Source organism: Lactuca virosa, chromosome 3 (assembly GCF_052849685.1).
Source record: "Lactuca virosa cultivar CGN04683 chromosome 3, Lactuca_virosa_CGN04683_v6, whole genome shotgun sequence".
Classification (NCBI taxonomy): Eukaryota; Viridiplantae; Streptophyta; class Magnoliopsida; order Asterales; family Asteraceae; genus Lactuca; species Lactuca virosa.
In genome coordinates, this window is record NC_136428.1 from 395,229,053 (window position 1) to 395,301,141 (window position 72,089).

Genomic DNA, 72,089 nt, shown 5'->3' on the forward strand with positions numbered 1-72,089 from the left:
AATAACAGTAGATTCCAGCCGAAAACGATGATTTTTGCCGCAAACGTAGATTTCTGTCGAAAACGTGAAACCGAAAAATAGGAGACGTGCCACCGAAAACACCCAGTTTCACTGAAAATGACGATTTCAAACAGAATTTCAATTCTTTTGCCTTGAATCCTCGATGAACACCAAGAACACAACAACAACAGTGAAAGATTTCTAATAACAAACCAAAACAGTTTTTTGATCAAAAGCTTAAATCAATTTAAAACAGCCAAATTCGACCTTGATGTTTTTGAACACGGTTGAAACTTGATTGGCACTGATACCAATTGTAAGTCCCAAATCATGAACCAACTAGTAATCAAACGAAATTAGTAAGCAAGGGCGGAATCAATGCAAAGTAAATCAAGAACAAAAACACGTAATCAACCCAATGCACACGATTATATTGATGAAATTGTCTAGTACAATGAAGATCTTCACAACGGATGCCTTCACAACTATGTGACCGAAAACTATAGCACTAGATGTCACACCCCCGAACCGGAGAAAACGACGGAAACGTCCGGGGGTTGGGTGACTTCATCTTCTAATATCATCACAATGAATATAATTGAAACAAAGTATGCATCATCATTACACGAGAAATAATACAACAATATTCTGTTTACATCATTGTAATTGTTTACAAGAGTTACATCCCAAAATATAAAGGTTTATAAAAGAAACAAAATGCAACAAATTTCCCCGTATTCTTGATGCCCACCTGCCTAACGATTTCTTGAGAATACAAGTTATTTTAAAAACGTCAACATATATAATGTTGGTGAGTTCATAAGCATGTTTGAGTAAAAGGTTTGGTATTGCTTTGTAAACACCAGAAAATCCGATATTTTATGAAAATTGGTTTGGAAGCTTCGTGTCCGATCTTGTATTAATGCATGTGTGTTACTGTTCGGAAAATGTATTAATGCATCTTGTATTAACACCAGTGTATGTATGTTTTCCGTGTGATCAAACTATATATGTATTCCGTAAATTTATTATAGAGTTAATTTCTATGTGAGTCGTTATAACCATACTTGATATGACTGATCTGCCCGTCATTACGTTTTTCAGGCGTCTACTTGTTTAAGGTAAGGTTTGTCACCCTAGACTGGCCTAGTCTAGCTGTAGCGAACAGCTCAGGTGTGGGTTGTCATCCCCGTATAGATCTATACACAAACTCTCGCTCTCCCTCCAGGAGGCTCTTGTTATAACTACAGGACTGAAGGTTGTACGCTAGGTAGGTACGAATGAATACGTGTCTCACAAGAAACTTAACTGAATTTATGCGAATAGTGTATCACACTATTTAACGTTGTAAATAATGTTTTCCGAGTATGTTGTAAGCATACAAGGCCTAAAGTGTATGTGCATGAATATATGAAGCCCATAAGCATGTAAGTGGACTATAAAGGCCCACTAAACGTGTATTGTATATTCCAGGCCCAATAAGCATGTAAAAGGACAACTAAGGCCCACTAAACATGTATTGTATATTCCAGGCCCAGTAAGCATTTAAAAGGACAACTAAGGCCCACTAAACATGTATTGTATATATTACAAGCCCAATAGAAGTGAGTTTGACGTAATTGACTCGTTTGTTATTGTATTGTTCGTTCTTGTTCAATTATTTACCAAAATGACATAAAAGGCCCACTTTTTGTTATATTAACATTTTTGGTCCATTTGACTAAAAATTTACAATTTAGGCATGTTTTTGGTAAAAATGACACTTTAGGTCCCTTAAGACCAAAAGTTTACATTTAAGGGCTTGTATAAAATAAAATAACATTTTTAGTCAACTTTTGTCAAAAATAACATTTTCGGCCCCATTTTTATGAAAATTTACATTTTCGGCCCAAATGCATAGAAAATATCTTTTTCAGCCTAAGTTTAATAAAATTGTCATTTTCAGCCCATAAATCCGAAAAAATAACAATTTTGGCTCAAATTTGTTCAAAATGACAATTAAGTCCATAAAAGTCAAAAATTCCCAAAATTAGCCCATGAAGCCGTGAAGGCCCAAATTGAGGCCCATTTGTGAAAATTTACACTTTTAGCCCGTTTAAAACCATAAATATCATACGGATCCATTTTTATTTAAAATAACCCTTTTTGGTCATCTTAAAAACTGTGAGTTACAAAAGAATCTCACTTTTGTTCATTTTGTCAATTTTTGCCCCTTACACGGTTTTTCCTTGTTTCAACATCCTTGAAATGATTTAATCCTTTCTTTTTCATAATACGTTGCATCAAGTGGTTGGTTTCACAAATACTATCATGTTTTAGCATATTTTTCGAGTTTATGAGAATTTCAACACATAGTCACAACACAAATCATGAAAAACACACATAAACATGCATATACACATAGATCTACACAAAGCAACTTGTATTCTCCCCCAAAGCAATGTAAAAACCAAAAATAGGGGGGTATGAACTCACATTGGGTTGATAGGTTCAGTTTTTGAAGAAGTTGGAGGAGTTTTCGGCCTAGCACACCTCTTGAAGAGATCTTCGAATTTTTGGAGATTATATGAGCATGGATCATGAAATGGAGTGTTAAGGAGTGAAGGATTTATCATAAAATGGAGCTAATCATCTTGTTTAGAGAGTAGTTTACCCAAAAGTAATGATCTTTGATGAAGTGTTCTTGAACACCACACAAGCACACACGAATTTCATAGAGGAAATAGTGGAAATTTCTTGGAGTTTTAGAGAGGTATGAGAGGTTCTTTGGTGAATTGGAAGAAATAAAATTAGGTGAATAGTGGGAGCTTTGTCCCTTGGCCGAGAATAAGAGGGAAGAGAGAAGAGAGAGGATGGTGGTCTTTGCATGAGGGTTACAAGCTAGATGCATGGAGAGTTGGGAAGTAATTACATTGTTGTTTGTTGGTCATTAGTGAGATGTCAAGGTTTTTGTTCAAATAAGTTTTTTTATTAAAACCGTGAATGGAGGGTAGGAAGAAAGCATGGCTTTTGGGCTTGATTTTTGCATTGGCTCATTAGAGGTTTTTCGATCCATATGGGACCACATATGAGTTTATAGCCCAAAATGGCATAAACAATGGGTTTTAGGCCCAATAAGGTCCATGAAAACATTTATGGCCCATTAAGGCCCATGTAGACAAGGTGAGACATTTTAGGCCCAATATGGCCCAAAATGCTATAGTTTAATGAATGTGGGTCCAATTAGGGCCCAAATGGAGTTCCTTGGCCCAAAATAATTAAATTGAGAGTTTCTTGGCCCAATAGGCCCAATAAAAGGATCATGGTCCATTCCGAGTTTGAACCTGAACATTAGGGTTACAAACCCACAGTTGAGTGTATGAAATGTATTGAATTAGGCTTTGGACTTCACGAGTGAGTTTCGATTCAGATAGTTGTTTTTGAATGAGCATTGTGCATAACATCGATTTAGAGTTACAATTTATACAAGAGTCGATTACATGAAGACAAAACTTCCTATCCAAAAATGCTAGTTGTGACATCATCCCCCCGTTAGAGAGAATTTCATCCCGAAATTCTTTTGAAAAATAGAACTAAGAACGAGAGAATAGGTGAGGGTACTTTTGTTTCATATGGTCTTCGCGTTCCTATGTGAATTTCGGTCCACGCGTAGCGTTCCATCGAACCTTCACAATCAGAATGCGACTTTGTTTTGTACGCTTCACTTCTCTGTCCATTATCTCAACAGGTTCTTCGATAAACAGGAGATTCTCGTTTACTTCGATCTCATCCAGGGGAACGAATAGGGTTTCATCTGATAAACACTTTTCAGGTCTGACACGTGGAACACGGGGTGTACATTGCTGAGCTCTGCAGGTAGCTGCATCTTATATGCTACCGGACCAATTCGGGCAAGAATCTCGAATGGCCCGATGTATCGTGGATTTAGTTTTCCCGCTTCCCAAAAATGATCATCCCTTTCCATGGAGAGACCTTCAAGAGCACCCGATCTCCGACTTGAAATTCCATCGGCTTTCACCGTTTATCTGCATAACTCTTTTTTTCGGTCTCGCGATACTTGGAGTCGTGGCTTGATTTGAACTATTTTCTCCATCGTTTACCAAATGATCTCGGGTGTTGTAAGAGTGTTGTTTGGTGTTTGTCCCCTTTCCAACTGGGTGTCACCCACCTCAGCCCAACAAAGAGGTGACCTGCATTTCCTGCCATATAGGGCCTTGTAAGGAGCAACCTTAATGCTTGTGTGATAGCTGTTATTGTACTAGAATTCAATTAAGGGAAAGTGGGTATCCCATGCCCTGCCAAAATCAATCACACAGACTCGGAGCATATCTTCGAGCGTTTGAATGGTTCACTCACTTTGGCCGTCAGTTCAGGGGTGGTAGGCAGTGCTCATATCTAGTTGTGTTCCCATAGCTTTCTGGAGAGACTGCCAAAATCGTGAATTAAATCTACTGTCTCGATCTGAAATAATAGATATCGGCACCCCATGGAGTCTTACCACATCCTTTATATAGATTTGTGTTAATCTTTCCATCTTGTATGTCTCCTTTATTGGTAGGAAATGGGCGGATTTAGTTAACCTATCAACGATTACCCATATAGCATCCAATACGTCCGATGTCTTAGGTAATTTGGTTATGAAATCCATGGTGATCCTTTCCCATTTCCACTCGGGTATTACAAGCTGTTGTAATAATCCTGAGGGATTTTGATATTCCACTTTCAATTTGGCGCAAGTGAGACACTTGCCCACATAGGTGGAAATCTCTGCCTTCATGTTTGGCCACCAATAATGTTGTTTGATGTCCATGTACATTTTATCGGAACCTGAATGGATGAAATATCGCGTCTTATGCGCTTTGTTCATGACTACATCCCTGAATCCTCCATATTTTGGGATCCAGATACGTTCCATGAAGTAGTAGGCTACGTCCTCTTTGGCTTCAAGGTTCTTTTCCATCCCACGCAGCGCTTCGCTTACAGCATTTTCTGTTTTCAAGGCCTCCATTTGAGCTTCCTTGATTTGTGAGGCTAGGTGGGAATGTATGGTTATCGATAAAGTTTTCACTCGGCGACCTGAGTATTATTTCTTGCTCAGGGCATCGGCAACCACGTTAGCCTTGCTTGGGTGGTACTTGATCTCGCATTCATAATCACTTAGTAGCTCAACCCACCTTCGCTGCCTCATGTTTAGCTCCTTTTGATTTAGAATGTGCTGGAGGCTTTTGTGGTCCGTGAAGATGGTGCACTTTGTACCATAGAGGTAGTGCCTCCAAATCATTAGGGAGAATACCACGACTCCCAGTTCGAGATCATGGGTGGTGTAGTTTACTTCATGCGTATTCAATTGCTTGGACGCATGAGGTATCACCTTTCCACGCTGCATAAGGACACAACCTAACCCTTGGTTCGAAGCATCGCAATATACTACGAAGTCCTCGGTTCCCTCTGGTAAGGATAGCAATGATGCACTACAGAGGGCTCGCTTCAAGGTTTGGAAGGCAGGTTCTTGTTTGTCCGTCCAGTTGAAGGGTACGCCTTTTTGCATTAGAGTGGTGAGGGGCTTGGCTATCTTGGAGAAGTTCTGAATAAACCTTTGGTAGTATCCTACGAGTCCCAAGAATTTTCGGATCTACGTTGGCGTCCCCGGTGTTGTCCAACCTTCAATGGCTTTGATCTTTGAAGGATCCACATGTATCCCCTCTTTACTAACCACATGACCCAAAAATTTCACCTTGGCTATCCAAAATTCGCACTTGGAAAGTTTTGCATACAACTTCTCTAAACTGAGTGTTTCCAAAGCTTGTCGCAGGTGTTGACCGTGCTCCTCCTTGCTTCAAGAGTATATGAGAATGTCATCAATGAATACGATTACGAAATTATCAAGGAATGGGCAGAAGATTCGGTTCATGAGGTCCATCAACGGTGCAGGTCTGCAGGAGCACTTGTCAGACCGAAAGGCATAACAACAAATTCAAAATGGTCGTATCGAGTTTGGAAAGCAGTTTTTGGAATGTCCACTTCTCGGACTCGGAGCTGATGATAACCGGATCTTAGATCTATTTTCGAGAAATAACTAGCTCCCTGAAACTGGTCAAATAGATCATCAATCCGAGGGAGTGGATATCGATTTTTGATGGTAAGTTTGTTCAACTCCTAGTAGTCAATGCACATTCTGAAGGATCCGTCTTTCTTTTTGACAAACAAGCCCGGAGCTCCCCAAGGTGAGAAACTTGGCCTGATGAATCCTTTATCCAGAGGTTCACTTAGTTGGCTTGATAATTCTTGCATTTCAGCAGGGGCTAACCTGTAGGGTGATTTGGCAATTGATGTGGCTCCAGTATTAGGTCAATTCGGAATTCGACCTGTCTTTCTGGGGGTATTCCCGGAAGGTCTTCAGGAAACACATCCGGAAAGTCACATGCCACTGGAATATCTTTGATGTTTATTTCCTCATTTTCCTTATCTACAACATGAGAGAGGAAGGCATAATTCTTCTTGTGCAGGCATTTTTTTTGCCTTAATACACGAGATAAGACGAAGATTGGCGCCAGGATTATTACCATAGATTATTAGGGTTACGTGGTTGGGGAGGTGAAGGCGAACGCCCTTCTCATGACACATAATGTCGGCATGGTGGGGGCTTAACCAATCCATGCCTATAATCACATCAAAGCTCCTAATATCTACTGGCATCAAGTTTATTGGATATGAATGATTATTTAACGTGAGAGTGCACCCTATGTGATAGGCTATAATTTTGTGGTTTGGGCTAGGCATTCTAATGTATAGGTCTTGGTAGGATGATAGATAGTGTCGTGGTGATTGTAACTTGTTAGTGGGTGTGTGCTGCCGTACATGTGTGTGCGGCCGCACACAGTGTGTGTGGCCGTACACGTGTGTGCTGCTGCACACTTGTGTGCTGCCTCTTGTGGTATAAATAGTCTGAGTCTGTGTCAGTTGAAGAGTGACGTATGTGTATGTGTTTTCCAAAGGTGTACCTGACATTTATGCTTAATAGATGTGTTTATGCTTGGCTTAATTCTCCTTCTACTCCTTCTACACTCTGTTTGATTGTTGCAGTTCATTGATTACTGATTTGGATCTATAGATCGGGACTTACAATTGGTATCAGAGCCAATTCAGTGTCAATTTGAAGAAACATAAGAGTGTGCGGTTAAATATAGTTGTGGTTTTTGATGGGCATTTATATTGTTTGATTGAGAAACTGATTCTAATCATTGTTTTTACTAGTTAGGAACGAAAATTCACTCAAAAATATAATTTTTTTGGTGTGCGGTTGAGACTTTGAAGGTGTGAGGCTAAGACTTTGAAGGAGTATAGTTGAACGAGTGCTGCCGAGTGTGCTGTTGAGTGTGCGGTTGGAGTGTGCGGTTGGAGTGTGCTGTTGAGTGTGCGGTTGGAGTGTGTTGTTGAGTGTGCGGTTGGAGTGTGCTGTTGAGTGTGCGGTTGGAGTGTGCGGTTGAGTGTGCTGTCAGAGTGTGCGGTTGAGTATGTTGTAAGGGTGTACGGTTGGAGTGTACGGCCACACTCATATTAATTAACGAAATTTTTGTTGTTAAAAAAAATGGAATCTCAAAGCATGTCTGCTCATCATGAATTGGATGCTATTATGGGTACCACTTCTCGCATTCCCCGGTTGTTGTCGGCAGAAGGATTTCCTGAATGGAAATATCGAATTGAGAAGTACATCAAAATGAAAGATTTCAAGATATGGCGCAGTATTCTAAGAGGTCCAATCCGCATCACAATTACATTGGAAGATGGAACCATAATTGACAAGCAGATTGAAAACTACACAGATGATGATTTTGAGAGAGTCGAAGAGCAGGAAAAGGCTCTTGCTACACTTACCATGGCATTATCTCCGGAAATTGCTCAAGGTTTCCGTAAGTATACATCAGCAAAGGCCTTATGGGAAGCACTGATTGAAGTCTATGAAGGCAATGAAGACATGAAACAGAGTCCCCAAGACATGTTGCGACAGAAGTTCAATATGTTCAACCATGTCTTGGGAGAAACAATTGAAAATCAGTTGCAAAGATTTATCACACTTACCACAGAAATGAGCTCTGCTGGTGTTATGGTTACAAGATCTGAGATCAACAAGAAATTGCTGAATTCTTTACCTAAAGCCTGGGATATGAATGTCTCAGTGATCAAAAAGACCAAAAATCTGAACCGTTTAAGTTTGGCTGAAACAATGGCAATCATTAAGGCTTGCGATCTCGATGATAAGCAAAGGGAGATTAATCATGTTAATTCATACTCCACAGCAAATCTTGAGATCCAAACTACCAACAACACTGCTTTTTCAGCTTTACTACCTCTCAAGTTCCTCCAGTTTCTCATGTTCCACAAGTTCAACCCTATGTGACTCATCAACCTACCTCCTACGTGATCCCTCAAATGCAACACATTCAAGTTCCTCAACCTCAAACTTTATCTCAACAAGTTGGTTCCATTGTTGGTTCATCCACAGCTGCACCTAGTCAATCTCAAGGATTCAGTTCTCAGGCTTCATCTTTGAAAGAAATAGAAGAAAATCTGGCCCTCGCCACTGGTCTAGTGAACTGTTACAACGCTTTTGTGGTGGGAGATCTTTCCCCACAATTATCTTTTGCTGACCTAGACCAGATCCATCCTGAGTATGTGGAGGAGATGGACATCACTTGGCAAATGGCCATGGCTGTCTTTAGAGCAAAACAGTTCTCCAAGAAGACAAGGAAAAACAACTGGAGCGTGAACTCTGACAAGAAAGTGGAGTTCAACAAAGGGAAGCTGAGATGCTACAATTGCCATGAGCCTGGTCATTTTGCAAGGGAGTGTCCAAAGCCAGATCGAAGGGAGAATTCTGAGCGAACCATGATACCGGTAACTTATGTTAACAGGGGATCTTCTTCAAGCAATCAGACTGCCAACTTGGCGATGGTGGCCCAATCTTTTGATTGGGAAGATCAAATTCAGGCTCTGAATATCTCAGGACCTGAAAATGCGCATCTTGCTCAGATCAAGGATGGTGTGAAGGAAGAAGCAGAGAGAGACCCGGAAGAGGAAATGATGAATCTTCAGTTTGCGTTTATGGTGCAAACTTCTCCTGAACCAGTCAAACCTGTGGTCAGTGAATTCGGCTGCTCTCAATCTTGTATAAAAACTGTTAAATTCTTACGTGAGCAAATTGAATTAATCAAGAGAGAGAACGAGGACCTTAAGTATGAGGGTTACACACTTAGAAAAAATCAAAAGCCTTTAAAAACACAATTAGAGAATAAAACAAAGGACTTTAAGAAACTGCAAGAGGATTACAGTAACAAATGCGAGAACTATGATCATATCAAAAGAAAATTTGCTACTGTGACCACTGAACTTGACACATTGAAAAGTCGTCTTGAAAATACTGAATTTATTTTTAACAAATTCGATGGGTCAAGTGAAGTAGTTGCAAAAATGATTGAGAAACAAATGCAGTGAAAGGACATTACCTGTGGAAACCAAAAGAAAGTAGGATTAGGCCCTGAGAGTGTCCCTCCTCCATTCAATCATACCTATAATGTTATTCCTCTATCTCAAGATGAGATTGATAGAGAACCTTTCTTAGTTTATGGAAAGCCTGCTTCTGAACAAGCAACTTGCTCAAATGATAAAATTTTAGATACTAACATTTCTAGCTTAAGTGCAGATGTGTCAGTAGTTCAGGGGGATCATGAAGATGAAAAGTCTGCATCGAATAATTCAGTGTCAAAATTTGGTGTTGAGTTTTGTGATGAGTCTGTTTTAAATTCTAAAACTGATGTTTTTGTTTCTGGTGGTGTGTTATTTCAAGATGATAAAATTGAAAATAGTGATGTTTCTGATAAAGTTGCTAGATCTGATTCAAGTGCTTCTACATCCACCAAGTTTGCTACACAATCTAGTGCTTGTTCTTGCAAATGTGAAAATGCTAGAAAAGATAATAAACGCAAGAAATCTGACAAGAGCAGTACCATTTCTAATGATAATAAACAAGTTTGTTTCAATTGTGGTACTGCTGGTCATATTGCCAGAAATTGTTTAAACCGGATGTTTATGCATCACCTGTCGAAAAGGGGAGAGAATGAGTCTAGAGGACGATCGTTAATTAGAAAATCCTCCAGAACTCGCTCTCGAGATGATGACTAGAAAACAAATCAAAACAAGAAAATGGCAGTTTTTCAAAAGCACAAACATGTTTTCAATAAATTCACAAACAGTTTGCCAAAATCGACCCAAGCTAAGCCAAAGTCGATTTCGTCAAAGCGTAGGTCTGGGTTTTCAAACTCTTCGAGTAGAAAATCCACTGGCTCGAAGCAAACTCAACCGAAAAATGTTTCAAAACCTAATTTTCAATAGGTGCCAAAATTAAAATCTGAGTCATCATCATCCTCTGTACCTGTTAAAAAGGAAAAATCAAAAGAAAAATTGAAAAATGAATCTGTGAAAGTTAAGGGTCAACCCAGGACTGTAATGACCTGGGTCCCTAAATCTAAATGATTCTGCTCATCGTGCAGGGACAGTTGCGGAGGAATATCGTCAGACCCTGGTATGTCGACAGCGGCTGCTCCCGGCACATGACAGGAGATATCTCCCAACTGCACGACATTCAAACATTTAATGGGGGATATGTCTCCTTCGCGGGCGGAGAAGGCGGAAAGATAACGCAAAAAGGAACGGTGACGAACGGAGTGCTTAGTTTTGAGAATGTCAACTATGCTCCTGAGCTGAAGCACAGTCTGCTGAGCGTTTCTCAAATCTGTGACAAGGGTTACTCGACACATTTCACCAATAACGAATGTCTAATCTTAAAGCCAGGCATTGTCATTCCGAAGGAGTGGATTCTCGTCAAATCTAAGCGGGATGGGAATGCCTATATTATCGACATGAACAGCAATGTACCCGATGAAGTCACTTGTCTTTTTTCAAAAGTCTCAGAACAAAATGCAATGTTGTGGCATCGTCGACTTGGCCATGCAAATGCAAAGAACCTGAACCGACTTGCTAAGAACGAAATGGTCCGCGGTTTGCCTGTCAGAGATTTCATTACTTTTGAAAAATGTGTTTCCTGTGCTCAAGGCAAACATCAACGGAAACCACATCTGCCAAAGCAAATCAACTCCATCAGTCAAGTGCTCCAGTTGTTGCACATGGACTTGTTTGGTCCGGTCAACGTCCTCAGTATCAACCGAAATTCATATTGTCTCGTTGTGATAGACGATTTATCTCGTTTCACGTGGGTCTTCTTTCTGTCCAACAAAGTTGGGATTGCTGACCTCATCAAGAAGTTCATTGTAATGATCGAGAACCAAACCAACCACCGAGTGAAAGCGCTATGCACAGATAATGGAACAGAGTTGAAGAACGCTGTTCTTGATCATTTTTGCGCTGAGAAGGGTATTGTGCGTCAGTATAGTTCTGTTCGGACACCACAACAAAATGGTGTTGCTGAGCGAAGGAATCAGACGCTACAAGACGCAACAAGGACGATGCTATGTGATTCTAAACTTCTAGTCTTCTTTTGGGCAGAGGCGATCAACACAGCTTGTTACGTTCAAAATCGTGTCCTAATCAACAAAGCCCAGATGAAAACACCATATGAAATTCTCTATGGACACAAGCCATCTGTCAGCCATTTTCGAGTATTTGGCTGCCCTTGCACCCTTCTCCACTTGGAATCCAACCCAAAATTCAATGCAAAAGCCGATGATTGTTATTTTGTCGGATACGCTGCTCGTACTGCTTACCGGGTATACAACAAGAAGACGAAGCAAATAGTGGAGTCTTTCGATGTTCGCTGGCTTGAAGAGAATGAAACGGACGCTAGGGTGGGTCCAGATTGGCTATTTGACTACACATCGCTATTCAAATCTTTTAGTGTGTCGTCTAATAACCAAGCTGGGTCTACCTCTTGCTCGAAGACTATTATTGAAGACGAAGATGAAGAGGTTGTCTACAGACCACCATTGGTTTCTGCTACTGATCCTCTGGTGGAGTCTACTATTCCAATTGCTTCTCCTGAGTCCTCAACACAACAATCTGCTCCAGTAGCTGATGCTACTCCTCTAAATCCGGTCGAAAGAGAGTTCATGAACCAAGATGCTTCCGTTGTCACTCGGAATCTGATGGACCTTCTCTTTCCCGATCAAATCGCTGATGAGTTTGTAGCAAATCCACCAAACGAAGCTGGTACATCTACCGTGGATTCTTCAGCACATGAAGGAGCTGTTAATATTCATACTCTTCCCGTTTCACTCAATGACATCAGTCACGAAATCCCCTCTCGCATACAGCGCGATCACCCGATAGAGAACGTTATTGGCCAGCTGGGCGATGGAGTTCAAACGAGAAGTCAGAGTGGAGACGTCAACACATGTCTCTATTCTTGCTTCATTTCTCAAATAGAGCCCAAAAATGTCGAAATGGCTTTGAATGAGCCCAGCTGGGTGGATGCCATGCATGACGAGCTCAATCAATTCGAAAAGCTCGGGGTTTGGAAGTTGGTGGAGCTGCCTAAAGGCAAGAAATCTCTCGACACTAGATGGGTGTTTCGGAACAAGCAAGACGATTCGAGTGTCATTGTTCGTAATAAGGCGAGATTGGTAGTCCGTGGGTTCAGGAAAATTGAAGTTCTTGATTATACAGAAGTCTATGCTCCGGTGGCGCGCTTGGAGGCTATTCGTATCTTCCTCGCCTATGCTTCCTACATGAACTTTACCGTATACCAAATGGAGGTCAAGACGGCTTTCCTGTACGACAAGGTGAAGGAGGAGATTTATGTTGACCAACCTCCTGGGTTTGTTAACTCAAAACTTCCCAACCATGTCTACAAGTTAGACAAGGGTTTATATGAGCTTCATCAAGCTCCTAGGGCCTGGTATGCTACCGTAGCACAGCACTTGCTCAATCATGGCTACTCACGCGACACTATTGATTAGACCCTATTCATCAAGCATGTCGGTTCACATCAAATTCTTGTTCAAATCTATGTAGACGACATCATTTTCGGGTCGATGAGTCTTCAGCTATGCACATAGTTCGAGGACGTCATGAAAAAGCGGTTCGAGATGAGTTCGTTAGGGAAAATGACCACGTTTTTGGGGTTTCAGGTCAAACAATCTTCAGCCGGAATCCTGATTCATCAAGCCAAATATGTGGACGATATGATCGAGAAGTTCGGGTTCAGAGACCCTAAACTTGCCTTGACGCCCATGGCAGAGAGACCACTGCTGACTCAAGATCTTGAAGGTGAATCCGTAGATCAAACGTACTACAGATCAATGATCGGATCGCTGATGTATCTGACTGCAAGTCGCCTAGACATTATGTTTGCGGTCTGTCAATGCCCGCGCTACCAGGCTAATCCTAAACTGTCTCATCTTATTGCTGTTAAAAGGATTTTTCGGTACCTCAAAGGCAGCCCAAAACTGGGTCTTTGGTATTCGAAAAATTCCGAATTTGATCTTTATGCTTTTGCAGACAGCAATTACGGAGGCTGCGAGCTTGACAGGAAATCGACTTCAGGCGGATGTACATATCTCGGAGATAGGCTGGTGTCTTGGCAATGCAAGAAGCAGCATACTGTCTCAACCTCAACAGCAGAAGCAGAATACGTTGCTGCGTCTGCCTGTTGTTCTCAAGTCATATGGATCCAACATCAGCTGTTGGACTACGGTTTGAATTTTCAAGAAACCCCTATTTTTTGTGACAATGAGGCTGCGATCCAAATTGCTAAAAATCTGGTTCAACACTCAAAAACCAAGCACATCGACATCAAAGTTAATTTTATCAGAGATTGTTATGAGCGCTCGCTCATTCGGCTAGAACAGGTTCCCACTGCTAATAATGTGGCGGATCTGTTTACCAAGCCGTTTAACAAAGCTCGATTCGATGTGCTGGTAAACTTTTTGAAAATGATTCGCTTTGAGGATTAATTTTTGTTTAGGTTAGTTTAAATTTACGCATTTTAATTTCATTCTCACCCATGCACAAATTTAGGGGGAGAAATAATCAAAAACCAAACAAAAATTAGAAAATTAAAAATCCAAAAACAATAGAAAATCAGAAAATCCAAAAACATTAGAAAATCAGAAAAATCAAAAATTTTTATTGTGAAGTGATGTGCTGGGAAGTGATATCAACAAGTGATAACAGACAATCTGAGTCTGTGTAAGGTACCAAAGCTAAATTGTCTAGGCTCTGTGTTCGATGCGCTGGTAGGCACGAAAAGTTTAATGGACTTGACTAGGTACAGATGAACTTAAGGAATCTAGAGACTTGATAAATTCTGACCTAGATAGTTCCATTTAGCCTGACAATACGACGCTTGGATAGGTTGAGCAGGGAGATATATATGAGAATCCTCCCGTCACATTAAAGAACCCGTATCTAGAACTGTGGTTTAACTTTTCCTTGATGTATGGTTTCTGTCCTTAATTTCGGTATTGATGGGGCGACTGGGGAATTCCGATAAATTAGGTCTGTAGGAAATTATTTTCTTTCTTTCCTACTGTCAGACATATGTTGCCTCCTCTGTGTGATCGAAAGATCCGACCTGGACTGCAACATATGCAACTCTATTTCTTTGCATCTTCTATCTATGCAATTCTTTCTATCTGTTAACCATATGCTGTCTCCTTTGTGTGACTAATAATCCGACCTGGTACACAGCATATGCAACCTTCTAATTCTCAATCCCTCTGAAATTCTAGTCAGTCATATGTTTCACTCTCTGCGTGATTGAAAGATCCGACCTGAGCGTACAGCATATGCAATCTAAATCTATCCTTTCTATGAATAATCGTCTGCTCACCTAAAGTAAGGAGTATCTCGGAAGTTCTTGATTATTGGGGTATGTCAGGAAGCGGGAAAACATGTTCTAGTACACTTAAAATTGAACAATTCTAGATTGTCTGTAGACCTCGCTGCTCAATTTAGGTGGACAACAATATCCTTGGTTGTTGTCAGATGAATGGTCCTTAGGTATTTTTATCTAGTAACTTAGGATCAATCTGTCCTGTCACTGATAGAATTCCTAAATCTTGTCATAGTTTTTCGAGCTGAAGTGGACCATAATACTGGCGATCGACCAGATCTATTCATGAAAGGAGAGGGACTGATAATTTGAAAATGACTATCTAATAACTTTGATCCCACATCTCAAAAGGGTTATTAATTTCATATAAAGGCGAAATTTAGGTTTTAGTATCATTTTAATTTTATTTTTATTTTTAGTTTTATTTTTAGTTTTATTGGTAAATCTTAGAATTTATTTCTTTTAATTTTAATTTTTTTTTATTTTGTAATTAATCCTCAAAAAGTTTCATTTTTAAATATTTTGGGTATTGGGCTTTTATTGTCAAGAGTGGTAAAGTGGCAGCCTTTTAATGGATTGTATAAAAGGGGGGGTGTGCGGTCAACACCTTTTCACTGTTTCCTCTTCTTAAGTTCAACTGCACACTGTTCCCTCGTCTCTCTCTCTCTAAAAACTTCAAGAAAATCCTCATTTTTCGTGAAATTGAATCCTTACAATCGTAAGTACCATGAAACTGACTCCCATAATGCAGTTTCTGAGCAAAAATGATCTTGAATCGATGGTCAATTGAAGGTTTCGGTACCGACTGTGCGTGTGCGGCTGGATGTCGTGTGCGGCTGGATGCCGTGTGCGGCTGGACCCGTGTGCGGCTGGGCGCCGTGTGCGGCTGGACTCGTGTGCGGACATCACTATGTGCAGTTGGAACCTGTGTGCGGCTGTACACCGTGTGCGGTTGCACACATTGTGTGTGGCTGGAACTAGGTGTATGGATGTACATCTAAAATTGACATAAATTTTGTTTAATGAAAATTTCTTAATTTTTTCTAATGTTTTAATTTACGTTTGCGTGTTTCAGAACATCATGGGAGATCTTGAGTTCGCAAAAGTGCACAATTCAGCCATTTTTCTAGAAGATCCTCCGGTGGCCCACAACGATATCAAATTCATTGTCGATGGTCTAAGGAAATGCTGCTTGGTCTCTGCTTTCACCACATGTCCAGTGATTTATCAAAGATTGATTAAAGGATTTTGGAGAAGCGCATCTGTGGAAAGAAATGATAACGATGAGAAATATCTTGAGGCCAATGTGCAAGGAAAGAAAATTCTGATTACCGAGCAAATCATTCGAGAGTCGTTGCAAGTTAATGACAGGCCTGAATTTTCAATGGAGATTGATCTGGAGCAAACACGAGAAATACTGAATCGTATGGGTTATGAAGGAATATTTCCTCCTAACATCAAGAAGTTGTTGCCTCCTTGCTGGAAATATCTAGCTCATGTGTTCATGAGCTGTATTTCCGGAAGGAGATCAGGAGCTAATGAGATTTCCCTCTTCAACACTGGAGCCATTGCAGGTTTAGCATTGGGAATTGAGTTTAACTTTTCGAAGTTTATTTTGCATGAATTGATTCTAAACATTGAGGGAAACAAGCGGGACAAGTTCTTGATGTACCCTAGGTTCCTGCAAATCATCTTTAATATCATGCACCCCGAGATTGAGAGAGGAAATGAAATTTTGGATCTCAAATCTATTGGTTCCAGTGCCTTCGGTTTAATGAAACAAAATCGAACTGGAAAATTTGTCTTTGAAGGAAAATTTCCGTTGATAAAATTTGGGATCTTTGCCGAGGAGAGTGATCAGTCAGAACCCAATGAATCTTCTTGTCCTACGGAGACCGACGATATGGTCATCTCTACTTCTGAACCTGAAACTGAGGAAGGGTTAATCTCTCCTGTGGCAAGGGTTGTATCGGAGCATTAATGGCTACCGAATGTGGAAGTTGAGAGTGAATTTGATCAGGAGGGAAATAAAGGAGATCATGATGGAAATGACGAGTTTCTACATGATATGGACTTCTCAGGCCTCGACAATGTTGCCATTCCTCTTAACTTCGATTTTGAACAAGAAGATGAACTTGACACAGGTCTGAATTTCTCTGACAGATTCTTCGAAAAGGTCGATGAAGTTGCTCAAACTGCAACTGAGACTAGGGCTGCGGAAAAGACTCTTAAAACTACGCCTCCTTCGTCTACCTCAATGGAAGAAAACTTAAACCAACAGGGTGCAGATTCTAGGATTCCTCCCCTTGATTCTGTTATTCCTACATCATTTCCATTTACAAGTGACCCGACACAGACACAGACCTCTCTGCCTCCTGTAGAAAGAAGGCGTCAAAATTTGAGGCAAAGTGTGTTCAGTCAAGGCCAATCACCGCCAGTTTCAGCTACAGTCATCTCCACAACTGTTGCAACACCACCTCTCCAATCTATTGAAGGTCCAAGAACCATGATTGAGACATGCATACCATTTGTTGTTCCAGAATATTCCCCAACAAGACCGTCGTTGGATGAGGCTTCAATCAGACTCGCTAAGCACCTGTCTCAACATAGCCCAAAATCTTCCTCCTGTGGAAAGGGAATATCTTTCGAGGAAGGTCGCACAGGGGATGATAATCCTTTAGTGTCCAAACTTCAAGAAGAAATTGGTTTTCTGAAACAGCAAAACATTGAAAAGGATATCATGCTGGAACAACATGGCAATCTTATCGCTGAGCTCCAGGCAGAAAATGCTTCAAAGTCAAAACAAATTACTGATCTGCAAACCAATCTTGGATCAGTAACTGCCTTTTACTTCGATTTAAAGAACAAACTATTTGACGCTTTTGGGGATAAGCTAAAATCTTTGTTTCAACAGCCTCATGGTATTGAAGATCCTCCCACTACTTCCTCTCAACCTTCAGAAAGCGATTTTCCTGTTAATCCACCTCCTCCAAGAACAACAACCATCGTTGATGGGTTTGAAAAGGAACCCGATAATGCCAGACCTCGGATCACGATCAGGCATGGAAAAAGGACCGTCACTGCAAACAAAAATGAAGGATTACTCTTTATGAAGACTTCAAACGAAAATCGCAAGTCAAAGGATCCTGAATTGACAGTGACGGATCTTAAAAAGCGAAAGTTTGGTGACGAGTATGGAGATCGCTCCGGGATCAGAATGTGGGGTTATGATCCAGAGTCTAATCTATGGGTGGATAAGAGGAATTCTGGTCACTCAGAATACTACAAAAACATCCATGATTTTAACTCATAGACGAAGGTCGATCTCTCTGAGCTCTCAAGAGCCCCATTCCACAATCCCTCTAAAGATCATAGCGCTACAACTTTCAAGCAGTTTCTGGACAGACAGGTCAGGGATAACTTCCCAACAATGAAGACGGCAAAAGCATTGGTTAGAAAGGATAAGGATATCATTGATCCTGAGACTAACCAACCAATGAAGATCATGTTGTGGCCTGCTACAAATCAAGTCAAGGAGATTCCCATTCCACAACATTTTCAGGATGGATATCTTGACGAGATGGAGTTTTGGGCCTTTGATGACGAAACGGCAACTGCGACAATAAAGTTCAAAAACAGCGACACCGTTCTGAGGCTCGTCTGCGCAAAGGATCTTCTGAGATTCAGGGAGAGAGACATTAATACCCTAGCTCGTCACCAAATCATTTGCAGAAAAGATGTCATGGAGGTTGCTGCCAAGGAATTCACTGGAATGGTCGCCACTATCATAAATGGAAAGCTATGGATGGGATCCATGGGAAAATCTGACCTGAAGCTGTTCGATAAACCTAGAGAATGAAGACCAAGTCAATGCTAGCCGCAAACCAAGGGGGAGATTGATAGGCTATAATTTTGTGGTTTGGGCTAGGCATTCTAATGTATAGGTCTTGGTAGGATGATAGAGAGTGTCGTGGTGATTGTAACTTGTTAGTGGGTGTGTGCTGCCGTACATGTGTGTGCGGCCGTACACGTGTGTGCGGCTGCACACTTGTGTGCTGCCTCTTGTGGTATAAATAGTCTGAGTCTGTGTCAGTTGAAGAGTGACGTATGTGTATGTGTTTTCCAAAGGTGTACCTGACATTTATGCATAATAGATGTGTGCATGCTTGGCTTAATTCTCCTTCTACTCCTTCTACACTTTGTTTGATTGTTGCAATTCATTGATTACTGATTTGGATCTATAGATCGGGACTTACACTACGTATATATCTTTTGTTGTTTTGGTTTTCCCATTAGCCATATCCACCGTGAAGGCTTCGCTTAGCTTTTGGGGGTGTTGGTGTAGTAAGTGTTTGAATTTATTACTCACAAAACTCCGCTTAGCCCCACTATCAAATAGAATGCATGCGTAAGTGTTGTTGAGGGGAAACGTACCGGTAACAATCGTCGGGTCTTGAACTGCCTCTCCTTGACCCAAAGGAAGGACCCTGCCTGATCCTCCTGCTCCTTGGTTGTTGGCTTTAGGGCAATTGCGCCTAAAATGGCCAGTTCCTCCATATCCATAACAAGTATGGCTGGCCCTAGCGTTGTTGTTTTTGTTGTTGTTGTTGTTATTGTTGTTGTTGTTGTTGTTGTTGTTGTTGTTGTTGTTGTTGCTGTTGTTGTTGTTGTTGTTGTTGTTGTTGTTGTTTTTGTTGTTGTTGTTGTTGTTGTTGTTGTTGTTGTTGTTGTTGTTGTTGTTGTTGTTGTTGTTGTTGTTGTTGTTGTTGTTGTTGTTTGGCTGTTGGTTAGGTTGGGGTTGAGATCTACAGTACCGGGCGGTGTGCCCCTTGCGGTTGCACTTGGTACACTGCATTTCTCTGCACTCTCCATGGTGGTGAAAGCTACATTTCTTACATTTTGGTAGTGTTCCAGAGTATTGCCTGGTTGTGGTTTACACAGTTGAGGCTAGAGCAGTTGGTGCTTGTGCAACTTGAGCAGTAGCAGCGTGGACTGCTACAGTTTGCTGCTTTTTGGAGTTTCCCTGGTTCTGTCGCCCCTTTCATTTGTTGTCCTTGTTTTTCTTGTTATCCCCTTCCTTCTTGGTCTCAGTTTCAGCGGTTTTGGCTCCTTTCTTGTTGCCATGATCGTATAACTTCTTAGCTAGTCTTTTAGCGCTGTCAAACGTTTCAGGATTTGCGGCTATTACATTTCCTTGGACTGGAGAGGTTAATCCCTAAATGAATCTTTCAATCTTCTTCCCCTCAGATGTGATCATACCCGGACACAAAAGTGACAGTTCACTGAACCTTGAGATGTAAGCAACGATATCTGAATTTTGTACTGTGAGGTTCCATAACTCCTGCTCCAATTTCTGTATCTCCCTATGGGGACAGTACTCCGCCATCAACATTTCCTTGAGCTCCTCCCATGGGATGGCATTCACAACTGGGAGTGTCATAGCTTCCACATGACCATTCCACCACGAAAGTGCTTGGTCAACAAACGTGCAAGCTGTAAACTTCACCTTGCATTCCTCAGGGCATCCCCATATCTCGAAGACCGACTCGAGCTTTTCCACCCATCGCTTTAAAGTTATCACGCCTCCCATTCCATTGAATGTTCATGGTTTGGCATTTGAAAAGTCCTTGTAGGTACAAAATTTTATAGGACCTTGGTTTATTCCTTGATTCGAGCTTCCAGTTCCTTGACCGTTACCGCGACCATTGTTCCCAATTTGAATGTGTGCCAAGGCTGCTGTGACTGCAGCTGAAACTGCAGCTTGAAAAGCGGCAGAGTTCATCTCTGGCTGTGGCTGTGGTGGTGGTGCGGCTGTGTTGTTGTTCCTACGCGGGGGTCTTCGAGGCATCTTCTGTCATGGAACAGAAAGTTGATAAGCACATAGTGTATTTTGGTTTTGATATCCTTGAGTATTTAATGGTTTCGGTGTTTCGATTTGTGCATATAAATGAATTCATACAATAACATGAAATAAGTAAAATAGAACACATATCAGATGACAACATCACGATAAAACACATAATTGTTTTACTAGTAATAACCATTTTAATACATGAAAATTTGCCTTAAAAAGGCATACAGTACATAGAGAAATATATAATACGAAAGCATAACGACCTTATGAGTAGTGTAATCACTTAAGCATAAGGTCGCTAGTACATAAAGTAGTATATAAAAGAGAACCATAACAATAGTGGTAGTGGATGAAGCTGATCCTAGTCACGGTGAGAAGCGGCTGGTGGTGCTGATAATGAGGTGGAACCACCTTGAAGTCTGGCCAGATGATGCTCGGTGGCTCGTACCCGGGCTTCCACCGCTGATTGTCTCGCTTGATAGTCCCTAACCACCTCTTGAGTCATTCTCTCTGCGCGCTCGACTGCAGCTCTCATTGCAACCATTTTGTCGGCGGTTGTCTGTGCCTGCTCACCTATATCACGCATCCTCCTAACCATCACTGGCAGGGCTCGGTCCGCAGGTCCGCTGTGACTCAGGTCGTAATAGTCCCGGTTCATGCCGAATGAGGGACGCACCCCCTGCTGGCGACTCCACCTCCAGATCTCATGAGACCACGGGTGCGTATGGCTGTTGGGACCCATCTTGTGTGGGGGTACCCTGGCCATGTACGGCGGGTTAATGACTACGGACTCCGCGTCCGAGTCATCTGCGTCGTCACCGTCAAACTCCTCCTCCTCTGAGTCCACTACCGGTTCTGCTGGTCCTTCCTCGGGCTCTTCCTCTGGCTCCTCCTCTGGTACTTCCTCGGGTTCTGGCTCTAGCCATCCTCCGTTCCCCTGGTTGGGGAAGTAAGGATCTCGGGGTGATGAAATCCAGCCATAGAGTCTGCACGAGATGTGTAGGTATGAAAAGTGCGTAAGGGAAGGGTATAGCATTCCAAAATAATCCTATAGTATTTTAATTGTTTATGGTTGATTCCATAAAACTTTTGGATAATTAGATGGTAAGTTTTTGATTCATTGACCACCACGACTACTCCCGAACACATGTTGGTCGTATTTTGAATGAATGTAGTTGATCAGGCTAAATTTACCCCTAGTACGACTACATAACTGCCTGGGTTTAACCGCGATGATCAAATCCTCCAAAGACTTTTACTGTTTCTTGTTGTGTCATTACCCTAAAATGCACACATAGGTATGGATTTTATTTTGTTTAGAGTATTTTAGTCACATCGTATTTATAGTTGCATATCTTGTATAATTAGATATGCCAGTTCACTATAAACAATGCTCTGATACCAATCTGTCACACCCCCGAACCTGAGAAAATGACGGAAACATCCGCGGGTTGGGTGACTTCATCTTGTAATATCATCACAGTACTGAGTTTACATCATTGTAATATCATCACAATACTGAATTGAAACAAAGCATGCATCATCATCACACGAGAAATAATACAACAATACTGAGTTTACATCATTGTAATTGTTTACAAGAGTTACATCCCAAAATTTAAAGGTTTATAAAAGAAACAAAATGCAACAAATTTCCCTATATTCTTGATGAACCACACGCATAACGATTTCCCAAGAATACAAGTTATTTTAAAAACGTCAACAGATATAATGTTGGTGAGTTCATAAGCATGTTTGAGTAAAAGGTTTTGTATTGCTTTGTAAACACCAGAAAATCTGATATTTTCTGAAAATTGGTTTGGAAGGTTTGTGTCCGATCTTGTATTAATGCATGTGTGTTACTGTTTGAAAATGTATAAAGTGAGTAATACCAGAAAATATGATATTTTCTGTTTATAAAATGTTGTGGTTTTAAAACCCAAAGACAAAGAACCAGTGTATGTATGTTTTCCGTGTGATCAAACTATATATGTGTTCCGTAAATTTATTATAGAGTTAATTTCTATGTGAGTCGTTATAACCATACTTGATATGACTGATCTGCCCGTCATGACGTTTTTCAGGCGTCGACTTGTTTAAGGTAAGGTTTGTCACCCTAGATTGGCCTAGTCTAGCTGTAGCGAACAACTTAGGTGTGGGGTGTTATCCCCGTATAGATCTATACACAAACTCTCGCTCTCCCTCCAGGAGACTCTGGTTATAACTACAAGACTTAAGGTTGTACGCTAGGTAGGTACGAATGAATACGTGTCTCACAAGAAACTTAACTGAATTTACGCGAAGATTGTATCACACTATTTAATGTAGTAAATAATGTTTTTCGAGTATGTTGTAAGCATACAAGGCCCAAAGTGTTGGATTAGATGTCTAAGCCCATAACTACTATTGGTATGTACTCGACCCGAGAGTAGCATGGTCCATTTGGGTTGCATAACATCAGGACAATTTGTTAGGATGGACTTTTGAGAAGAGGTTATATATACTTTATTAATATATTATAAGTTCTAATATATTAATATGAAATCATATGATTTAATTAATATTGATCAAGAATTATTTTGGAATTAATTTAGTGATCAAAAGAGACAAATTAAATCTATGGGGACTAATTATGGTAATTGGTTATATTTATATGTGTTGGGCCTGTGATCCATATTGGACTAAGTTTATGTATGGATACATAAAGAGTTGGGCCACATGAACCATGGATCATAAAACCCATGGGTATGGATTTGGGTTATACCCATGACTCTTGGAATCCTACATATAAATATAAGATCCATAACCTAAAAATGCCACTTGGAAATACTTCTAGTTCTTGGAGTTCATGGAGGTGTTTTTGGTGCATGGAAATTCTCTCTCAAGAGTCACATTTGTCCTAGGTGAGTTTTGATTCCATTTGAGGTGCAACACTTGGGGCACTAAGTTCTTAAAGACCAAAGTCTTCCTAGCAACATCAACAACATCAAGAGGTATGTATAAAACTTGTCTTATTATACATATGTTATTTGTATGCTTGTTGTAGGCTTAAAGCTTTGGAAAGAATATGCATGTATAATTAGAGAAAACATAGATCCAAAGCTTTTAGGGTTGTATGTGCACCATAGGATGTTGTAGTATACAAAACCCAATAGTGGTATAAGAGCCATGGGTTGTTTTCTATTATATTTGATGCTTGGTTCTTGAAAAAATCGTTTTTTTATTCTCCCTGATCACCACAAGGTGGTCAAATTTACCACGAGGTGGTCAAATTTACCACGAGGTGGTCAAATTTACCACGAGGTGGTGACGGGTCTGGCAGATTTTTGGATTTCTTGGCTTAATTTGGATTTGGATAATTACTACAAAATGTTTTCTTGATAAAAATTTGATTTTATGTTGTGAAAATAATTATCCACATCCAAATAAAAGATAATTGTCATAGTTTCAAGATTTTATTAGTTTATGTAATAGACTAATTTCTTGTAAATAGTTGATATGAATTATCTTGTTATTATAAGTTTAATCTAGATCATAAAAAATTATTTGATTATTGTGTTAATTGGAATATTTGATCTTTATGGTTTTTATGAACTCCATAACTTGTCCTCAAATTATGGAAAATGAAGAGTTTTTTCTTTTAAAAGTTCATTAAGATACACAGGTTATGAAAAAAATGAAAGGTCTTATTTTAATGTCATCATAAAATAGTTTTATATCTTCCATAACTTGTCCTCAAGTTATGGAACTTGAAAAGTCTTCCATAAAAACCATATTAAACTCATAAGTTATGGAAACCAAAAGTTTTTGAATTATTCAAAACTTGTCCTCAAGTTTTGGAATTTGTAAAGTTACCCCCCATGAATACTTTAATTCCAAACCCTTAGAATTTTAAAAGTTTAAAATTCAACCTTTATACTATTATAATTTATAGATTTAATATTTATATATATAGGTATAAGAGTAAGTCAGTCTTACCGTTAGTAGGCCTCATTCATGAAGCCGGTCTATAAGGGGGGTATAAGGTAACTGCCTATAAAATTGTAGTTTAATGGGTGTCCATTCTCACCCACCGCTTCCTTGACTGGTGGAGGGTCGTTAGCCGTACGGGTAGGACAGGACATTAATTCTCCCTTCATTAAAATTATACTGATAAATATAAAGTAACTAAACTTTATTAAATTCCCAATCTTAGTTACTTTAGGAAAATGTGAATATGGTGCTAACCCATGAAATTTCACTTTGCACCTTGTTAAGACATTAGTGGAGCGTGTGTGGTTAACCGGCACACTAACCCGGGACTGACAGTGCGTGGCAAAGGGTAGCATGATGTTAATCATAGATCAGTGGAGCGTGTGTTTTTAACCGACACATTGATTAGGTGGTTGTAACATTAAGTGTACCAAGTTAATTTGCATGGTTATTCACTCCTTGTTTATGATCCTCGACATCCCAGTCACAAACTTGAAGGGCACAATCGAGATTTAAACATGCCATTGAATAATTCAATGAATCTCAAAAGATCTAGGAGTTGCAATTCATTTAAAACCTAATGTTAAATTTCGTTTTTCATGGTGGAAATTGGTAAATCATCATTTACCTACCTTCAAATATTTTGTAGCTTGGATTACGGCATCCCTCTTCCAAGTTATAATATATTGTGTAGGGTCCTAGCCTTAATATTTCGTATTGGGTGTTATATTTGTTGGATAAGGTGCCTAAGTCCATAACTATTTCTGGTATGTACTTGACCCGACCCGGCATGGTCCATTTGGGTTGCATGACATCATGCATTTGGATAAACTAAAATGAGAGAAATAACGCTTATGGTTTATTAATATATTATAAGTTCTAATATATTAATAATATTATTTAATTAGTATTGATCAAGAATTAATCTAGAATTAATTAAGTGATCAAAAGGAGACTAATTAAATATATGGGTTGATTATGTAAATCATCCATAACTTGTATAGTGGGCTAAAAGGCTCCATGGATTATCAAGTTGGGTTAAACCCATTGGATGCTCCATGGGAGTTACAAACCCATGGGTCATGGAAATGAAGAGTCAAGTCACATTAGGGTTTACATGGTGTAACCCTAGATGTGACACACTATATAAGGATCAACATGTTCACCAAAATCGGCACCTAAGCAAGAGTGAGAGGGCATACCCGATTTCTAAGTGTGTGACATTTCTCTCAAAGTTTATTCCAAGTGCATTTGGTGTTGTGTGAGACATTTGAGGCATCACACTTGGTGTGCTAGGCTCTCAAGGTTTTCAAGGAATCCAATAACTACAAGGTATGTAATTCTAGCTATCTTTTATATTATAAAGCTCCCCATGTATGCTAGATAGGTTTATGAACCTTGGAAAAGTATTTTGCATGTATTTTAGACAAACATAGATCCAAGGTTTTCTAGGGTTGCATGTACACTTAGGAGTGTTAGAATTGCTCAAAACCCAACAATATTAAGGACTTAAATCAACTAAACTTGAATTTCTCCCTCATAGATGTCTAGTTATGACAACTATGGTCTTCCATATCCTTTTGGATAAAGCTTTTACTAATGAAGATGATATCCCAAATGGCAATCAAGGTGAAATATTAATCCCTTTGTTGTGCATTAATGGGACTGGAAATCATACTTCACTTCCTCTACCTCCTCCAACTTTTTTGCCTAACCCACAAGTTCTTGAAAATTTCAAGGTCACTTAATCCCTATTTGCAAGTAGTGTCTACATGTACTCGCCTCTTGGAGATGAAGTCACATATTGACAAGTTGGGAGAGTTGGGTGTCGAAGTCTCAAGGAAGTTGGCTGTTAACTGGGTTCTTCAGTCACTTCCTAAGTCATATAGCGGGTTCTTTAAAGGAGTACTATGTGACAGATCACAACATGACCCTTATCGATCTTACCTATTTGCTTGTTGCTGCTGAATCAACAATGATTTGGAGCACTGGTAAAGCAAATTTGATTGGAAGATCTACTTCGCAAACTTACATGGACATTGACAATGGTAACATTAGAAATCCAGAAAAGCTTTATCTTCCCAATGGAAATGGATCGGCAATGGTCAAGTCATCTGACCCAATGGTAAAGAGAAAGGTTAAGTTTGAGATAGTCCCATGTACCATTACCAAAGAGTCCATATGTTTCTATTGCCAAAGGAAGGGCATTTGTTGTGAAGCTGCCTTATTTACCTGAAAGTTCACTAGGATGGTAAAAATAAAAAATTTGACTATGCTTCAGGTAAAGTCCACTATCTAACTCTATTAAGTTCCTGTTTGGAGATTCTTATTACATGATGCGACTAGGTCGCATTTTGATGTTTTGTAGAATCAAAAAAGGAGAGGAAGCTTAGAAGAAGAGTAAGCTGAATCTGATCGCGAAGATGGATTTCGATCGCATGATTCGAAGATCAGAATTTTGAGCTGCTGCTTGAGAGTTATGATAAATTGCTTAGGAATAGATAACAACATAGTTTTCATATGTATTTGCATTGTAAGGATAAGTTTTTCCGCAACTTTAAAATAAAAGGAAAATTTTTGATTTTATTTATTTTAAGTATCCTTACAATGGCATTTGTGAAAATTGTTGTTTACATGTTTCCAATGATAGCAATATTGGAAAATGGATTTGATTCTTTCGTTTGTGGTAGTATCATAATTTACCAAATAAGGAAAGATTCTCATCAACCAAGTTTTAGTTGGATAGAAACTTGGGATCATGCAACTTGTATTGTATGATGAATGAGAATTTTCATCTTTGGGAAATAAAGACTAATTCCTTGTTCACATGTATATGTGAGTCAAGTGAAGGACTAAGAGATCGGGTACACTTGGTTGTGCGCTGATCAGGTCCACCACAAAGAACGATAAAGATTTTTGTCATGATTTACTAAAGTTTAGTAAATATGGTTGTGCTTACAAGTTTAAGTATAATTCTGAAACATTGGAAAATTTTCAATGTATGGCAGGACGAAAGAGAAGAATCAAATTAGGCCGAAAGATAAAAGTTTTTCCAATCTGAAAAGGTGGGAGAGTACTTCAGTATCATGTTTTATGATCATCTTAATGATTATGAATAACCATATCACAATTGATCCTATAAGGACATCTTAGTGCATTTGTTTGGCTAAGAAGAGGAATCGTGAATTGTTGAAATGGTTAAATCAAAAGATGAATCATACTTCGTTCCAAAATTGAGTCTTAGAGTAACACTCCAAGATCGAGCCTTGAGTGACATAATGTTAAGAAGGTTTAAAACACTTATCAAATGTAAAGTAAAATGTTTTCTACTCTTGTACATTTGAAATTGGTGAGTTGTGATGTTTTGGATAAAACAAAGACCAACTAAGGCCAATTGTGTGAAGTGTTTGTCTTGATAAGAATCCGCACTAACTCTTGAATATTTGCTTTGTCAAGGAATGGTTCTTGAAAAGAGAATCTTATATGTCAAGAGGTCAGTGGGAGTCGTAAAGATCTTGAAAAGTTTCAGGAACTAATCAAGGGTATTGTTTATCACTAGCACAAGACTTCAGGTTTATAGTCTATCGTGTTGACATATTCTTGTTTCTCTGCCCATTCCAGTTAAAGTTGATTATGGATGTGAGTTCTATGAGTTCTCAGTTGTTTGCATAACTACTTGGAAGCAATGGTAGGCCCTTGTGCTGCCCGGTGGAAAGAAGTCAAGATTGAACGAGTTCAGTCCATATGAGTTTGGATTTGTCACTAACCTCCTCTTGTGGTTATGTTCTTGACAAATTCATATGGATAGGAACATATACACCATAAAATCTAAGTGTCATAAGGTTTCTCTTGGATTCATGAAAATGATGGTGAGGAAACACTTTCACTAAGAAGATTTTAAGGAGATAGAAATTGTGATATTTGCATTCTCAAATTCAATGATGATTACGACATCCCTTTTCATAATTCGAATTATGAGCAATGACAAAGGTCTAAACATTTGAGACTATGATTACGGTATCCCTTTTCATAGTTCTAAAATTGTTTAGACACAAATGTGAGCTATCTAAGGAAATGTGTATGATTTTGGGAAGCTTAGATAAAGTCTTATCGTAGCATCTCGTATAAGAAACCTAAACTTTGGTAATGAAAGTCAACAAAGTATTGATATCTAGAAGTCCACCTAATTTTCGGATACATGTCAAAGCTAGTGGGAGCATAAGTGTTATGCTAATAAAAATATAATTATCATGTTAGTGGGAGCATGATTATTATGTTAAGTTTTGCAAGTTAGCAATGTTAATTATAGAAAACAAAAGTTTCAATTTGGAAAGTTGCAGGGTTTGAAAAGTTGTTTTGCTATAATTAAGGGAGAGGAAATTATACTTCAGTCCAATTCTAAAATCTTAAATTGAGATTTTAATCGAATATAGTCAAGTATATATATGAATGTTATGTTGGAATGGTTCAACATAAGGAAATTCGATATATGGAAATATTAATTACGTTCCCAATATTCGATTATGATTACGACATCCCTCTTCATAGTCCGAATTTTGAGAACATGGCTAATAGAAAAAATTATAGCAAAAGACTGGTCTAGGATAATGTCTTTATGTGAGACATTATGAATCGTATCCCGTAGGCTTCGGGTATAGGATCGATTGCATATGCTATAGTATTTGTATGTGTTCTGAATTTTCCAAATGCCTAGGGTATTAAGAGGGGAAAAGGATCAGAACTGTATATGACTAAAATGATTAAGCAATTGTCGAGGACAATCTGAGGCTTACCAAAGATTGGTTGCTCATGGACAGTTGGAAGTATAGTGTTAATTTTGGAAGGACCATATTGACATATTCTGAAAAGAGGCGATTCTTGTTCAGAAGTGATAGTCAAAATGGGAATATGGAAATATTTCCATAAGTGGAAGTTATTCTTTAAATCTGTGTAAGATTAGAAAACTTAATGCAAGAAGGATGTTCAAAGGAATGTACTTTGAATGTGTGAATTCGTTTCCATGGAATTGCTCTCCATTGGAATACTTTGTAATGTCTGTTGCTAAGTCTTTGTGACTTTTGTGCATAGTCATTACAAGAGGATCATTGCATATAAGTCTAGAATCTAACAGATTGGCAAAGAATCTTGTATTCTTACATTTGTCATAAGGATTTGGAATTGTGAAATGAGCATCGTTGAAATGTTTTCAATTGAATAATTCCACAAAGAAAGGACCATAGGTAAATATTGTGTGCATGCTTGTAGCATGGGACAACTATTGTTTTAGTTAAAGTATTAAGTTGATTATTTCAAACATTATACAATGAATAATGAGTAATCAATATGGCTCAAAAGTTTTGGGCCATATAGGATTAGTATTATTCTTGTGTTTCACTTTGCATGTTTTGACTTCCCGAATAACTAGGTTATTCAAACCGTCCACAGTTGATCATACTTTGGAAGTAGGTATTGAGGCAAGAGTGTCATGAATGGGTCTCTAGTATGTCTAGGTGTTTTAGACATAGCTGTAGTATTCATTAGTGCTCATGGAATAAGATTCGAGTATTGGATTAAACCGACGCTCATTTGAATCACTTCATTGATTTTATCCCGAGTGATCATGAGACCATAATATCTTATATTCTTCAAACGGAGACGTGTGAGTTGTAGTTGCGAGTCGGTTGCACATTGACATATGTAAACGCACCAGTAACTTGGATGTTATAAAACATATTGTTGTGTGTAATTTGATGAGTGAGTACAAGTGAGCATTTGGGTCGAAGTTTATCCGTTCCTTTTACCCCATGTGGATAAAAGCGATATATGTGCACCCCTCGATGATTTAGAGATGACAACCCTAAGTGCTCGGTCGGGCCTGGACTGTTTTGATTTGTTCAATTAGTCGGTCGTCATAAATCAGAAATCGGGAAATAACAGATGGAAAGAGAGAATGATTATAATCCATGTCACAGTCCATATGATATCTATAATGGAGGAATATATGATCCTTTATCTAATGGACACGTCATTGACTAGGTCAGAGTTCGACAACGACATTTAAGAGCTACGATTGCTAGTCGGTATTTTGGAGTCGTATTTGCAACAATAGTTTTAGACTTATCCAAGTGGGAGACTGTTGGATTAGATGTCTAAGCCCATAACTATTATTGGTATGTATTCGACCCGAGAGTAGCATGGTCTATTTGGGTTGCATAACATCAGGACAATTTGTTAGGATGGACTTTTGAGAAGAGGTTCTATATGATTTATTAATATATTATAAGTTCTAATATATTAATATGAAATCATATGGATTAATTAGTATTGATCAAGAATTAGTTTGTAATTAATTTAGTGATCAAAAGAGACTAATTAAATCTATGGGGACTAATTATGGTAATTGGTTATATTTATATGTGTTGGGCTTATGATCCATATTGGACTAAGTTTATGTGTGGATATATAAAGAGTTGGGCCACATGAACCTGTTGGGTTTTGAGCATTCTAACACTCCTAAATGTACATGCAACCCTAAATACCTTGGATCTATGTTTTCTCTATTATACATGCAAATATGAATATTCCAAGGTATTACCCTATCTAGCATACAATCCTTGATACTTGGGTAATATAACAAGTTAGAATACATACCTTTTAATGAAGCTTGAAGTCTTGAACTTTAAGAGCTTAGCCCCAATAGTGTGGAAGCCTCAAGTGGAATCACAAATCACCAAAACACCTTGGAAGACTTTAGAGAATATGGATACTTGGCTCACACTTATGAAATCGGTTATTGCCCTCTTCAGTGTATCCACACTAGCCACTAGCCTAATTTCATGAACCATAAGACCCTTTATATAATGTGGAGGATTAGGGTTAAACCCTAATACCCATGAACTTTCATTTCCTAGGATCCATGGGTTAAAGCTCCATGGACTATCCATGAAGACTTAGCCCAACCTAAATGAACTTGGCCCACTACACATATATATCTAAGAGTCCATATTTAATTAGTTCATTTTGATCACTTAATTAATTATAAATAAATTCTTGATCAATACTAATTAAATAATATGATTATATATTAATATATTAGAACTTATAATATATTAATATAAATCATAAATATACTATTCTCAAAATACTATCCATATAAATTGTGCCGGTGAAGTGAAACCCAAATAGACCATGCCGGGTCGGGTCAAGTACATACCAAATATAGTTATGGACTTAGACATTAATCCAACAGTCTCCCACTTGGATAAGTCTAAAACTATTATTGAGTATGACTTCAAAAACCAACTGGCAATCGTAGCTCTTAAAGCCGCTGTTGAACTCTGATCTTGTCAACGAACTCTGACCTTTGTCAATGACTTGTCCATTAGATAAGGGATCATATATTCCTCCATTCTAGATATCGTATGGACTGAGACATGGATTATAAATCATTCTCTCTGTCCATTTGTTGTTTCCTGATTTCCGATTCATGATGACTGACTGATTGAACAAATCAAATCAGTCCTGGCTTGGCCAAGCACTCACATGTCTCATCACTAAATCATCGAGGGGCCCACAGATATCGCTTTTATCCCGAAGGTAAAAGGAATGGATAAACTTCGACTCATATGGCTTGTTCTACTACTTGTTGAATCATACACAAAGGCACGTTTTATAACATCGAGTTACCAATGCGTTTTTGTGCAATCAATGTATAACCAACTCATAGTAACAACTCATATCTCTAGGTTTTAAGAATATAAGATATTATCGTCTCACGATCACTCGTGATAAAATCCATGAAGTGATTCAAATGAGCGTGGGTTGAATCCAATATTCAGAACTTATGAGCACTCATGAGTGTTGTAGCACCACTTTGTCCACCAACTTGGACCTCTACAAACTAACCCATAACAGTCTTGATTCATATCTACTTCCAACATATGACCGACTGTGGATGGTTTGAATAACTTAATCATTCAGGAAGAGCGACTTAGTTATTCTGGAAGTCAAAACATGCAAAGTGAAACACAAGAATAAATGAATCAAATATGGTATCAAACCCTATGAATATAAATAAACACTTTTATTTATCACCATACTGATTACTCATTATTCATTGTTTTGGTTTTATCAACTTTATACTTGAATTAAAAACACTAGTTGTCCCATGCTCCAAGCATGTACACTATGTTTTTCTTAAACAATAGCTTTGCCATACACCAAGTATGCACTCTATGTTTGTCTATGATCCTTACTTTGTGAAATAAACCAATTGAACATAATTTCAATGATTCTAATTTCACACTCCCAAATCCTTATCGAAAAATGTGAGAATTTCAAATTCCTATCATTTATCGAAATCTGTTTAGATTTTAAACTTATATGCACTGACCCTCCTGTAATGAATATGTACAAAGTCACAAAGACTTGTCAACAGTCATTATAAGGTATTCCAATGGAGATCAACTCCATGGAAACTAAGTCTCATATTCAAAGTACATTGCTTTGGACATGCTTCTTGCATTAAGTTTTCTAATCTTACACAGATAACTTCCACCTATGGAGACAACTCCATATTCTCATTTTGACTATCACTTCTGAATAAGAGATGCCTCTTTTCAGAATATGTCAATATGGTCCTTCCAAAATTAGCACTATACTTCCAACTGTACCTGAGCAACCAATCTTTGGTAAACCTCAGATTGTCCTCGACAATTGCTTAATCATTTTAGTCATATCCAATTCTAGACCTTTTTCCCTTCTTAATGCCTCTGGTTATTTGGAAAAATTTAGAAATGACAAATATTATAGCACATGCAATCGATCCTGTACCCAAAGCAAATGGTACACGATTCATGATGTCTCACATAAAGACATGATTCTAGACCAGTCTTTTGCTACAATATTTTTATTTGCCATGTTTTCAAAATTTGACTATGAAGAGGGATGCCGTAATCATAATCGAATTTTGAGAACGCAATATATAGAATTTCCTTAAGTTGAACCAATCCAACATGAAATTCATATATATATTCTTGACTAAAGATGATTAAGGTCTCAATCTAAGCCTTTAGAACTGAAATGAAGTATATCCTCTCCCTTAATTATAGCAAAACAACTTTTTCAATCCCTGCAGCCTCACGAATTGAAACTTTTGTTTTCTATAAATAACATTGCTAACTTGCAACACTAACAATAATTATTATGCTCCCACTAACATGATGATTATTAGCATAACACTTATGCTCCCACTAGCTTTGACATGTACTCAGAAATCAGCTGGACTTCTAGAAATCAATACTTTATTGACTTTCTTACCAAAGTTCAGATTTTTGATACGAGATGCTTTGATAAAACTTTATCAAAATCATACACCTTTCCTTAGATAGCATGCATGTGTGTCTAAACAATTTCAGAACTATGAAAAGGGATGCCGTAATCATAGTCTCAATTGTTTAGACCTTTTGCCATCTGCTTCAAATCTACTTGGTGGAAGTGTTTCCTCACCATCATTTTCATGAATCGGAGAGAAACCTTATGACCCTTAGATTTTATGGTGTATGTGTTCTTATCCATGTGAATCGTCAAAACCATAGTCACAAGACAAGGATAATGACAAATCCAAACTCATATGGGCTGAACTTATGCAATCTTAACTTCTTGCCACCTGGCAGTACATGGCCTGCCATTGCTTCCAAGTTGTTATGCAACCAATTGAGAACTTTCAGAACTCCTATGCAAAGCCAACTTTAACTGGAATGGGCACAGAATATGTCAACACGATAGGTTATAAACCTCAAGTCGTGTGCTAGTGAAGAACCTCAAGTTTTATTCTTGATTAGTTCTTGAAATTCTTTTTAGGATCTTTAAGACTCCCATTATCCTCTTGACATATAAGACTATCTTGCCAAATATTCAAGAGATAGTGCGGATTCTTTATCAAGACAAACACTTCACACAATTGGCCTTAGTTGGTCTTTGTTTTATCCAAAACATCAAAACTTACCAATTTCAAATGTACAAGAGTAGGACACTTTTACTCTTACATTTGACAAGTGTTTTAAACCTTTCTTTAAGATATGTCACTCAAGTTACAATCTTGGAGTATGACTCAAAGAATTGTTTTGGAACGAAGTATGACTCATCTTCCTGATCTAACCATTTCAACAATTCATGACTCCTCTTCTTAGTCATAAGAATGCACTAAGATGACCTTTAGAGGACTAATTGTGATATGATTTCTAAATCATTAAGATGATCACAAACATGATACTAAAGTACTCTCCCATCTTTTCAGATTTGAGAAACTTTTATCTTTCTGCCTAATTTGATTCTTCCCATTCGTTCTGCCATACATTGAGATTTTTCCAATGTTTCAGAATTATACTTAAACTTGTAAGTATAACCATATTTACTAAACTTTAGTAAATCAAATAGTCTTAACGAGCTTTGTGGTGGACATGACCAGTGCACAAGAATGTGTACTCGATCCCTTTAGTCCTTCACTTGACTCACACATCCATGTGAACAAGTAATTAGTCTTGATTTCCCAATGCTTGAAAGTTCTCATTCATCATACTATTCAACTTGCATGATTCCAAGTTTCGGTCCAATTGAAACTTGGGCGATGAGGAACTTTCCTGATTTGGTAAATTTAGACACTACCACAAATGAAAGAATCAAATCCATTTTCCAATATTGCTGTCAGTGGAATCATATAAGCAACAATTTTCCACAAATGCCATTGTAAGGATACTTCAAATAAATAAAATTAAACAATTTTTTTTATTTTAAAACTTTGCGGAAAAACTTATCCTTACAATCCACATGGAAAATTGTTGTTATCTATTCCTTAGCAATATATCATAACTTCTTAAGCAACTGCTCAAAATTCTGATGCGATCGAAATCCACCTTCGCGATCAGAATCAGCATATACTTCCTTTAAGATTTCTCTCTATTCTTTGATTCTTAAAACATCAACATGTGACCCAGTCACATCATGTAATGCGGATCTCAGAATAGAACTTAACAGAGTTAGATAATGGGCTCTACCTGATGTAGAGTAAAAGTTATTGACTTTAACATCCTTAGGTAAATTTGGCAGCTTTGCAATCAACGCCCCTTCCTTTGGCAAAATAAACATATGGACCCTTTGGTAATGGGACTATCTCAGACATAACCTTTCTCTTTACCATTTGGTCAACCGGGTTGACTATGGCCAATCCCTTTCCATTGGGAAGAGAATGTTTTTTCTGGATTTCCAGTGTCACCGTTGTCACTGTCCATAAAGTTTTTGGGAAGTTGATCTTCTAATCAAATTTGCTTTGCTATCGTTCCAAATCATTGCTGATTCACCAGCACCAAGCAAATAGATATGATCATTAATGTTCATGTCATAGTCTATTTCATAGTATTCCCAAAGGAACTCACTATGTGACTTAGAAAGTGATTGAACATCCAACTTTCTCAAGACTTTGACACCCAACTCTCCCGGCTTGTCAATATGTGACTTCATCTCTAAGATGTGATCACACATAGACCTTGCTTGCCATTAGGGCTTGAGTGACCTTGAACTTGTGGGTTAGGGAGAATAATTCGAGGAGGTGGAGGAAGTAAAGTTCCAAGAGATTTGGGAAGATCATAGATGTCTGAACTAGACATCTTTTGGGAGATATTCAAGATAGTTGATCTAAAGTCCTTAATATAACACCCAATATGAAATATTAAGGCTAGGACCCAGCAAACTATTTCATAACTTGGAAGAGGGATGCCGTAATCCAAGCTATAAAATATTTGAAGGTAGGTGAATGACGATTCACCAATTTCCACCAAGATAAACGAAATGTATTATTAGGTTTTAATTGGTTTTGAAACTCCTAGATTCTTTTCAGATTCATTGAACTTTTCAAAGGCATGTTTCAATCTCGAGTGTGCCCTTCAGGTTTTGTGACTGGGATGCCGAGGATCACAAAACAAGGTGTGAATAACCATGCAAATATACTTGGTACCCTTAATATTTACCCCTCAATCGATGTGCCGGTTAACTACACACGCTCCACCGATACTATGATAAACATTAAGTTACCCTTTTCCTACCTTGTTAAATCAAGCTAGTGTACCGGTTAACCATACACGCTCCACTAACTGACTTAAGCAAAGTGCAAAGTGTAATTTCATGGGTTAGCACCAAATTCACATTTTCCTACGTAACTAAGATTGGGTATTAATAAGAGTTTAGTTACTTAGTATTTATCATTATTACTTTTAATGAAGGGAGAATTATAGTCCTTGTCTAACCCGTTCGGCTAACGACCCTCCACCGGTCAAGGAAGCGGTGGGTGAGAGTGGACACCCATTAAACTGCCATTTTATAGGCAGTAACCTTATATCCCCCTTATAGACCGGCTTCGTGAATGAGGCCTACTAATGGTAAGACGACTTTACTCTTATACATATATATAAATATTATTAACTTATAATATTATAAAGTATAAGGGTTAAATTTTAACTTTTAAAATTCTAAGGGCTTAACTTGGAATTAAAGTATTCATAAGTGAAAACTTTAAAAATTCCAAAACTTGAGGGAAAGTTTTTGAAACTATTCAAAACTTTTCATTTCATAACTTATGAGTTTAATGGTTCATTAAAATGAAGACTCTTCATTTTTTATGTAACCTCTTATTCTTTAATAACACTTTTAAAGAAGTGACTCTTACATAATACTATTTAATGAAAAAGACTCTTCATTTTTTATGTAACCTATGGCACTTTTATGAGTTTTAAGATTCATAAATGTGGCCTTTTATGTAACTTGAGGACAAGTTACAAAAACACATTTTATGAATTACCTCTAGATTAATTAGGATTGAAAAAACCTAAAACACAATTTTTTTTTTCATTAATCTAAACTAACTCATAAATCAAGGAAACATAAAACTTTTGGTAATCCATAACTTATGGAGTTAAATGCTTGTTTTATGATGAAACATATCATGTTCCATAACTTAAGAATAAGTTATGAAATTCTTTAAAACATTAACACAAAATTTTGTAACTCCATAAAAACTTTGAATCAATTTTTTTTTTTAAACTTTTTCATATCCATAACTTATGGAGGTTTCAAAACACTTAAGATCACAACTTTAAAAAAACTTTTGAGCTCCAAAATTTTATGACAAAATTTGTAACTCCTTAAAACATTTAGATCAAACTTTTAAAACTAATAAAATAATCATATCATTTTATCTTTTACTAAATTTGACCTAATTCAACTCATATAGCAAATGATTCAAATTTTACAAACAATTAGTTTTTCACAAAACAAGTAATTATCTTAAAATTTGACAAACTTCATGTTTTTTTTCCTTTTTTTTCAACTTTGAAAATCAAACATTTGCATGAATATAACTGGAAAACAACCCATGGCTCTGATACCACTGTTGGGTTTTGAGCATTCTAACACTCCTAAGTGTACATGCAACCCTAAATACCTTGGATCTATGTTTTCTCTATTATACATGCAAATATGAATATTCCAAGGTATTACCCTATCTAGCATACAATCCTTGATACTTGGGTAATATAACAAGTTAGAATACATACCTTTTAATGAAGCTTCAAGTATTGAACTTTAAGAGCTTAGCCCCAATAGTGTGGAAGCCTCAAGTGGAATCACAAATCACCAAAACACCTTGGAAGACTTTAGAGAATATGGATACTTGGCTCACACTTATGAAATCGGTTATTGCCCTCTTTAGTGTATCCACACTAGCCACTAGCCTAATTTCATGAACCATAAGACCCTTTATATAGTGTGGAGGATTAGGGTTAAACCCTAATACCCATGACCTTTCATTTCCTAGGATCCATGGGTTAAAGCTCCATGGACTATCCATGAAGACTTAGCCCAACCTAAATGAACTTGGCCCACTACACATATATATCTAAGAGTCCATATTTAATTAGTTCCTTTTGATCACTTGATTAATTATAAATAAATTCTTGATCAATACTAATTAAATAATATGATTATATATTAATATATTAGAACTTATAATATATTAATATAAATCATAAATATAGTATTCTCAAAAGACTATCCATATAAATTGTGCCGGTGAAGTGCAACCCAAATGGACCATGTCGGGTCGGGTCATGTACATACCAAATATAGTTATGGACTTAGACATTAATCCAACAGAACGATGGATCATAAAACCCATGGGTATGGATTTGGGTTATACCCATGATTCTTGGAATCGTACATATAAATATAAGCTCCATAACCTAAAAACGCAACTTGGAAATACTCTAGTTCTTGGAGTTCATGGAGGTGTTTTTGGTGCACGGAAATTCTCTCTCAAGAGTCACCTTTGTCCTAGGTGAGTTGTGATTCCATTTGAGGTGCAACACTTGGGGCACTAAGTTCTTAAAGGCCAAAGGCTTCCTAGCAACATCAACAACATCAAGAGGTATGTCTAAAACTTGTCTTATTATACATATGTTATTTGTATGCTAGTTGTAGGCGTAAAGCTTTGGAAACCATATGCATTTATAATTAGAGAAAACATAGATCCAAAGCTTTTAGGGTTGTATGTGCACCATAGGATGTTGTAGTTTACAAAACCCAACACAAAGTGTATGTGCGTGAATGTATGAAGCCCACAAGCATGTAAGTGGACTACAAAAGCCCACTAAATATGTATTGTATATTCCAGGCCCAATAAGCATGTAAAAGGACACTAAGGCCCACTAAACATGTATTGTACATTCCAGGCCCAATAAGCATGTAAAAGGACAACTAAGGCCCACTAAAAATGTATTGTGTATTCCTGGCCCAATAGAAGTAAGTTTGACGTAATTGACTCGTTTGTTATTGTATTGTTCGTTCTTGTTCAATTATTTACCAAAATGACATAACAGACCCACTTTTTGTAATATTGACATTTTTGGTCCATTGGACTAAAAATTTACAATTTAGGCATGTTTTTGGTAAAAATGTCACTTTAGGTCCCTTAAGACCAAAAGTTAACATTTAAGGGCTTGTATCAAATAAAATAACATTTTTTGCCAACTTTTGTCAAGAATAACATTTTCGGCCCCATTTTTATGAAAATTTACATTTTTCGGCCCAAATGCTTAGAAATTATCTTTTTCGGCCCAAGTTTAATAAAATTGTCATTTTCAGCCCATAAATCCGAAAAAATAACATTTTTGGCTCAAATTCGTTCAAAATGACAATTAAGTCCACAAAAGTAAATAATTTCCAAAATTAGCCCATGAAGCCGTGAAGGCCCACATTGAGGCCCATTTGTGAAAAATTTATAGTTTTAGCCCTTTTAAAACCATAAATATCATAAGGATCCATTTTTATTTAAAATAACCCTTTTTGGTCCTCTTAAAAACCGTGAGTTACATAAGAACCTCATTTTTGTTCATTTTGTCAATTTTGGCCCCTTACACGGTTTTTCTTTGTTTCAACATCCTTGAAATGATTTAATCCTTTCTTTTTCATAATACGTAGCATCAAGTGGTTGGTTTCACAAATACCATCATGTTTTAGCATATTTTTCGAGTTTATGAGAATTTCAACACATAGTCACAAGACAAATCATGAAAAACACACATAAACATGCATATACACATAGATATACACAAAGCAACTTGTATTCTCCCCCAAAACAAAGTAAAAACCGAAAATAAGGGGTATGAACTTACATTGGGTTGATGGGTTCGGTTTTTGAAGAAGTTGGAGGAGTTTTCGGCCTAGCACACCTCTTGAAGAGATATTCAAATTTTTGGAGATTATATGAGCATGGATCATGAAATGAAGTGTTAAGGAGTGAAGGATTTATCATAAAATGGAGTTAATCATCTTGTTTAGAGAGTAGCTTACCCTAAAGTGATGATCTTTGATGAAGTGTTCTTGAACACCATACAAGCACACACGAATTTCTTGGAGGAAATAAGGGAAGCTTTGTCCCTTGGCCGAGAATAAGAGGGAAGAGAGAACAGAGATGATGGTGGTCTTTGAAAGATGTTACAAGCTAGATGCATGGAGATTTAGGAAGCAATTACATTGTTGTTTGTTGGTCATTAGTGAGGTGTCAAGGTTTTTGTTCAAATAAGTTATATATATATATATATATATATATATATATATATATATATATATATATATATATATATATATATTAAAACCGAGAATGGAGGGTAGGAAGAAAGTATGGCTTTTGGGCTTGATTTTTGCATTGGCCCATTAGAGGTTTTTCGATCCATATGGGCCCACATGTGAGTTTACGGCCCAAAATGGCATAAACAATGGGTTTTAGGCCCAATAAGGTCCATGAAAACATTTATGGCCCATTAAGGCCCATGTAGACAAGGTGAGACATTTTAGGCCCAATATGGCCCAAAATGCTATAGTTTAATGAATGTGGGTCCAATTAGGGCCCAAATGGAGTTCCTTGGCCCAAGATATTTAAACTGAGAGTTTATTGGCCCAATAGGCCCAATAAAAGGATCCTGGTCTATTCCGAGTTTGAACCGGAACCTTAGGGTTACAAACCCACAGTTGAGTGTATGAAATGTATTGAATTAGGTTTAGGACTTCACGAGTGAGTTTCGATTCAGATAGTTGTTTTTGAATGAGCATTGTGCATAACATCGATTTAGAGTTACAATTTATACAAGAGTTGATTACATGAAGACAAAATTTCCTAGCCAAAGATGTTAGTTGTGACACTAGAACCGGCCATCTAAGTCTCTTTATATAGGGAACATGAAAATACAAGGAAGCCCACAACCTAAAATGCCTAAGGGTCGAAATCAATACTGATTTTGGTCCAACCCAACCGAAAACCCATATTAAGACCCAACAATGAATAACAAAACCTAACATGTATTTGCCTAGCACAAACTAACAAGGTAGGAACTAACAATAATTATATAGGTTGAAATAGTACTTATATATATATATATATATATATATATATATATATATATATATATATATATATATATATATGTGTGTGTGTGTGTGTGTGTGTATTAAAATACAACTTTTGGTACCATGTATCCTTTTGTAAAAGCATATTTTTTGGTATAAAAGTACATCAACATTTTAGTTTAAAATCACTTAAAATACAACATAAAATTGTATAAAAAGTATTTTTCGAGTTATAACATTTAAAGCATATGAACTCCCCAACCTTATGTTGACCGTTTTCAAAATCATATGTATTCATAGGAAATTTAGAGATGGAAGCTTGTATGCCTGGAGGTCAAGTTATGAAGACCCAATCATCTATAGATTAGTAATGCAATTTTATTTTGCAACATACTCTTTAAGGCATTATAGTATTGTAATATCGTTTCATAAATATTACATTCACCATTTGTATTATATTTTTGTAATGTTCAATGTATGTTCGTTAACTGTGATCCATGACAAAAAAATGTCGCATAACCAAGTGTTTCTGCTGGCGGTCGAGGGTGTGATAGACTGGTATCAGAGCTATTGGTTATAGCGAACTACTACTTTCTTAGTAAATTACGACTATAGTCTAGGGCTTAAAACTCAGATTAGGTTTGTCTTCAAACCTAAAAGTAAAAGAATTATTATTATTAATTACCCTACTGATAGGCTACTTACGGGAGAGGTATCAAGAACGGACTTGTCGCCTTGGGTTGCTGGATTTCAGAGCGGCTATACGCTAAAATGGTCATACCCTCCAACTTTTCATGCCTGACTGATTCTTACTTGATAGTCTTGACGTACAAAAAAATAATTACTAATATACACAACAAACTCAATATATAAAGTTAGACCCACAATGAGAACACATGTATATACAAAGCAAAAAAAAAAGAACAACGCAAGGTTTTAGGTCAACACCTTAGATAAGTTGGTTGTACATGGGCCAAACCACAACTAAGACTAATCACCGATGTTTAATTATGGTTAGACCGATGAACAACAAAACTTAGATGTGGTGGCTGATAGACTAAAACACTTGGAAATTGTAGGAGAATCAGGAAGATGACAATTCAAAATCACAAAGGAGAACACATAAGCATATCAATAACATAGTACAAAATAAACGTTATACACGTCCAAATACAAAATACTACCAATAAACATATAACTAATCGTCATCCTCATATTGATCCTGTTGTGCCCCAAACGGACGAGCCTCGTCACCGAACTGCGAGAATGATGGATAATCGACCCCATGATAGAAAAGTAAACTACCCATTGCACCAACCACCCACTGCTCCCCTCTCTTAATATCCCACTGTTCCATCATAATATATTGTTCCCTTTCTCTAGGACCTCGATGCTCTGAAAAAGATAATGAATATTGATCCCCTACTCAATTCCTTGTTGTGTTGCCACCAGAGCACGTCGTGGTCGTTGTTGTCTCTGTGGCCCAGGCTATGGTGCTACCTAACGAAGTGCAACAATGGGATTATCATCCGGAAACATCCATGCCCCATATGGACCCCTCTCGATCACCCTCATCTGCTCTAAATCCCTCAAACGCATGTCTTGAGAGGTGAGTGGAACCATCAATGTATATCAATACCAAAGGAATGGGCCAACCTGCTAAGAAAGTCACCTCGACATATCTTGCTCTCAGCTGAGGATTAGATGGTCAAACGCAATAATAACACAATAAGCGTATATGGGAGGTTGAGCTGAACCTCGAGAGTTAAAAGCTACCACGTGTAGAATAAGTCACTGATCGGAACCTTGTCACTCTCGCCACGGTGACCAATGGTAGTAGAGATAAAACGATGGAGGAACTTAAAGATAAGAGACCTAATGCTCTACACCTAGGCACGTCTGGACATGTAAGGCCCGTTGGCATGCATCCACATGTTAGTCGACCTATACTATACTCAGCTGCCAGCGAAAGAATACAACTCTCTAGATAAGGCACAAAATGAGGGTTGTCTACCTCATTAGTAGTGTGAATACCCAAGCGGACTCCTAACTCAATGATGGTGCAACAACATGGCGCCCATCCCAGAGAGAAAGTAAATGCACATCGGTTACCCCAATCCCTGGATTCAATGTCATACTGGACGTGGAGAAGAACTCACAACATAGCTGCTAATAAATGATATCCCAAACGCCAACGATGTGATGCCATCCATGACGGTTGAATAGCGTTACTCTCGCCTCATCACGATACAGACAAAAAAGAAACGGATCTAGCAGCTCAACTAACTCGAGATCCTCATGATGGGTTTTATAGAAAACAAAATTATACAATGCGGAAAAGAATTAATATCTAATAGGGTACATGCATCCTATAAAGGGTTTATGTCATACACCTTGAAAGCAACATACAATGAACAACCAAACCTAGAATAACCGTAGATAATTTTGAAAAATACCAAGTAGAATTAGAGTTGCATACCTTTTGATTAATATCACAATTAATCAATAAAAACTTCCTTTGAGTTCCTTAGAAAGCAAGAACCAAAAGTTTGGATGTCTCTAATGGCTTGTACCCAAAACCTAACAACTTGACGACTTGAGGAGATGGAACGCTTAGAGAAAAAATTTGGCTCTTGGAGGCTTCAGAAGAGATTGGACGAAAACTAGAGACCCTGGAGTCCTATTTATAGTTGATGAGGAAGCCTTGGATAACCCTAATTTGAATATTGTCATAATATCTCAAATATGACAATTATCCTACTCCTTAATTATAGATAAGGAGCATTCTAGAAACCCTAAAACACATAGCCAAAACAACTAAGAGGGTTCTAAAATCATTCTATTGTTCAACTATTGAACAATTACAGCTTAGTCTTTATACTTCCAGTTAGTTTTAATTAATCCCAAAATTAATTCCATTTAAATTCTGATTAATTCTAATTAATTATAACTATTTTAGATTAATATATTAATCATATAATATATTAATAAATCATTTATTTCAATTTCTAGTTAATTTATTAATCCAATAATAAATTAACAAATCAACCTCTTTCTCCAAAAGTCATTCTATTTAGTTACAGATTATGAGGGAAACCCAAAAAGGACTTTGCTTTTATTTCAAGAATATACGAATTTAGTTATTGGCTTAGACACCATAATCCAACAATCTCCTACTTAGATAAGTTTGTAACTACAATTGCAAGTATAGACCTTGAAGTAAACAACAAAGAGTGTTTTCCAAAGCGACTGCCTAACTCTGATTCAAAAAATCCGTCGACCCTAAGATAAGTAATAAGTTATGCATTTGTTTTTCAAGATATCATAGGGACACGATACATGGATCAGAATCAATCTCATTTCATATTTTGTTTCTCGATTTCCCGATTTGTAAAGACTTAATTGGACTTCAGTTTGAACAGATCAATTAGTCTTAGCTGGGCACAACACTTGTATAGTCAACATTAAAGCATTGAGGGGCCCAAAGAAATCGATTTTCCTACTAGGGAAAAAGGAACGAATAAACTTTGATTATATGACTGTAACCTTTACATACCAAATCATATATGATACTACGTTTTATACCATCAAGTTACTAATGCATTTACACAATACCAATACATAACCCATTCTTAAATTACAACTTATGTATCTACGTTTGAAGAATAAAAGATATTACGGTCTTAGAATTACTTGTGATAAGATCCATGAAGTAATCTCTAAGCATGAGTTTATCCAATACTCAAAATCAATATTTTCAAAGTACTCACGAATATTGTAGCAATCTCAATTGCAATGTATTAACCTCAATCGACAATCTACAATCAATTCATGACAGTCTTGATTCACTACTTACTTCCAAAAGTATGAACGACTATGGAAGTTTGAATAATTAAATTACTTAGGAAGTATAAACATGCAAAAAGAAACAGAAGAATAAATAATTGAATAAGGCAGTACGATACTTATAAATAATTCTATATTATTCATTCACCAAAACAATTATATTTATTTTGTTACAAGTTTCAAAATATCACATAAACACTAAAACTAATATCATCTTTTAAGCCTATGCTCCTAGCACGATGGTAATGTTTAACTCTACTAAGGGCCTTTACAAAAGGATCTACAACATTATCCTCTGATGATTCTCTCTGCACCAGAAGGTGTTATTCTTCTACCCGATGTCAAATATAATGGTACTTTCTGTCAATATGCTTGGATCTCCCATGCCCCTTTGGTGTTTTTTGTCAAATCAAATGCGCATTCATTAACAATCAAAAACTTATGACTTCATGAATTTATAGAATAAATTCATTTTATTTTATAAACTCAATTTTATGCATCTAATGATAAAAATCATATTTTGATAAACCAAAACTTGTGTGATAATACTTATGTTTTAAATCTCATTTAGCATGCATAAAACATAATATCAACATATTGCGTTATGTTTAAAACACCAATATCATATATTAAGTTTACGCAAAAAATAATCATTAGTTTTATTATTTTCTGTTACAACGCTATAAACCGATTTTAGTCTTTTTAATAAAAACTCCTTATTTATTATAACGACATGAAGTTTATATAAAGTCTAAAAATATTTTAAACCATTTCAAGTATTTTAAAGATGTGTATTTATAAGTTTTACAATAAAACTATTTTCAAGAAATTGAGTTTTAACTGGTAACCGATAACTTGTAAAACGTTTTTATAAATATCCATTTATAAGCATCTTATGTTATCTTTTAAATATTTTTTAACTCAAACTCCAAGTAATATTATCTTATGAAAAAAAAATTATTTGACATGTAAAAACTATTTTCATACATAAAACATAACATACATTTAACATAAAATAAACATCACAAACATGCATTATAATTTGTATAAACCAAGCCATGTCTAGTAATAATTTTTGTGAGCCATCACAAGAATTATTAAGTCTTTCCTAAGTACTTAAGGGACACTTCAAAAGGTCTTCAAGGTGTTAATTTCGTCAACTTGTTACATTTAAAGTAAATACAGCTAGTCTAACTAAGTTATTACATCAAATAAAACAAATGAAAAATACCTATTTATCTATTACATCTTATGAATAAATAAATATAAACCAAACACAACACAAAGGTGCAAATGGCTTATTTATACACAACAACATATAAAATATTATAACAAACAACTTTTTTTTTCTATGGCAACTTTTATATAACTGAAATGCATGAAAATTTGTTATATATAAAAATAAACAATTTTAACCAAGAAGTTGTCAAAGAAGACAAATATGGATTTTTCTTAACAAAACGAAATCCATGCTTGTTTTCCAAAAACCAAAGATTATCAAACATAAAAAATCATTCTAACATATAAATATGTCTCTGATACCACTGTTGGGTTTTGATACGAAATAAATGTTTGTTTTTCATAAAAAACGGCCAAGGAAGACTTTAAAAATAACAAGCTCATAACAAAACCACACCATCATGGATCCATTTATAAAGGTTAAAATGAAATAAAAAACAACCATAGAATGGTTTAGAGATAACCTTGGACCCTTTGAACCCACTTGGTTTTGGGGTGTTGATGAAGATAGCAAAAATCACAGTGTATGATTTCTATACAAGTATCCACCGTCAAGAGTAAGGCACTTGGAATGCTAGTTCCTTCTTGTACTCTTGAGTGTCTAAAGCCTTTAATTGCTTAATTCAATTAAGCACTAAAGGGAACAACTCAATAGGTCTTCTAAACACCAAACTAACTTCAAAAGAGAGAGAGGAAGAAGGGAAGAGAACCTACAATTCTATGCATGAAAGAGAAATTGATTTTTTTCAATTCATTTAGTGATAAACCAACTAGCCTTATATAAGATGATCATGTTGTGTATTACATGCAAGGTAATGAACAAACATTGTACATAATCTAAGGATGGGGGGACAAGAATGTTGGAGGTTGAATTTCAACCTCCTAGCCTTGATAACCCACTGTTTGAAGGACTAAAATGGTCCATTGGATTGGCTAGTTTGTTGTTTAGTCACTTAAATAACTAGCTAGTTTGTCAATCTTTGGTGAAAGTGTCCAAAACATTGTACATGACTTATATATCATACCATATGATATATATAATCTAGTTAGTCTTTCATTTATTATTATTTTCATAAAACAATAATTTTTCCTAATTAAAATACAAGAATTGATATTATTTATTAATAATAATATTAATAATAAATATACAAAATATTCCAACTTGATAAAGGTGTGACCCTATAGGATCGTATTTTATTAGCAATATCATTGCATAATGATTCTTGGGCATATAGATCCAACAGTCTTATGTGTAGAATGTATGCAATTATGTGACTATTATTGATGTGATTGTATGATATATGCATGGGGCCAATCTGGGCTCGCTGTCATTATGGATTCGGGGTTGATATGGACCTGGGGGTTAATATGGTGCCAACACAACTATTTGTTGTTCCACGGGGTCGATACGGACTCGGTGGTTGTTACGAACCTAACACATCCACATATTGTTATATATACATGTATGGGGTACATGGTATTTTGGGGAAGCTTACCAATCTTTATGCTTATAGATATGTTTATGGTTTCAGGTACATCCGGTACAAAAGGGAAGGGTCCGATGTGATGGCATAACATCCTTTCCCTCATGATTTCTACATTTTATCATCTCTGTTACTCTAATATTTTGTGATAGTTTGTATTTTGCATGTTTTCGAGACAAGCGATGTTTGGATTGACGAACTGAAAAATGAAAATGTTACTTATCGATTTTGGGTCGGTACAAGTTGGTATTAGAGCCTTGGTTTGAGGAATTCGAGCACACTTTCGGGTGTGTCAGAACTCAAACTGAGGAAATTATAATCTTTTCAAAAGAAAATTTAATTTCTAAAAAGATTTCACCATGTAAAAGGGGGGTGCAATGCGTGAAACTAGCCTAGATCAAGTAAGTAATTCCTAAAATACCCATACTTATGTGTTATGATTAGCATATCTAATATCTAAATTGTCAGCTAGCATAGGGATAAGGATTCTCTCAGGAATCATATGATAGAATTCGTTGGTTTGTGTGATGCCTTATAGCCTAAGGGAATCGGATGCCATCTACTACTTGTAATTGATATCAGCTAAGTTAATTGCTAAGTGTATGCTTTAAAATTTGTATACGATTAGGATCATATAGCCCTAAAATGATCGATTTAGCTTTATTTCCAATTCCTTTTTTGGTTGTGGACTTAGCGTAGAATCATCATTTGACGGTCTATGTGATCCTATTTTGTGTATAACTTGCATGTATAATGCAACCGACGGTATTGATTGAGATTCATTGTATGGTAGAGGCGGTTAAATTGAGAATTCCTAGGATAGCCTAGGTATTGTCATAATAGATTTTCTATGAAGAATAGCAGAGGATTGGTATATAGAATTAGTATGGTGACTTAGAGGAATCAGGATGGCTCTTAAGGAGGGTACATATAGGTGTCGAAGATAGTATTGGGCCTATACTACTGGAAGCACATGATATGTACTCGACACATGGATGGACCTGGGGATTATATGGAGACCTATATAGTGAGATCTCCTTTGATTTTTATGCTGATCATTTTATATGTCTGTATTTCAGTTTGAGTATGGTGGTGATCACTCGTGAAGGAGGTTCTGGCTCTGGTTCTGGTTCTGGCTTGAGGACATAACCAATTGATGAGAGGCTATGCGCGTTCATTACGGCTGAGGTCACTCGCAATATTGTGGATGGTACTCTAGTAATGTTTGGTACCCTCAAGGAGGGGATTCTGGAGCATATGGATAAACGGTTAAGGGTCTTTCGAGCCGAGATTCTTGCGGGTCAGTTAAGAGCGTGAAATCCCTCATTTTAGGAGTTCAAGGCTTGTGGAGCTCCAGAGTTCTTTGGGGCTAAGGACCCCATTGCTAGCCGACTTTGGATCGTTGACATGGAGAATGCTCATCAGATGAGTTTTTGCCCCAAGGGGGCAAAGGTATGGTCTACATCTTGCCTGCTGAGGGACCGGGCATATGATTGGTGGGATGAGGTCGGCCGAGTTGTGGATCCCGCAACAGTAGAAACCATGACTTGGGTGAAGTTTGTTACTAGGTTCTATAGGGAGTTTTCACCGACGATCGAGGTACAACAACTGGTAAGGGAGTTTCTTGACCTTTGCCAGACTACTGAGACTATGGCAGAGATCACCGCCAAGTTCCAGGAGATAGCTCTTTTAGTTCCACAGTATGCTGCGGATAAGGAAACGAAGAAGATGAGATACCATTATATGTTGTGGGAAGGCATCAGGGAGTTCGTGATCTTTTTCAGGTGCAAGAATCTAAATGATATGATTGAGAGGGCCTGCGAACGGGAGATTGTGCTGGAGCTTCAGACGAAGCGCAAGCCGAAGCAGGTCCAGATTGACGTGGTCTAGGCTAAGAGGCCCAAGACTTTTTATTCGCATTATAGGGGCCAGGAGGCCCAGGGTCGCTGCGGAAAGTGTGGCAAGTAGCAGATTGGCCATGTCGGTCAATGGTTTTCGGGATGCTACCCATGTGTTTAGTTTGTTCATATGAGTAGGGATTGCCCCCATAATGCATTGATCTGTTTTCACTGCAAACAGACAGGCCATAAAACGGCCGATTGTCCGAGGATTTCAGGAGGGGTAGTGGCGGCATCCGTACTAACCACCTTGAGGATTACTGATGGCTTCCAGGGCACAGAAGAGACTTTTTAATCAATGGATGTGGTGACGAGTAGGACATTTCAACTGACTATCAATGAGGCTCAAGCAGCACCAGATGTGGTTATCGGTATGTAATTTTATTATATCTTTGTTGCTTTCCGTATTTATGTTTATATTGTATCTGATCATGTTTAGGGACTTTCCTAGTCAGTGGTATGACTGCTCATGTTTTGTTTGATTCGGGTTCTACCTGATCCTTTGTATCTCTTATGCTCAACAAGAAGTTTAGTGATGCTCCTGGGATTCTGGATTATCCGTTGGAGGTTGAGATTGTTGATGATTGTCATATGAGTGCTTCGAGGGTTCATCGTGGGTGTGTCCTAAACCTGTTCAATGAGAAGTACTCTATTAATTTGGTGTCGATCCCTCTGTGAGGGTCGAAGGTTATTATCGGGATGGAGTGGTTAGGTCCCAATGGGGACATAATTGATTGTTAGTACCAGATGGTGAGAGTTCGAACCCCAAGTTGGGGAGAACTAGTTATTCCTGCCGAGGGAGATTCGCAGGGATCGACTCTTTGTTCAGCTGCGAGGGCCACGAAATATCTTCAGCAAGGTTGTTCTGGGTTTCTGGCTTTTGTGGAAAATACTTGGGTTGGGGGCACGACGACGTTGAGTGAAGTACCCATTGTTCGAGACTTCCTCGATTTGTTTCCTGATGATTTTAAAAGAGTGCCTCCCAAGATGCAAGTCGAGTTCTAGATTGACTTAGTTTCTGGTTTAGCCCCAATAGCCAAGGCATCGTGTCGCTTAGTACCACCAGATGTGCATGAGTTGTCTACATAACTTCCAGAGCTGCTTGACAAGGGATTGATTCGGTCGAGTAGTTCACCCTAGGTTGCACCGATCCTATTTGTGAAGAAGAAGGACGACTCACATAGGATGTGTATTGACTATCGGGAGTTGAATAAGCTAACGGTGAAGAACCTTTATCCACTTCCAAGAATCGACGACTTATTTGACCAGCTTCAGAGTGCATCTTGGTTTTCCAAGAATGATTTGCAATTAGGTTACCATCAGATGAGGGTCACCGGGTATGCATGCCGATGGTGGATCTTTCGGTGATCGTGTTTTATTGATGATATTCTGGTCTACTCTAAGACCAAGGAGCAGCACTAGGATCATTTGCGGGAGGTGTTGAAGACCCTGATGAGGGAGCGGTTGTATGCCAATTTCTCTAAATGTGACTTTTGGTCGCGTAAGTTTTAGTTCTTGGGGAGCATCATCAATCAGAAAGGTAGATTGGTCGATCCAGCCAAGATCGATGCCGTGATACGACAGGAGGTTCCGAGAACCCAATTTGGGATTCAGAGTTTCTTGGGTCTTGCAGGATATTAACGAAGATTTGTCCAGGATTTCTCCAAGATTGTTGTACCATTGACCCGCTTGACGAAGAAAAATGTTACCTTTCAGTGGGGGCCCGATCATTAGTTAGCTTTTGAGAAACTGAGGTAGAGATTGTGTGAGGCCCTGATTCTCGCATTTACCGAGGTTATGGATGATTTTTTGATTTATTGTGATGCATGTATATCAGGTTTAGGAGTTGTTCTTATGCAGAAGGGTCATGTGATTGCTTTCGCTTCGAGACAGTTGAAGCCTCATGAGGTGAATTACCTTGCGCATGATTTAGAGTTTGGGGCTATGCTTTTTTCCCTAAAGAATTATAGGAACTATCTATATGGGGTTAGGTGTACTAACTACACTGATCACAAGAGCTTGAGATACCTGGTGGATCAGCTGAATATGAATATGCGGCATTGGAGGTGGTTGAAAATGGTAAAGGATTATGATTGAGAGATTCTATACTACACTAGGAAGGCCAATGTAGTGGCCGATATGCTGAGTCGTAAGGATATGAGTACACCTATCAAGAATATGTGTCTGAGGATGGTTATCATTTCTCCTTTGTTAGATATTATCAAGGAAGCTCAAGTGGAGGGATTGAAAAAATGAGAATTAGAAGGCAGAGCGGATCAGGGGGCAGATCCCTTTATTCTTCAGAGATAGTTAGGGTCTGTTGACTTAGTGTGGTAGATTTTGGGTTCCGACTACTGGTGGGGTTAGGCAGACAGTTCTAGAAGAGGCTCATAAGTTAAAGTTTTCGATCCATCCGGGGGCCACAAAGATGTATAGGGATTTGAAGTTTAGTTATTGGTGGCCCTGTATGAAAAGGGAGATAACATGGTTTGTAGAGTGGTGCCTAACTTGTCAGAAAGTCAAGGTTCAACATCAGAGACCCCATGGCAAGATGCTGTCGTTACCCATTCCCATGTGGAAATAGGAGGAGATCGCCATGGATTTTATCAAAAAGCTGCCAAGGACGACACGTGGAGTTGACTCAATCTAGGTCATTGTTGATAGATTGACCAAGAGTGCACACTTCATATCGATTTTTGATAGCATATATGCTGAGAAGCTAACTGACATTTACTTTCGGGTGGTGGTGGTTCGACATGGGGTGCCTCTTTCGGTGGTTTCAGACCGAGATATTTGCTTCACCTCCAGGTTTTGGAGGAAGTTTCATGAGGATTTGGGTACTCAACTACATTTCAATACAATATACCACCCCACGGCCGATGGACAGAGTGAGCCGATGATTCAGACTCTCGAAGATATGCTTTCGGCGTGCGTGTTAGATTTGGAGGGAGTTGGGATACTTACCTTCAACTGGCCGAGTTCTCGTACAAAAATAGTTATCACACAAGCATTGACCGACCACCTTTTGAGATGTTGTATGGGAGGAGGTACAGGACCCCAGTTTGGTGGGGAGAGGTCAGGCATCGATTCGTGGGGAGTACTTAAGTGGTGCTTAAGGGATATGAGTTGATACAATATGTGCGCAATAGGTTTCAAGTCACCCAAAGCCGGCAGAAGAGTTATGCAGATCGGAGACCTTCATGCCTCGAGTTTCAGGTGGTGGACTTAGTGCTTCTGAAGGTGTCAGCTTGGAAAGGTGTCGTCCGGTTTCAGAAGCGGGCAAGATAGGCCCCCGGTTTATTAGCCCATTCAGGATTTCCGCCTGGGTGGCAAGGTTGCATAACGGCTGAATTTACTCGATAAGCTCGGTCAGATGCACAACACATTCCATGTCTCTCAGTTTTGGATATGTGTAGCCGATGATTTAGAGGTGATTTCTTTGGATAATATTCAGGTCGATGAGCGACTGAATTATGTGGAGAGGTAGATTGCGGTTCTTGACAGGAAGACCAAGACTACACGTAATAAAGTGGTGAACCTAGTGAATGTGCAATGGCAGCACCAGAAGGGTTCAGATTAGACGTGGGAGCCAGAGAATGAGATGAGGCATCATTACCCATAATTGTTTGTAGTAGCGAACTTTGAGGAAGAACTCTGATTTAAGTGGGGCAGATTTGTAACACCAGTGTTCTAGGTATTTTTTTTCGTTTTAGCATTGATTCCTTAAAAATATTGCAAAAGTAGTCCCTACGTTGAGCGTTTGAGATGGGTACGCCGGGCGTAGGTCCATATAGATGGTCGCGGAATCCCTCACGTATGTGGGCGTACGTGTGTGTACGCTGGGCGTACTTAAGTAGAGGGAAAACCCTTAATTTTTTTTTGTTTGGACCCTATTTAAAGAATGTTATAGCATTAAATCATTTCATACCTCCATCCTCCGTCACTCTTAGCCTCCATCTCAAAACCCTACTTCTTGTGTGTGAGGTTTGAAGCATTAGAGTAAAATTTTGGAGTTCTTGGTGGTGAAGGAAGACCTTTGGAGTTGTGGTGTTGCTCTAAAGCTTTTGGATCCAAATTCTTGTCATCTTTGTGTATCTTCTAGAGGCATAAAGTTCATACTTTGGAGCTTTCATTGCTAGATCTTGTTTAAGCTTATATTTATGTTTTTTAATCTTTGTGTGTACGGAATACTCCAGAGCTTTTAAGACGTCCTTTCAGATGTTTTAGGGTGTATAGTTTCATAAAAATGCAAGCTTGGTCTTTGGTATTCATCCATGAAAGAGTTATGGAAGTTTAGATGATATTATAAGTTAGGGTTTTGGTTTTGAGCTTCCTTTTCCCATGAAAAGTAATAAAGGTTGAAGCTTTATGGATTTAGACGTTTATTAGGCTTAGATCTGAAGATTGGAAGTGAAGTCTTAAAGCATTAAGACATCAAAAGATAGTTGCAGCTTCAGGTTATTACACGGGGCGTACTCTGGTGTATACTGAGTGTAGTGGGCTGAGGCCCCACAAACCCCCTTGTGAGATTGTGTTGTACACTGGGCGTAAGTTGTGAATGTCGGGTGTACTCCTAGAAAACCTATTGGGTCATTTTTAGGTCTTGGGCCATTTGGAGTTTTGGGCTTTGATTAGTGGGAAGGGAAAAATGGTCTTTTATCCTTAATATGATAAATATGATCTCAACCATTAATTACGGGTGAAAACCCTGATTATTAATTAGGATTGTTAATAGCTTATGTTTAGTGTGAGGAGCAGTGTTAGCAACAGATCGAGTGTGCAATTCAGTTATCTTCTGTTAGAGGTTAGTGTTTATACCACACAAGTGGGTCGAAGACACCAATGTCGGCCCACTGATTCTTATGTGTACAATATATGTAATTATGTGACTGTTACTGATGTGATTGTATGATATATACATGGGGCCAATCTGGGCTAGGAGTCATTATGAACTCGGGGTTGATATAGACCCACGGATTGATATGGACCCGACACAACTATTTGTTGCTCCGTAGGGTCAATACGGACCCGGGGGTTGTTACAGACCTGAAACAACCACGAGTTGTTATATTTACATGTATGTTGCATGTGGTATTTTGGGGAACTTCACTAAGCTTTGTGCTTACATATATGTTTTTTGTTTCAGGTACTTCCGATATAAAAGGGAAGGTTACAACTGAAGGGTTTTGAGCATTCTAACACTCCTATGGTGTACATGCAACCCTAGAAATCTTGGATCTATGTTTTACTATGATACATGCAAAATTGATTTTCCAAGGATCTTATCCTATCTAGCATACCATGGGGAACTATAAAACATAAATGCTAGAAGAAGAACATACCTTTTGTGGTTTGGATTCCTTGAGAACCTTGTGAGCCTAGCACCTCAAGTGTGATGCCCCAAATGTCTCACACAACACCACAACACTTGGAATGACCTTGAGAGAACTTGACTTACACCTGAAAATCGGCTTGCCCTCTTTCTTGTACAAGTAGTAGTCATAGTGCCGATTTCGCTTGCATAGGGTTCTTTATATAGTTGTGGCACAAGTAGGGTTACACCATGTAAACCCTAATTGTCATGGCTTTCCATATTCCATGATCCATGGTTTTGTAACCTCCATGGATTATCCATGGAGCACCTTATGGGTTTTAACCCAATCCATACAAACCATGGATCATTAGCCCACTATACAAGAATAGATGATTTACACAATCAACCCCATATATTTGATTAGTCTCCTTTTGATCACTTAATTAATTCCAAATTAATACTTTGATCAATAGTAATTAAATAATATTATTAATATATTAGAACTAATAATATATTAAGAATCCTTAAGTGTCCTTTCTCTCATTTAGTCTATCCAAGTGTTGCCATGCCATGCAACCCAAATTGACCATGCCAACTGGGTCAAGTATATTCCAGGAATAGTTATGAACTTAGACACATAATCCAACAGTCTCCCACTTGGATAAGTCTAATAACTATATCTGCAAGAATAACTTCAGGAACCGATCAGCAATCTTAGCTTTTTTAAGGTCTCGCGGAACTGAGATGATGATGATACTCCATTTAAGATAAGTGATCATCTAATCCTCTGTTCTAGAATGCAAATAATTGACCCATATATAGAATTTCCTTGTGTTGAGCCATTCCAACATAAAATTCATATATATATATATATATATATATATATATATATATATATATATATATATATATATATATATATCCTTGACTAAATACGACTTAAAACCTCAATCTAAGCTTTTAGAATTGAAATGAAGTATAATTTCCTCTCCCTTAATTATAGCAAAACAACTTTTTCCCAATTGAAACCTTTTGTTTTCTATAATTAACATTGCTACCTTGCAACAGTTATTATAATTATCATGCTCCCACTTGCATGATGATTATTAGCATAACACTTATGCTCCCACTAGATTTGACATGTACTCAGAAATCAGCTGGACTTCTAGAAATCAATACTTTATTGACCTTCTTACCAAAGTTCATATTTCTGATATGAGATGCTTTGATAAAACTTTATCAAAATCATACACCTTTCCTTCGATAACACACATGTGTGTCTAAACAATTTCAGAACTATGAAAAGGGATGCCATAATCATAGTCTCAATTGTTTAGACCTTTTCCATTTCTCACAAGTCCATGTTAGTGTGCCGGCTAACCACACACGCTCCATTAACGACTTTGAGAATGCAAATATCACAATTGCTATCTACTTAAAATCTACTTAGTGAAAGTGTTTCGTCATCATGATTTTCATGAATCGGAGAGAAACCTTATATTTTATGGTGTATGTTTTCCTATCCATGTGAATTTGTCAAAACCATAATCACCAGACAAGGTTAATGACAAATCCAAACTCATATGGATTGAACTTGTGCAGTCTTAACTTCTTGCCACCTGGCAGCACAAGGGCCTGCTATTGCTTCCAAGTTGTTATGCAACCAATTGAGAACTCTCAGAACTCATATGCAAAATGAACTTTAACTGGAATGGGCATAGAACCAAGAATATGTCAACATGATAGGTTATAAACCTTACGTCGTGTGCTAGTGATAAACTACAGGTTTTTATTCTTGAATAGATCTTTGCAGCTTTTCCAAGATATTTAAGACTCCCACTGTCCTCTTGGCATATAAGACTCACTTGCCAAATATTCAAGAGATAGTGCGGATTCTTTATCAAGACAAACACTTCATACAATTGGCCTTAGTTGGTCTTTGTTTTATCCAAAACATCACAACTTACCAAACATGAAAATTTTTCATTCATCATACAATACAAGTTGCGTGATTCCAATTTTCTATCCAACTGAAACTTGGATGATGAGAATCTTTCCTTATTTGGTAAATTATGACACTACCACAAACGACAGAATCAAATCCATTTCCCAATGTTGCTATCGATGGAATCATATAATCAACAATGTTTCACAAATGTCATTGTAAGGATACTTAAAATAAATAAAATCAAACTTTTCTTTTATTTAAAAACTTGAGGAAGAACTTATCCTTACAATGCAAATGCATATGAAAACTATGTTGTTATCTATTCCTAAGCAATCTATCACAACTCTTAAGCAGTAGCTCAAAAATTCTGATCACTGAACCATGCGATCGAAATCCATCTTCGCGATCAGAATCAGCTTACTCTTCTTTAAGCTTCCTCTCTTTTCTTTGATTCTTAAAACTTCAACATGTGACGCAGTCACATCATGTAATAAGAATTTCCAAATAGGAACTTAATAGAGTTAGATAGAGGACTTACCTGAAGTAGAGTCAAACTTTTGACTTGACCTTCTCTTAGATCTTTCAGGTTTTTAAGGCAGCTTCGCAACCAATGCCCCTTCCCTTGCCAACAGAAACATATGGACCCTTTGGGAATGGCACACAGGAGTATCTCAGACTTAGCCTTTCTCTTTACCATTTGGTCAACCGAGTTGACTATGGCCGATCCCTTTCCATTGGGAAGAAAAGGCTTTTCTAGATATCTAATGTTACCAACTGTCAATGTCCATGGTAGTTTGGGAAGTTGATCGACTAATCAAATTTGCTTTACCAGAGCTCCAAATCATTGTTGATTCAGTAGCACCAAGCAAATAGATAAGATCATTAGGGTCATCTCATAGTCTGTTACATAGTAGTCCCAAAGGAACTCACTATGTGACTTAGAAAGTGATTGAACAACCAACTTTCTCAAGACTTTGACACCCAACTCTCCCGGCTTGTCAATATGTGAGTTTATCTCCAAGATGTGAGCACATATAGACCTTGCTTGCCAATAGGGCTTGAGTGACCTTGAACTATCAAATAAACAAGACTAGGCTCTAATACCACTGAAGGGTTTTGAGCATTCTAACACTCCTATGGTGTACATGCAACCCTAGAAACTTTGGATCTATGTTTTACTATGATACATGAAAAATTGATTTTCCAAGGTTCTTATCCTATCTAGCATAGCATGGGGAACTATAAAACATAAATGCTAGAAGAAGAACATACCTTTTGTGGTTTGGATTCCTTGAGAACCTTGTGAGCCTAGCACCTCAAGTGTGATGCCTAAAATGTCTCACACAACACCACACCACTTGGAATGACCTTGAGAGAAGTTCACTTACACCTCAAAATCGGCTTGCCCTCTTTCTTGTACAAGTAGTAGTCATAGTGCCGATTTTGCTTGCATATGGTTCTTTATATAGTTGTGGCATAAGTAGGGTTACACCATGTAAACCCTAATTGTCATGGCTTTCCATATTCCATGATCCATGGGGTTGTAACCTCCATGGATTATCCATGGAGCACCTTATGGGTTTTAACCCAATCCATACAAACCATGGATCATTATCCCACTATACAAGAATAGATGATTTACACAATCAACCTCATATATTTAAATAGTCTCCTTTTGATCACTTAATTAATTCCAAATTAATACTTTGATCAATACTAATTAAATAATATTATTAATATATTATAACTTATAATATATTAATAATCCTTAAGTGTCCTTTCTCTCATTTAGTCTATCCAAGTGTTGCAATGTCATGCAACCCAAATGGACCATGCCAACTGGGTCAAGTAGATTCTAGGAATAGTTATGAACTTAGACACCTAATCCAACAACAACATGATGGCACAACATCCTTGTTGGATTAGTGTCTAAGTCCATAACTATAATTGGTATGTACTTGACCCGACTCGGCATGGTCCATTTGGGTTGCATGGCATCGGAACATTTGGATAGACCGTTTATGAGGAAAAGACATTTTGTGACATATTAATATATTATAAGTTCTAATATATTAATATGAAATCATGTTATTTAATTAGTATTGATCAAGAATTAATTTGGACTTAACTTAGTGATCAAAAAGAGACTAATTAAATATATGGGGATTGATTGTGTAAATCATTCATTCTTATATATGTGGGCTTATGATCCAAGATTCCTTTATGTTGGGTTTAACCCATGTGGTGATCCATGGATACTCCATGGAGGTTAAAACCCATGGAGCATAAGGAATGGGTAAAGTCATGAGTTACATGGTGTAACCCTAATAGCCACACTATATAAGAACCCCTTTAGTTCAAGAAATTGGCACTAGTGATACATATTTTGAGGGCTAGCCGATTTGAACATGTATGTCTTCTTCTCATGGTTATTCCAAGAGTTCATGATGTTTTGTGAACCATTTGAGGTGTCACACTTGGGGCACTAGGCTCTCAAGCTTCATGGAGTCAAGCAACAACAACAAGGTATGTATTCTATCTATTTTATTATCCTAGTATCAATGTTTTGGTATGCTAGTTAGGATAATACCTTGGATAATCATATTTGTATGTATAATAGAGAAAACATAGATCCAAGGTATTTAGGGTTGCATGTACACTTAGGAGTGTTAGAATGCTCAAAACCCATCAGTGGTATCAGAGCCTAGGCTTGTTTTCAATTATACTTGATGCAAATTGCTGAAAAATGCTGAAAAAGTCGAATTTCGGGCATTCTGGGCATTGGACTCCCCGAGTCCACTGATGAACTCCCCGAGTCCATGAAGAAAATCATCCTACTCGGCGAGTAGGTTGATACACTCGACGAGTAGGAGCCCCTGACAGCATATCTTCGAGTTTTTTGGCTAGAAATGGACTAGGAACATTACCATAAGCTGTTTTTGAACCTATAATCCTGTTTTTGATGTGGTAATGTTCATACTAATCCAATTTCAAAGATAATTGTCAATAGATTCATGTTTTGTATTAGTTTAGTGATTAGGCTAATTACATGAAAAAGTTTGATTAAATTATCTTGTTCTTATGAGTTGCTTAGATTAATAGAAAAGTTAATTGATTATGTGTTTTCAATCCATTTTAATCTAATAGTTGATTCTAAAATGTGTTTTTGTAACTTGTCCTCAAGTTATATGAAAAGTCACATTTAAGTTTCATAAAACTCATAAAAGTTGGTAATGGTTACAAAAATGAAGAGTCTTGTCCTCAAGTTATGGAGGTTCAAGAGTCACTTCATTAAGTAATAAAATGTGTAACCTTAATTAATTCCATAAATTACAAAATAAAGAAAAGTTATATTCTTTTCTTAGTTTAAAGTCTTCCATAACTTGTCCTCAAGTTATGGAACTTGAAGAGTTTTTTTTTTATTTTAATTAAAACTACTTTAAACACATAAGTTATGGATTAATTAGTTTTGAATAGTTTCAAAACTTGCCCTCAAGTTTTGGAATTTGAAAAGTTTTCTCTTATGAATACTTTAATTCCAAGTTAGCCCTTAGAATTTTAAAAGTTAAAATTCAAACCCTTATACTATTATTATAATTTTAATTATATAGATATGTATAAGATAAAGTCAATCTTACCGTTAGTAGGCCTCATTCACGAAGCCGGTCTATAAGGGGGTATAAGGTTATTGCCTATAAAATGGCAGTTTAATGCGTGTCCACTCTCACCCGCCGCTTCCTTGACTGGTGGAGGGTCGTTAGCCGAACGGGTAGGAAAGGACTATAATTCTCCCTTCATTAAAAGTATTAATGATAAATACTAAGTAACTAAACACTTGTACATTCCCAATCTTAGTTACTTAGGAAAATGTGAAAAGGTGATAACCCATGAAATTACACTGTGTACCTTACCAAGTCATTAGTGGAGCGTGTGTGGTTAACCGGCACACTAATAAGGACTAGTAAGAGTGGCAAAGGGTAACTTGACTCTATTATAGATCGGTGGAGCGTGTGTGGTTAACCGGCACATCGATTAGGTGATAAAGTTAAGGGTACCAAGTCAATTTGCATGGTTATTCACACCTTGTTTGTGATCCTCGGCATCCCAGTCACAAACTTGAGAGGGCACAATCGAGATTCAAACATGCCATTGAAAGTTCAATGTATCTCAAAAGATCTAGGAGTTTCAAATCCAATTAAAACTTAATTATATTTCGTTTTTCATGGTGGAAATTGGTAAATCGTCATTTACCTACCTTCAACTATTTTATAACTTGGATTACGGCATCCCTCTTCCAGTTATAAATAGGTTGTTGGGTCCTAGCCTTAATATTTCATATTGGGTGTTATATTAAGGACTTTAAATCAACTCTCTTGAATATCTCCCAAAAGATGATCTTTCCAAATCTCTTGAAACAAGCTTTCCTAAATGAAGATGATGTCCCATGGAAATCATACTTCTTTCACCTCCTCCAATTATTCTCCCTAACCCACAAGTTCCTGAAAAGTTTAAGGTCACTCAAGCAAAGGTCTATATGTGATCACATCTTGGAGATGTAGTCAGATATTGACAAGCCGGGAGAGTTGGGTGTCAAAGTCTTGAGAAAGTTGGTGACTCAACTATTTTCTAAGTCACATAGTGAGTTCCTTTGGGACTCCTATGAAACAGACTATGACAAGACCCTTAATGATCTTATCTATTTGCTAAGATCAACTTCCTAAAACTTTATGGACATTGACAATGATGACATTGGATATCTAGTAAAGCTCTCTCTTCCCAATGGAAAGGGATCGGCCATAGTCAACTCGGTTGACCAAATGGTAAAGAGAACGGCTAAGTCTGAGATAGTCCCATTATCAAGGGTCTATTGCCAAAGAAATGGGCATTGGTTGCGAAGCTGCCAAATTTACCTAAGGATATTAAAGTCAATAAGTTTGACTCTACTTCGGGTAAAGTCCACTATCAAACTCTGCTAAGTTTCTATTCCGAGATTCTTGATACATGATGTGACTGGGTCACATGTTGATGTTTTAAGAATCAAAGAAAAAGTGAAGAAACTTAAAGAAAGAATATGCTGAATCTGATGGCATAGATGGATTTCTATCGCATAGTTTGAAGATCGGATTCTTGAGCTACTTCATAAGAGTTATGATATATTGCTTAGGAATAAATAACAACAAAGTTTTCATGTGCTTTTGCATTGTAAGGATAGTTTTTCCGCAAAGTTTTAAAATAAAAGAATTTTTTTTTTATTTTATTTATTTTAAAATATCCTTACAATGGCATTTGTGAAAACTTTTGTTGCTTATAAGATTCCATTAAGAGCAAGAGTGAAAATATGAATTTGATTCTTTCATTTGTGGTAGTGTCTAAATTTACCAAATAAGGAAAGATTCTCATCACCTAAGTTTCAGTTGGATAAAAACTTGGAATCATGCAAGTTGTATAGCATGATGAATAAGAACTTTCAAGCATTGGAAAAATTAAGACTAACTACTTGTTCAAATGGATGTGTGAGTCAAGTAAAGGATCGAGTACACATTCTTGTGCACTGATCAAGCCCACCACAAATAATCGTTAAGACTATTCGTCATTATTTACTAAAATTCAGTAAATATGGTTATACTTACAAGCTTAAGTGTAATTCTGAGACATTGGAAAAGGTTTCAATGTATGGCAGAGCGAATAAGAAGAATCAACTTAGGCAGAAAGATAAAAGTTTCTCAAATCTGAAAAGATGGGAGAGTACTTTAGTATCATGTTATATAATCATCTTAATGATTAAGAGACCTTATCACAATTCATCCTCTAAGTGCATTCTGGTAGCTAAGAAGAGGAGCTATGAATTGTTGAAGTGGTTAAATCAAGAAGATGATTTATACTTCGTTCCAAAAACAATTCTTAGAGTTATACTCTAAGATTGTAACTTGAGTGACATGTCTTAAAGAAGGTTTAAAACACTTGTCAAATGTAAGAGTAAAAGTTTTCTACTCTTGTACATTTGAAGTTGGTAAGTTGTGATGTTTTGGATAAAACAAAGACCAACTAAGGTCAATTGTGTGAAGTGTTTGTCTTGATTAGAATCCACACTATCTCTTGAATATCTGACAAGAAAGTCTTATATGTCAAGAGGACAGTGGGAGTCTTAAAGGTCTTGAAAGTCTCAAGAACTAATCAAGAATAAAACCTGAAGTTCTTCAGTAGCACACGACTTGAGGTTTATAACCTATCGTGTCGACATGTCTGTGCCTATTCAAGTTGGCTTTGCATAGGAGTTCTGAGAGTTCTCAATTGGTTGCACAACTACTTGGAAGCAATGGCAGGCCCTTGAGCTGCCAAATGGCAAGAATTTAAGATTGCACAAGTTTAATCCATATAAGTGTGGATTTCTCAGTAACCTTGTCTTGTGATTATGGTTTTGACAAAATTCATATGGATAGGAACTCATACACCATAAAATCTAAGTGTCATAAGGTTTCTCTCCGATTCATGAAAATGATGGTGAGGAAACACTTTCACTAAGTAGATTTTAGCTAGATAGCAATTGTGATATTTGCATTCTCAAAGTCGTTAGTGGAGCGTGTGTGGTTAACCAGCACACTAACATGGACTTGTGAGAAGTGGTAAAGGTCTAAACAATCGAGACTATGATTACGGCATCCCTTTTCATAGTTCTTAAAATTGTTCAGACACACCTGTGAGCTATCTAAGATAAGGTTTATGATATTGATAAAGTTTTATCAAAGCAATCTAGTATCAGAAATCTGAAGTTTGGTAAGAAAGTCAATAAAGTATTGATTTCTAGAAGTCCAGCTGATTTCTGATTACATGTCAAAGCTAGTGGGAGCATGAGTGTTATGCTAATAATCATCATGTTAGTGGGAGCATGATAATTATGATAAAGATTTCAAGTTAGCAATGTTAATTATAGAAAACAAAAGTTTCAATTCGTGAGGCTGCAGGGGTTGAAAAAGTTGTTTTGCTATAATTAAGGGAGAGGAAATTATACTTCATTTCAATTCTAAAAGCTTAGATTGAGGTTTTAAGTCGTATTTAGTCAAGGTTATATATATGAATTTCATGTTGGAATGACTCAACATAAGGAAATTCCATATATCGGTCCATTATTTGCGTTCTAAAATTCGATTATGATTACGGCATCCCTTTTCATAATCTGAATTATGAGAACTTGACAAATAGAAATGGAAATGTTATAGCAAAAGACTGGTTTAGTCTTTATGTGAGACATCATGACTCGTGTCCGATATTCTTCGGATATAGGATCGATTACATGTGCTATATTTATCCTTTCTAAAATTTTCCAAATGTCTGGGGCATTAAGAAGGGAAAAGGTCTAGAACTGGATATGACTAAAAGGATTAAGCAATTGTCGAGGACAATCTAAGGTTTACCAAAGATTGGTTGCTCAAGGACAGTTGGAAGTATAGTGTTAATTCTAGAAGGACCATATTGACATAATCTTTAAGGAGGCAACTCTTGTTCAGAAGTGATAGTCAAAATGGAATATGGAAATGTTTCAAAGTTGGAAATTATTCAATCTGTGTAAGATTAGGAAACTTAATGCAAGAAGGATGTTTCCAATGAGTTGATCTCCTTGGAATGCTCTGTAATGGTTGTTGTCAAGTCTTTCTGACTCTGTGCATAATCATTACAGGAGGATCAATGCATATAAGTTTAGAATCTAACAGATTTCAATAAATGGCATGAATTTGGAATTCTTGCATTTGCAGTAAGGATTTGGGACTGTGAAAGAGGATCATTGGAGTTATGTTCAATTGATCTAATTCACAAAGTGAAGATCATAGACAAACATAGTATGCATACTTGGTATATGGCATGACTAGTGTTTAGAAAACATAGTGTACATGCTTGGAGCATGGGACAACTATTGTTTTAAATTCAAGAATAAAGTTGATAGCTGAAACAGTATACAATGAATAATGTGTAATCATATGGTGATAAATAAAAGGTGTTTTATTTATGTTCATAGGTTTTGATACCATATTAGATTCTATTATTATTGTGTTTCATTTTGCATGTTTTGACTTCCAGAATAACTAGGTTGTTCTTCCTGATTGACTAAGTTATTCAAACTATCCACAGTCGGTCATATGTTGGAAGTAGATATGAATCAAGACTGTCATGGGTTGGCTTGTAGAGGTCTAAGATGTTGGACAAGGGGCTACAACACTCATGAGTGCTCATAAGTTCTGAGTATTGGATTCAACCCGTGCTCATTGGAATCACTTCATGGATTTTATCACAAGTGATCATGAGACGATAATATCTTATATTCTTCAAACCTAGAGATATGAGTTGTTACTATGATTTGGTTGTACATTGATTGCACGAAAACGCATTCGGTAACTCGGTGTTATAAAACGTGCCTTTGTGTATGATTCAACAAGTAGTAGAACAAGTCATATGAGTCGAAGTTTATCCATTCCTTTTACCTTCGGGATAAAAGCGATATCTGTGGGCCCCTCGATGATTTGATGATGACAAATGGAAGTGCTCGGCCGAGCCAGGACTGATTTGATTTGTTCAATTAGTCAGTCGTCATAAATCGGAAATCGGGAAACAACAAATGGACAGAGAGAATGATTATAATCCATGTCTCAGTCCATATGATATCTAGAATGGAGGAATATATGATCCCTTATCTAATGGACAAGTCATTGACAAAGGTCAGAGTTCATCTACAAGGTCAGAGTTCGACAGCGGCTTTTGAGAGCTACGATTGCCAGTTGGTTCCTGAAGTCATACGCAATAATAGTTTTAGACTTATCCAAGTGGGAGACTGTTGGATTAGTGTCTAAGTCCATAACTATAATTGGTATGTACTTGACCCGACTCGACATGGTCCATTTGGGTTGCATGGCATCAGAACATTTGGATAGACCGTTTATGAGGAAAAGACATTTTGTGACATATTAATATATTATAAGTTCTAATATATTAATATGAAATCATGTTATTTAATTAGTATTGATCAAGAATTAATTTGGACTTAATTTAGTGATCAAAAAGAGACTAATTAAATATATGGGGATTGATTGTGTAAATCATTCATTCTTATATATGTGGGCTTATGATCCAAGATTCCTTTATGTTGGGTTTAACCCATGTGGTGATCCAGGGATACTCCATGGAGGTTAAAACCCATGGATCATAAGGAATGGGTAAAGTCATGAGTTACATGGTGTAACCCTAATAGCCACACTATATAAGAACCCCTTTAGTTCAAGAAATTGGCACTAGTGATACATATTTTGAGGGCTAGCCGATTTGAACATGTATGTCTTCTTCTCATGGTTATTCCAAGAGTTCATGATGTTGTGTGAACCATTTGAGGTGTCACACTTGGGGCACTAGGCTCTCAAGCTTCATGCATTCAAGCAACAACAACAAGGTATGTATTCTATCTATTTTATTATCCTAGTATCAATGTTTTGGTATGCTAGTTAGGATAATACCTTGGATAATCATATTTGTATGTATAATAGAGAAAACATAGATCCAAGGTATTTAGGGTTGCATGTACACTTAGGAGTGTTAGAATGCTCAAAACCCATCAATTCTCCCATTCATGATTTCCGCATTTTAAGATCTATGTTACTCTGATATTTTGTGATAGTTTGTATTTTGGATGTTTTCGATACATGTGATGATTGCATTGATGAACTGAAAAATGAAAATTTTACTTATGGATTTTGGGTCGTTACAGGTTGCATGCTTATCCTACAAGATCGAGGAAGAGGTAATGTGTTATCAACTGGTTTAAGTGGATTTTATTCCACATGTTGAGTTTTAGTGTTCTCAGAGGTCCCTTAATTGGACGACTCTAGAATTTCTTCAACATCAATAGCACTCCCAATGTCCTCTTTGAATATGAGCTCTCTATCACGAAAGACTCCTCTTTGAGCTACACAAACCATGTTCTCACTAGGTCTGTAGAACAAGTATCCAAAGGTCTTTTGTGGGTAACCAATGAAATAACACTTCTCGACTCTAGGTTCGAGTTTTTCGTGAGTCTGTCATCTTATGGGTGCTTCATAACCCCAAACCTTGATATGTGAGAGTGAGGGAGCTTTCCCTATCCAAATCTCATGAGGTGTTTTGGAAATCTTCTTTTTTTGAACAAGATTCACGATATGGGTGGCTGTTTCTAAGGCATACCCCCATAAATGAATAAGAAGAGAAGTTCGAATCATCATCAAATGAATCATATCTAGTAAGGTTTGATTACGCCTTTCAACCACACCATTAAGTTGTGGTGTCTTGGGAGGATTAAATAGTGAAACAATTCCACATTCCTTGAGATAGTCGTGTAACTTGATACTAAGATACTCACCACCTCTGTCAGATCTGATCATCTTTATCTTCCTTCCAAATTGACTCTTGACTTCGTGCTTAAACTCTTTGAACTTTTCAAATGTTTCCGATTTATATTTGATCAAGTAGATATAACCATATTTGATATAATCATCCGTAAACATCACGTAATATCGATTAGCATCTCTTGTGGTAGAGCTAAATAGGCCACACACATCTTTTTGAATTATTGGAAAGCGTGTCCAAGGTCATTAACTATTGGTAACATTTCTAATAATAACATGGTCCTTTTGGGTTTCCCTCAAGACCCAAATTGAGTAGAATAAATAAAGGAGAAATTGGTTTGTTAACTATTATGGTTAATAATTAATTAGAAACTAATTCAAAATATATTTTGGGAGTTAAGTAAACAGTTTAATTACTTAAAGGGCTGAATATTCATTAATCAATAGTTGATTAATCATGAATATTCCAGAACCTTTATGGAATTATGGTTGGATGAAAATCACTCCATCACACATGGGAAAAGGAGTGAATTTCCTTCTAGGCTTCCTATCCCACATGGGATGGAGTATTAAACCTAGGAAGGGATCCAATGCTATAAATAGGGCCTTAGGGATTCCATTCCTCCTTACACCTTGGCTTGAAGTTTTGCCAACCCTTCTTCCTCCTCCCATAGGGATGATTTCTAACCCTCTTAGGGTTTATGAAATTAAACTTTCTCCTACTTATTTTATTCCACTCTTTGGTGTCATTGAGTGTGATACCATTAGAGGGATTCTGGTTTGGGTCCTCTCATCCAAGCCACTTCATGGAGGACAAGATCTCAATCATGGAGATCAAGGGCTACATAAGAGGCATGTTTTTCTTCCTTATGTTTTAATTTTCATAGGGTAGTTGTAATTAGTATGAAGCAAAAGATCCTATGGTGCATGTACACTAAGGTATATCATAGTTTTATTTTTCCACTATCTATGTTTAAGTGTTTATGATGCGTAGAATACCCAACAGTGGTATCAGAGATACATGTTCATAATTACTAGCATCCTTAAACCATATTTTCTTTAAATGCTTGCTTGAAATTGAATGAAAGAAGAAAAATTGAAAAATTCGTAATTGAGAAACCTTTTAATCACACCTAGCGAATCTCAAGCGTAACTTGAGTCGGGTACCATGCGATTTTTCATGGTTAATTAACAATCTATTTAAAAGTGAATCTTATGTTATCCATAAAATTTGCACATTCTCTTTATAACTTGATGAAGGAGTTTGTGTGGTTAACCGACACGTCAATTTGAGAGTATAAGTAGAGAATGATGTGGAACTCGCGAATCTCAAGCATAACTTGAGTCGGGGACCACACAGTTTTTTATGGATGATTCATCATCTGTTTAGTGATTCGCAGAGACTTCTTCATTGAATTGGGATGAACATAACTCGAGATTAACATGCCATTGATAGTCAATGAATCTCAAAGATCTAGGAATTCCGTTGTGATCCAAATTGGCAAAAGGATTTTCCTACGTAATTAACTTTATTGTGTGTTTACGACATCTCTGTACACATCATGAAGCTAAATATGGATTCTAGCCTTCTTAAATAATTTTATTTAGGGTTATTATTTTCTAAGGATAACTAAAACAAACTATAATGGAAATTGATATTAAATGATGTCTATAACCTTATCCACTAAAATATACTACTATAAAACCTTTGAAACGATTAGCTATAATGATGATCAATCTTGTCAAATTCGTAGTTTAGCAATAGTTCTCATAAATGAAAGGAAAGATTATGCATTTGATAATGCGCTTCCTAGGTTACTCCAAACATTTCATTCTAAACTATTAGAAAGAGCAGTTATCAAGTGTACGTTGTAAATTCATATGTTGAGGTAAAATGGAATTTCTTTGAGTTAAGAGCTGACTAGGGTTAGTTGAGTAGGTAACGTGTGCATATGCTATGTTCACTCTTATTTTGATATGAACAAGTTGGAATGTCCATGAAGGAGTAGTGTAGCATGTTGAGGTTTCCATTTTGAAATTAACATGGCCAATCATAGAAACTCAAACTTCAAAACACTCCCATATATTTACTATCATGAATAGAATTGTCAATAAGAAGAAAGCTAATTGGGCATGTGTTAAAAGGCGATTAGTGTTGCTATGCCTAATCGAGGTCCAAACACCATGGACAAAGGAAGGCTTATTCTGAGACATGTTCTGATAGCTATTCGCTTCCATAACAAGAAAAGGACAAGAATGTATACATTCCCAATATATATATATATATTGTAGGTGCAAGGACTGAAACATGAAGAAGTTAAATTTGATCATAGATTATGAGCCCATGCTACTTTCCATATGATCAAAAGAAAACTAGTTCTCCCATGTTTTGTTTACAATCAGATATATGAATTAATAATACCATTAAAAATTACTTCTAAACCTTTGACTAATTTACTATGGATTAAGTACAGACATTTGCTAGAATGTGTAGTGACTAAAATGAACTAAGAATACTAAAAGCATGAAGAAGATAATTTGACCATGAATTTCATGCCCTTGCTACTATTCATTGGATCAGAACACAAGCCTTTTCCCAAACGTATAGTCTATAGTCTTATAATTGAAATTGTTTATACTATGATTCATGAGATAGTTCTTAATTATTTAAATATAGAACATTCAAACATGTTAGAAGAAAGTCATGAAATCTATGAAACAAGTATAGTAGCAATAGTTCAAAGTTGATTCGAATATTTGAATAAGGTGTATTATTGTGGTGCAAATATTTGTTGAAATTAGTTTTATCTAATGGATCGTTCAGAGTAACCATAATACTATTCAAATACATCCAAAAGGTTCGGGTGAAATGTATTTGTGGAATCATAGTCTTGGATACATCAATGAGAAGCGCATTACCAAGTATCTAGTTGGATCAGATTTTGGATATCATTTGACCTCAAGTGTTATGATAAATGCAAATCTTGTTTATCAAGATAGGTAATGAATATATCAATAGGTGATGTGAAAATCTAATGGAATTAGTTTACATTAATGGACCATTCAGATTATCTATGATACATGGTAATACAAACTTCATACGAATGTGAGTCCGGAACCTTTCATGTGTTCATAGCTCTCATAAAGAGAAGCTATGAATCAAATAGGTAATAAGGATGACATAGGATAGCGAGCATATCATTCCAAACCTTATTGATCATCTAAGTAATTTTGAAAGCATTTCACGAGCTATCTCCACCCAGAACACTACCACAAGGAGTGTTAGTTGAATAGAGAAAAAATCATTCATTGATTTTGTATTAGATGAGTCACAATATGCTTACTAACAATTCACGGATTTTACCATGAATAGTGTTACGAGAAGAATTTTGGTCTTGTACCAACTGAGAAAGTTGTTAGAACACTCTATGATATATATAGTGGGATTCAATCCTCGCTTGCAGATATGGAAGTCTACTTTATGAGGCTTATGCTCATTGTGAAGCACTCGACAATCTAGAACTTAGAATAGAGATGTGTTATCTTGTTGGAGAACCAATCAAGCATTTTGGATAGTTGTTTAACAAACCTTCTAAGAACAAGGTGTATGTCACTCAAAGGGAAGTCTTCCAAAAGAGGGAGCTGTTACCCAAAAAGGGCTAGTGGGAACTATACTGATCTTGATAAGATTCAAGAGTCAACCAACAAAGAACCTAAAGTTGGACATAACATTTAATTTAGGATTGAAAAAGCTATTGAGGAAACTGACATACTTCCACTTTTTTCATTATATATCTGATAGAGGACATCACACACCTAGTTATATAAGAGTTTATATTACTGAGGTATATGAGTCACTGGTAGATAGTAATCAGGGTTACCAACTATTGGAAGCTATGATAGCCCATAAAGGTTACAAAATGGAAGGATGACATGGAAAGCAAGATTCAGTCCATGTATGTTGAAACTTGGTAGATTAATCACTTTTCCGTAATGATTAGGTATAAGTGGATCTTCAAGAAGAGACATTAATGGATAGGAACAGACACATAATTAAACCAAGATAGGTGGTGAAGGATGTGTAAGCTTAATAAGTTCATTTATGGACTAAAATAAGTATCTTGCAAGTAGGATATTTGTTTCAATGAGAAAGTTCAAGGAGTTTGAATTTTGAGAAATAAATATGAGCCATATATGTGTCAAAACTAGTGGGAGTAATTGGAATCTTTATTTCAATGACAACGGTCAAGGAGTTTTAATTTCGAGAAACATGGATGAGCCATATATATATATATATATATATATATATATATATATATATATATATATATATATATGTCAGTGCTAGTGGGAGCACTATAGTCACACTTGTATTGTA